General features: G+C 36.4%; 2 protein-coding genes across 4 annotated transcripts; one reads left to right on the forward strand and one right to left on the reverse strand.

Annotated features, from left to right (window-relative positions):
* Positions 1 to 26,149: 26,149 nt before the first annotated feature.
* On the forward strand, positions 26,150 to 50,030 carry SLC6A14 (solute carrier family 6 member 14). 3 transcript variants are annotated; one of them, XM_036839876.1, is made up of 15 exons: positions 26,150 to 26,263; positions 26,527 to 26,660; positions 27,607 to 27,772; positions 31,550 to 31,681; positions 33,167 to 33,328; positions 34,130 to 34,268; positions 35,420 to 35,552; positions 37,141 to 37,281; positions 42,074 to 42,302; positions 44,128 to 44,253; positions 45,457 to 45,575; positions 46,124 to 46,223; positions 46,482 to 46,591; positions 48,590 to 48,757; positions 49,462 to 50,030. In XM_036839876.1, the coding sequence occupies exons 2-15, from the start codon at positions 26,613 to 26,615 to the stop codon at positions 49,606 to 49,608; spliced, it is 1,920 nt and encodes a 639-aa protein (XP_036695771.1). In that variant the 5' UTR covers positions 26,150 to 26,263; positions 26,527 to 26,612; the 3' UTR covers positions 49,609 to 50,030. The 3 variants fall into 3 exon arrangements, with proteins under 3 accessions (XP_036695771.1, XP_036695773.1, XP_036695772.1); XM_036839878.1 differs by lacking the exon at positions 31,550 to 31,681 and having other exon boundaries at positions 49,462 to 49,798; XM_036839877.1 differs by lacking the exon at positions 26,150 to 26,263 and having other exon boundaries at positions 26,424 to 26,660.
* A 2,212-nt stretch (positions 50,031 to 52,242) lies between these two features.
* On the reverse strand, positions 52,243 to 52,686 carry CT83 (cancer/testis antigen 83). Its single transcript, XM_036839312.1, has 2 exons — positions 52,663 to 52,686; positions 52,243 to 52,440 (listed from the first exon to the last, which is right to left on the reverse strand). Exons 1-2 carry the CDS (start codon positions 52,684 to 52,686, stop codon positions 52,243 to 52,245), a joined length of 222 nt encoding a protein of 73 aa, XP_036695207.1.
* Between the last annotated feature and the right edge of the window lie 19,403 nt (positions 52,687 to 72,089).

Below are 72,089 nucleotides of genomic sequence, written 5' to 3' on the forward strand. Positions count from 1 at the left end.
AGATATAGTGGAAACAACTGGGATTATTCTATTGTTCACTGCTTTGCAACTCTTTGTAAAGGGCTTGAGGGCATGGACCTTGTCTTATTCAGTGCTGCATGCCTCTCAGTTTAGCACAATGCTTAATGCATAGTAACTGCTGAAGGCAACTTTGTTACATCAACTGATATTTGTAGTAGTTACTATCTATGTAATATTTAAATGCCACTTGGTGCGCATATGCCTTTATTAACCTAAATTACCTTTAGTCATCCATCACAGAATGAAAATGTTCTCCTACCCTAGTCTATAACCTTTACGCTCTATTTTGATGAATGCCTTTGCATGGGGAAAACCACTTTGTCCTTTTCGATATGGCTGGAGATTGTCTGAGACTGATTGACTGAGTACACTTAAACTTCTTGCCAAAGAGTAGCCTTGAGCAATATTAGTTGATTTACTTTTTTACTCAAAGGGGCCCTGGTGAGAAGAGATTACTAATCAGTTTTGCCTGTGTCCTCAGAGTTCCATGCTCCAGACCTTCCATTATCTTACTAGTTATCTTGTTCTCTGAGGTGGCCCAGGAAGCCAGGGGCATTTTAGAAGTCTAGACAGACTTGGAAGTGCAGAAAAATTTTAATTTACACCCTCCCCCCCACCCCCGTTAGGGTTTATCTGTAGCTAAGGTTGCTAGCTAAAATACAGGATGCCCAGTTAAATTTGAATTTCATAGAAACAAAGAATAATTTTTAGTATATCCCAAATATTGCATTGAACGTATGGATGAAAAACACTGCCTGCCATATCAGTAAACAAAGGGTGTTATGGCCATCAGGCCAGCAGCCACTGCAGCCCCCCACAAAGGTGCATCCTGAGGGGAGTCAGGATGGAGAAAAGCAGGATACTGGCCCTAGATAGCTAAGGTGCCTATCAAAGGAATGACTTCAATGAGTCCAGACTCCTGTAACTTCCCATAAAGAAAATCGCTAAATTCATTAAGTGGAGATGTCTGAACAGTAATCTTTTGATGTTCTGACTACTTGGTTTTTGTTGCAGAACTCCTGTATATCCTGGCTCCTCCCTCAGCCCCCTGGAGCAGTTCCTCGGAGCGATCTGAGAGGCTGTCTTTTGGGCTTCAGTCCTCGGTTTTGTCCACCAAATAAAACGTAATTCTCAACTTTTAGGTTTTGTTTTGTTTTCAGGAGACAAACGTATTTATGCTAAGAACAGTCTACCTGGAATTTTATCTGAAATTTATCTGAAATTATATGTTTATCAGAAGTTCTAATTTAACTGGGTGTTCAGCATTTTTTTTTTTTAGAGATAACATACATATTTTATTTTATTTATTTATTTATTTATTTATTTATTTATTTATTTATTTATTTATTTATTTATTTATGGCTGTGTTGGGTCTTGGTTTCTGTGCGAGGGCTTTCTCTAGTTGCGGCGAGCGGGGGGCCACTCTTCATCGCGGTGCGCGGGTCTCTCACTGTCGCGGCCTCTCTTGTAGCGGAGCACAGGCTCCAGACGCGCAGGCTCAGTAGTTGTGGCTCACGGGCCCAGCTGCTCCGCGGCATGTGGCATCTTCCCAGATCAGGGCTCGAACCCGTGTCCCCTGCATTGGCAGGCAGTTTCTCAACCACTACGCCACCAGGGAAGCCCCAATGGTCATTTCTTAACCTTCATTTCACTTGACCTTCAGCAACATTGATCAGTCAATCACTCCCGCCTCCTTGGAACAATCTATTACCTTGGCTTCCAGAACACCACCCTTTTCTGGTATTATTTCCCCATGAAAGTTGCTTCTACTTCATTTTTCTTATTGGGTCCTTCCCACCTATCCTGCCTCTCAACATTGAAGGGATACCATACTTCTCAATGTCTCCATCCTCATATCTTTTATCTCCTCTGTTCTCACTTTCTTGGTGATCTAATCCCATATCGTAGCTTTAAATCTCATTTATCTGTTGGCAGCTCCTAAATTTCTCTCTATCCCAGATCTCTCCAGAAAACTTCAAACTCAAATATCCAATGGCCTACTCAAGGCCTCCACTTGGATGTACAATAGGCATCTCAGAGTCAACACATCAAAAACTGAATTCCTGATCTTCCATTCCCACCTCAGCTACCCTTGCTCCTCCCACAGTTTTTCCCATCTCAATTAATAGCAGCTCCATTTTTCTAGTCATTAAGCTTTGAGCCATTTCTTTCATTCACATTTCACATCCATTCCATTTGAAATCATGTCGACTCATCCTTTAAAATACATCCAGAATCTGGCTACTTCTCACTGCTTCTACTGCTACCTCCCTGGTCCACCATCTCTCGGCTGCATTATTATAATATTCTTTTAACTCGCCTAGTACAGTGTAGTCTGTTCTCCACACAGTTTCCCGAGTGATCTTTTTAAAACATTAAAGCAGACCATGTCACTTCTCACAACCCTCTAGTAGCTCCTCATCTCACTTAGAGTAAAAGTCAAAGTCTTTATAATGGTCTACAATGCCTTACATACATCTTCCAACTTCACTACTTCTGTAATTGCATCTCCTCTACTCCATTCCTTGCTCATTTTGCCCAGCCACACTGGCCTCTGTGCTGTTCTTTGAATTCCCCAGGAATAGTTTTGCTTTAGAATCTTTGCACTTACTGTTCTCTGTGTTTAGAACACTGTGATATCTGCCTGGCTCATTCTGTCTTTCAAAATTTTATCCCCTCTTGGCTTTCCCTCTGCCTCTCCCCTGCTCTATTTATATCCCCAGCACTCATCACATTCTAATGACTGATATAGCTTATTCATTTTGTTTTATGCCAATCTTCCCCTGCCTAGAATATAAGCCCCATGAGGGCAAGGATTGTTGTCTATCTTATTAACTGTACTGTGTCTTCAATGCCTAGAACAGTGTCTTATATATAAAGTACTGAATAAATATTTGTTGAATGAATGAAGGTATTAATTCCCTGGGGTTTGAATACACTCAGAAATGTATCTGTAGCATTAGTTCAGCCTGACCCCGCAGTGAGGGGGTTTTTGTTTGTTTGTTTACTTTTTAAACTCAGGAAAGGAACTTTATGGGTTAGGAAACAGTTACAATGGTTTGGAAGAAAACCCATGTGGAAGATTTGGAGTAATTACAAGGTGTTGTGGGGGTCAGGAGTGATTTGGCGGTAGTATCTATGAATTGATTAGGGGGCTGGTCTCCACAATATATAATAACCAAATCAGAAATTCCACGATTGTGTGACAAGGGCTTTTGCTGAGACATGTCACTAAAAACAACTTCAAAGTAGAGAGGGGGGGGTGTAGAGGATCCCTAATGGACCTTGGTGGATGTGTGTGTCTGTATGTGTGTGTAGTTGTTGCTTTAGCTCTTGTGGCAAAATAGCTATATTAAGTCCCTAATGTCCAGAAGAAGCAAATTATTCACTCCTTGGTCTTGGTTAACTTTGGGTTCATACTCAGGCCTGTCTCTATCTCTCCATGACACTAAAGCATGGGGGAGATACACCAAAGTTCCTAGAGATGCAGGAGCACCTTTTGGGAATACTGTGGACAGTTTTCATTAAAAACTATTTTGCCAGCTACTGCCTAAAAATGGTTCTTGATGGAAGTAGCTACACAGATGCATTCTACTTTAATGAGTTTTGATGAGACATTTAAATGGTTGCATTGTAGTCAAGCCTTATTAAAATGGAAGCCTGTTGTTGCAATGTGCGGAACTGGTGCTCTCAGTTGTTTACAGATTTTTAAAATCTATTTATATAAAGCTGATATTTGATGTTTATTTTCTGCCAACAGCAGTACACTGGAGGTAAGGATATGCAAATAAGGATAGCTAGTGATTTCTAAAGAAGGAATCTTGAGAGGCCAACTCTCTGTATGGGTCACAGTGTACCTGTTTTTACCTTCCTAAGGGATGCAACCCAAAACCTCATTACAGTTTGAGGTATTATACGGGAAAGATGTACAGAGTTTTGTTTATCAGCTAGGATTCCAGCAGGAAATGGGACATATACTCAACTTGGATTCGGAATAAAATTTAATGAAAGGTCTATTTACAGAGGTGTAGGCAGGGTTAAGGGAACCAAGAAGCGATGATGAGGGACCCAGTGACTAACAACAGTGGGAAGCTCTCACCCTCAGTCCAGGGAGAGCTGGGATCTGCAGAGGGGGTTGAGGAGCCCCAGGCAGGAGCTGGTGCAATCCCATGGGGCAGAGAAGGGAGTTGGAGCTGGGAAGATGGTGCAGAAGGAGAATAACCAATACGTTTGTAAATCAGTTCTCTGGGAAAGTGGTTTTTCATACCCCAGGCAGCCTTGCAAAGGAAGCATGCGTGAGTTAACACTGTAGTCAGCCTTAAATGGTGATCTGGAAGTTCACAAACTCTGTCCTTCCCTATAGTTCTTAACCCAGGAATCTTGAAGTCCAAGCTACTTTGCTGCTGAGTATAGTAGATAGGATGATCTCCTTGGTTAGGTTTCTCAGGAAGCATGTCCATCGTATACTTGTCACCAAAAGCCAGACCATACAAGCCAAGTCTGGCTATTGTGTTTCTTTACTGAGATATAAAACCTTCAGATTCTTATGGATCTCACAACAGCTCTTCTGCCTTCAACAGAAAGTAGCGGAGAATGGTGGAAACAGCACTAAATTCAGATTGGGAAGTCAGTCCCACTTCTGACTGGTTGAATGACCTTAAATCCATTTCCTTTCTCCGTGGCTAGGCTTCCTGATCTGTAAAATAAGGGGGTTGTACTAGTGATTTTAAAGGTCTCTTTGAGCTCTAACACTTTTGGCTTGGAGAAGAGTAATTCCCAGCATCAGTGGTACTTCAGCAGTTTTCCTACAGCCTGGACTGTTCTTTACTCTGTAGCAAAAATAACTTAAAAAGGGAGAAGGACACTTATAACCTCTCCTTTCCTTTCCCGAAATCGTCAGTCCAACATTTTGACAAGTCAGCATTTATTAAGAAATTTAAAAATTGTACAGATATTCAAGTGTTGGTACTATACAAAAAGATATTAGCAAGCGTTCATCTTTATCATGAGTTTTAAAAACTGACTACTTATTTTACAGGAGTATTGATTTGGGTTGTTTGACAAATATGGGAATGACCCATCCTGTAGGACCAGATATCATGAATTATTTCTTGAAAATGGATTCTACTTGTGCTTTTATAAGTTTATTGTTCTTCTGTAAACTGGATTTATATAATAATCCTTATTGAAAAGTGCACTGAGAAATGAGCACTGACTTTATTTTTTTTTACATTATTATTAACTAAATACTTTATTCAGGTTTCCTCAGGGTTTTTTTAAATTGAAGTATAGTTGATTTACTATATTGTGTTAGTTTCAGGTATACAGCAAAGTGATTCAGATATATATTCTTTTTTGGATTCTTTTCCATTATAAGTTATTGCAAGATACTGAATATAGTTTCCTGTGCTATGTAGTAAGCCCTTGTTGCCTATCTATTTTACATATAGTAGTTTGTATCTGCTAATCCAATACTCCTAATTTATCTCCCCCACCCAAGCACTGACTTTAAATAGTTGAAAGACTGTCACATAAATAAGGTTTACGGTAACTCTTGTAGGAGCTCCAGAGGATAAAAGTAGGAACAAAAGTGGAAGTGCAAAGAGTCTGGACATTGCCTTTCAGACTTATGGTGGCCATTAAGGATCAGTTATCTCTGGCATAAGTGTCAGTAAATTTAAATAGTTAACCAATGCATCATACCCCAAGTGCTTTCTGCTAATTTTATGTCACCACCTTCAGATCAAAAGGTGTAGACTGAGAGCATGACTCAATTATTTCATAACTAAGAAGTACCTAATCTGATCCTAATTAGTCATCTCTGAACTAGGACTTCACCCTGGCTTTTTAGCCTTACAAGACATTAAGTCACATAGAAAAGATATTTACATGGACATCTTGATGACCATACAAAATAAATGATGTCGTTAATAATATAGATCCTTTTTTTTTTTTTTCACCAGGCAGTTTTCAAGACTAGGAAGTGTTGGGACTTCCCTGGTGGCGCAGTGGTTAAGAATCCGCCTGCCACTGCAGCGGACATGGTTTCGATCCCTGGTCGGGGAAGATCCCACATGCCACGGAGCAACTAAGCTTGCGTGCCACAGCTACTGAGCCTGCACTCTAGAGCCCCCAAGCAACAACTACTGAGCCCACATGCCACAACTACTGAAACCCCTCACCTAGAGTCCATGCTCCACAATAAGAGAAGCCACTGCAATGAGAAGCCCGCATGCTGCAATGAAGAGTAGCCCTGACTCACCACAACTAGAGAAAGCCCGCGTGCAGCAACGAAGACCCAACGCAGCCAAAAATAAATAAATAAAATAAATAAATTTATTTTAAAAAAAGGAATAGGAAGTGTTCTATTTGTTTACACGTATTAAAGTTTAAGGGAAGATCCTGGTGTAGGAAAAGACATTTTTTTCTGAGCTTTTTCAAAGAAAAACTAGCAAATCTTTTCTAGAGTATTTCTTTTGTTTTTTAAACCAGCCTCTTAACTAAAGAGAAACTAAAGGAACTGACATTTACTGAATGCCTACTCTGTAAAAAAATGCTGTAGTATGAGCTTCTCATTTTATCCTCTTAACAATCCTCGAATATTAATATATTTCTATTTTATTGGTGAAAAAACTCCTGGTTACAGCAAGCACTAATTTGCCTAAGATTACATAGATGGTAATTGGTATGTGAATCCAGTGTTTCTGATGTCATTTGCCTTGCTCTTGCCATTACTTATTTGAGTTTTCCTGAGACCTTATTCAATTGTGTCATAAAGTATTTTCCCAGGTTGTCTTCCACTTTAACACTAAGGTGTTTCGATTTTTCACTTCCCAGGTCTTTTGTCCTTTGGATAGATATCAATCTTTAGCAGGGCCAATAGCAGCAAGCTCAAGATTCCATTAGGGAGCTTTTGCTACCCAGGAAACCTGTAGAAAGCAACCAGGAAATCTGGGTTCTGACTCTTGACGATTGATACTTACAAAGCTACTGCTGAGTTCAAATGACACCAAGAAGGCAGTGCTACTTAGTCCTCTGGAAAACAGGTACAAGTAACATATGTACGGACAAGGGTGTTCAGCACAATGCTGTTTATGATGGCAAAAATTGAAAACAACTTGCATTATGGTACATCAATATGAGAACAAATTCAGTCATTAAAATTGATAAAATAGACCCATATTTATTGACATGGTCATATACTCACAACCCCCCCCCCAAATTTTTTTTTTTAGCAAGGTATATTCTTTTTTAAAAAAAATTTATTTATTTATTTATTTTTGGCTGCACTGGGTCTTAGTGGCTGTGCACTCGTTGCGGCGAGCGGGGGCTACTCTTCATTGTAGTGCACCGGCTTCTCATTGCAGTGGCTTCTCTTGTTGCGGAACACGGGCTCTAGGTGTGCAGGCTTCAGTAGTTGTGGCACGTGGGCTTAGTAGTTGTGGCTCGCGGGCTCTAGAGCGCAGGCTCAGTAGTTGTGGTGCACGGGCTTAGCTGCTCCGTGGCATGTGGGATCTTCCTGGACCAGGGCTCGAACCCGTGTCCCCTGCATTGGCAGGTGGATTCTTAACCACTGCGCCACCAGGGAAGCCCCATAAAATTTTGTATAATGGAAAATCCTAACATATTATCCAATAAAATGCAGCGTTATATTTAAAAAGATAATATATCCCAAATAGGTTTTTATTTCAGAAATGCAAGAGTGGTTTAACATTTTCAAATCAATGGATGTAATTTGCTGTAACAGAATCAAGGAGAAATTCATATTTTATCTCACTAGACGTTTGATAAAATCCATTCAAGATTAAAAAATAAAACATAGAAAACTAGGAAGAGAGGAGAAATTGTTTAGTCTGATAAGGAGTATATATCAAAAGCCTACAGGAAACATGTTTAACAATAAAGTATTGAAAGGCTCTCCCCCTAGTACACACCAAGGTTGGGGATGAGATACGGATGCACACTTATCATTGTACCAGAGGTCTTAGCCAATGCAACAAGATAGGGGAAAAATGGTGTAAGTATTGGAAAGAAAGAAATAAAGTTGTCATTATTCACAGATGAAATTGTGTATGTAGAAAATCCAAAAGACTCTATTAACAAGCTATTGCAATTAATAAGTGAATTATTAAGGTCATTGCTACAAGATCAAATATACAACTGTATTTATATGCCAGAAACAATCATAGAAAATGAACATTTAAAATATAGCATTTAAAATACCATAAAAAGAGCAAATATCTAGGAGAAATCAAATGAAATCTATGTCAGATCAACGCACAGTAAACTACAAAGATTCACTGAAAGATATTAAAAAGACCTAAATAAATGGAGGTATATACCAGGCACATAGTTTCGAAGACTCACTATTGTAAAGATATCCGTTTTTCCAAATTGATCTATAAATTCTGTAGCAGGCTCAATTAAAACTGCAGCAGGTGTTTTGTGGGAATTGAAATGCTTATTCTAAAGTTTTTATGGAAATGGAAAGGACCAGGAATAATCAAGACAAAGAGAATAAAGATGGAGGACATGGACTGCCAGATAATAAGACATTATAAAGTTACAAGCGTTAAGAAAGCATGATGTTGGCACAAAATTACATAAATAGAGCAATGGAGCAGAATAGAGAGTTCAGAAACCCATTTGCACATATATGGTTACTCCATGTATGACAAAAGTGGTACTGCAGTGCATCAGGGAAAGATGACCTTCTCAATAAATGGTGCTAGATTCATAGCCTATTTGGTTAGATATAGAAAAAAAGGAAATCTCACCTCCATATATCGCCACATACAAATCAATTCCAGATGGACTGCCAATCTAAATGAGAAAGATAAAACAATAAAGTTTCTAGCAAAAACAGGACAATATCTTACTGACTTTGGGCAAAGATTTCTTAAACAGGACACAAAAAGACTATTAACAAAAGATGATGCTGTAAAACTGGACACTAAATTAAGAACTTGTGTTAATCGAAAGCATCATTAAGAGAATGAAAAAACAAGCTACAGACTGGGAGATGTTTATAATACATATAACCAACAAAATTGGTGTAACCAGAATATCTAAAGAATTCTACATATCAACAATGGCAGACAACCCAATAGACAAAAGGGTAAAATGTTTGACCAGACTTCACAAAAAAGGATATCCAATGAATTTATGAAAAGCTACTCAGCATCATCAATCATCAGAGAATTGCAAATTGAAAACAGGTTGAGACGCAAACCTGTGTCTCAGGTTTGTGCATCCTGTGCAAATGCATCCATTTGCACAGCTAAAATGGAAAAGACAGATAATAACAAGTTTTGGTAAGGATGTAAAGCAACTGGGATGCCCATGAACTGCTGGTGGGAGTGTAAACTTACACAACTTTGGAAAACGGCTAACATAGCCTATGACCCAGCAATTGCACTTTTAATTATGTTTTGAGAAATGTGAACATAAAATGCACCAAAGATATGTACAAGAATACTCTGAAGTAGCACTATTCATAATAGCCAAGAATTGGAAACATTCCAAATGTTCATCAAGTATGGAATGAATAAATAACGTTGTACACTCACACAAGGGACTTCTGTACAATGATAAGGGTGAGTGATTATTGCCACATGCAACCACTTGGATGAATCTTATAATAAAACATGAAGGAAGCTAGATACAAAAACAAGTGCATAGTCTATAATTCCATTCATAAAGAGTTCAGAAACATAAAAGTGAACGGTGAAAGAGGTCAGGATAGTGTTTTACCTTTGGCATGGGTACTGTGGCTGGGAGGAGGCACAAAGCACTGGGAAACCAGTAATATTTTGTTTCTTTACCTGGTGATGATTACATGGGGCATGTTCACTTTGTGAAAAATCAGGCAACTGTATACTTACAATTTGTACAGTTGTCTGTAAGTATGTTGCTCTTCAAAATAATATGTATATATAATAGATAAGGAAAAACACTCGTTAAAAGAATTTATCAAGTGATCCTTTGTTTGCTTTTTTAAAAAATATGTTATCTCCATAGAAAAAGTTTCAAATTATTTATGTACCAAAATGTTACATTTTGGTGGATGGGATTATTGATGATTTTGATTTTCTGCTTTGCACTTTTATTTATCGGGGGTAGGAGTAATGTAGAAAGAAACACAGGGACATTGGGAAAGTATGGTCCAGACCCTGAGTTTCTATACTATGTCTATACTATGTCTTGAAGTTGAACAGATTTGAATCAGGCTGACAAGAGAGGCAAATGCTAAAGAAATATCTCAGGTTCTCCTTAGTTACAATCATGGCATCAGTCAGCAGAAGCTTTTAGGTTTCAAGGTCTGTGCAAGAGGCCGTCGTCAAAGTCTCAGTGTAGATCTCTCTCTGCTGGTAAACACTTCCCTTTCTTGAAGCACTGACGTAGTTGGCTGAGTTAATATTGATGCTGAAGCTTAAAGGAGATTTAGGGAGGCTGACAAGAACAGAACATTTTTCACATTATTTTCATGGCTCTTAAGGGATCTTAGACTTGTTATCTAAGGGAGGGGTTGAAAGATATAGGAGATATTTATAACAGAACTTCTGACTGCTAAATCTCTATGTGCATTGAAATCAATTTCCTTCTTCATTTTCTCTTCAAAGGCATAGCTGCCTACTTTGTAGTTGGACCTTAGATATTAAATTTGTTGTGATTTAAGGGAGAGGTACATGAGCTTGGTCTTCGATGTTTTCAATTCAGTTGGTAAATTTTTCTTAGTCATCCAGAGAAGGTCAAAGTTTTGGCCTCATAGTTAAATGTTTTGTCACAAGCCAGTTCAATCACACATGAACCAAACAGGTCTAACATGATTTTACTGGCCAAAATCCAGCCAGCCTCTGCTGCACTCTCTCTTACTTCACAAACTTTGAATAATCCTTGTAGTGGCTCCAGAGTGGCTGGGACTCTCTAGTTCCGGGTGCATGTGTGCATAAGAAGCGCAGGTCCTTTGGGCAGCTTCGGCGATTCCGCTGTTGTTCTAGCCTATTCTTTAATAATCATACATGGATTAAAAATTCAGGAAATCATTTCCTTGTTAAAAATAAGAAAGCTAAAATTCCATTTAAGCAGGAAGATTATTAGAGAAATTGTTCAGGAAAGTTTCTATGGGTTAGCTCACAAAAATAGGTATAGTACCTTTCTTTTTTTGTATTTCCAAAATCAAAACATCAAGGTGGAAAAAGAACTAGTCAAACAACTTTCTTTTTTTTTTTCTTTTTTTGGCCGTGGCATGTGGGATCTTAGTTCCCCAAGCAGGGATCAAACCCATGCCCCCTGCAGTGGAAGCGCAGAGTCTTAGCCACTGTACCACCAGGGAAGTCCCCAAACAACTTTCCAAGAGTCTTTTTATGTTGCTTACCTAAAAGGAGTTACCTTTTTGGGGTGCTTTCCTTGTTTTGCCCTAATAGGCACTTTATTTACATTCTATTATTGAATCATCACAACGATCCAGTGAAAAGAGTGCTATATTATTGTCCCCATTTTACAAATGAGGAAACTGAGACATAGGATGCTTAAGAAACTTGTCCAAGGTCATTCAGATAGGAAGTGGCAGAGCTGGGATTCCCATAAAGATTCATACTGTTGTACAGACTAAGTTCTTAACCAATCCAATATACTTCCCAAATATATGTGTTATCTATTAGTGCAAATATAACTTTCTTGATTCTTTTTTAAAACAATCCAGTAGGGAAGAGGTTAATATTTTATGTCCTTGTAGATATACCCTACCCTCTTGACCACATCTCCCCAACTCAAGCATTTTCCTCTCTATAGCCATTTCTTTTTTCTTTACCTTAATCTCAAGCTCTGAGTGGAAATCAGAAGTAGCACCTCACTACAAAGAAGTTAAGGACATTGTACTGAGAGCAGCGGTTCTCAACTGGGAGAGATTTTGTCTACTACCTTCCACCCTCAGACACTTTTGAAAGTGTCTGGAGACATTTTTGATGATCACAACTTGGAGTGGGGGGGGAGTGTTGCTTCTGGCATCTACTGGGTAGAGGTCAGGGATGCGGCTGAACATACTATGAGCACAGGAATCCCTCCCAACAAAAGAGAACCATCTGGCCCCAAATGTCAATAGTGTTGAGGTTGAGAAACTCTGACTTGGAGGGATAATCATAAATTGCCTTACAAGGCTTGTTAGTATGAGTTTATCTAGGACAATACCAGTTCTGTAACTAGGCGCTATCTTGTAAATTCCAACAGCTTTAACGTACTCAAGATGGCTCCTGTGGACAAAAGAATCGTTTCAGAGATTGTTTCCCAAACATTTATAGGATTCTCATACAAGTGGTTAATAATTTATTCAAAGAAACAAGAAACAAACACTTGAAATGCAAGCTGTTCCTTTTAAGGGAAGAGGAGGGAGAGACATGTTCTGAAAGAAGTTGATTCATACATTAGATTAGTTCTGACCTCATATTTAGTAACTTGTACCTTGACATACAGATTAAATTCTGTGTGGCATTTGTAGATGTCTGCAAGACTTACAATGAAGGTATCTGAGGACAAATATTCTCTCCCAATATTGTGAAATAAGAAAGTGCACATCTACAGATAAACTAATAGACAACATTAAAATTGGAGCCAAAGTCATTCTTACAGCAGCTTCAATGTCATATACTTTATATAGGTGTGTTGTGTTATTGGGTGGCTGTATTTAGCCTTCTAATGGGCTCTGCAATCACTTATTGATTCATTTTCAGAATATTCCTGGGGTAGTACTAGTTTACGGTAGAAGGGTTTTGGATGGAAATAGAATCAAACATAGTAAAAGTAATGTAAAAAGCAGCAAAAAGGTGAAAAGTATTGATCATAGGAGGTGATATCTCTGTTTCAACTTACCTTTCAGAATGTCACATGGGGAAGTGGAAAGAGTTCCAGCTGTGGTGTCAGATAGACCTGGGCCTCATATGTGGTTCTGCCATTTTCTAGTGGTTGGAACAGAGTTACTTAGACTCTCTAAGCCTCAGTTTCCTTACCGGAAAAACAGCACAGTGAGAACTTCACCTAAGAGCTTTGTGAAGATTAAATAAGATTATTCATGTAAGGTGAGAAGCACAACACTCCCTGGCACATGATACCCCTCATGAAATGTTAGGCTTCTCTCCTATAACTTTCGCAGGAATTGACTGAAGTTAATTAAAATCAATACACAAAACGTTAGGGAATTACACTTTATATTTATTCAGTGGCTTGTTTGGTCATCTGAAATCACATTAGCTGCCAGTAAGATTTTCACATGGACATTTGTCCTGTAATTTTTATTACATTCTGATGAGATTTAGGATGTAAGTGGAATTCACAGAGAAATGTAACTAAGAGATAGATAACAAAACCACCACTAATTTGACTTCAAGGTCATATTAAAAAGTGATTTTTCCAGGGACTTTCCTGGTGGTGCAGTGGTTAAGAATCCGCCTGCCAATGCAGGAGACATGGGTTTGAGCCCTGGTCTGGAGAGTATCCCACATGCTGAGGAGCAACTAAGCCCATGCACCACAACTACTGAGCCTGTGCTCTAGAGCCCGTGTGCCACAACTGCTGAAGCACGCGAGCCTAGAGCCCGTGCTCCGCAACAAGAGAAGCCACCGCAACGAGAAGCCCACTCACTGCAACGAAGAGTGGCCCCCGCTTGCCGCAACAAAGACCCAACACAGCCAAAAATAATAAATAAATAAATAAATTTAAAGACAAAAAATAAAATACAGCCTCCTAAAACTTAAAAAAAAAAAAAAAAAGGTGATTTTCCATAAAGGTCCACAGAGAGTCTTTCTGATTATAGGTAGGAAATTGCAGTAAATGTGGGATGCAAATAAATAGGTAAGACCCTTGCATACCTGGGACTGGGTCAGGGTTCCCAAACCATACTGAAAGTATTGGCCCATAATTGTCATGTGCCAAGAATTGCCAAGGTTCTCTGATAGACTTCCGGAGGTAATGTGAATTGGTACAATTTTGGATGGTAATTTAGAAATATGTCTTAAACCTTAAAGCAGTCATTTCTGATTTCAAATCACACTATCCTGAGGAAATAATCCTTAATAGTTTATAGGCAAAGATGATTATCTAGACATTATTTATAGCAATGAAAACTTAAAAAATTATAAATCGCCAAGAATAGGTCAAATAAATTGTCATACCCATGTGAAAGGGATGTTACGAAGCCATTTTTTAAAATGTTGACCTAAGAAGATGCTCAAAATATAACACTAGGTACAAAAAAAAAGGGGTGTAAAACTTTTTTTTACAACATGAAACTGATTTATTTTGTTTATATAAATATACATATATACTTATAAAGACATTTTTAAAAAATATTTATTTATTTATTTATTTGGCTGTACCAGGTCTTAGTTGTGGCCACATGCAGGATCTTTAGTTGCGGCATGCAGGATCTAGTTCCCTGACCAGGGAACGAACCTGGGCCCCCTGCATTGGGAGCTGCAGAGTCTTAACTGCTGGACCACCAGGGAAGTCCCTATAAATATTTACATAGATACAAAGTATATGTCTGAACAACAGTGGTTGTATCTGGGTGGAGGTATTATGGATGATTTTTGTTTTTTTATACTTTTCTTATTTTGTGATTTTTTACAACAAAAATATTGCTTTTATACTCAATAGGTAAAATAAATATTATATGCTATATAATTTTGGAGTACTTAAAAAAGGTGCAGTTCTACCTCAGCCCTGAGGGGTGGGACTGCTGGTCTGTCAGGAAAGTAGAGGGCCAAATGAATGAGCTGTCCAGCTTTGGAGAAAAATCTAGACCAACAGCCTCTTTAAGGGCCTGATTAACATGTAAGCTGTGCCGAGCTAATTTAAATAATAAGCCTGTGTACCTGCAATTTAGCTAACCTGTGGATAGTTTATACCTTGAAATTGCCATGCTCTGTCAGTAGTTTTTTCACTCCAACTGGCTGACTGAGCATGTGTGAGAAGTGGGCATGGGGCAGAGGAGGGAGGCAAGGGAGAAGGAAAGAGGAAAGCCCGTGGGCCATAGGGGCATGGAGTTCAGAAAAGAACCACCCTCTCCTCTGCTACCCAGGCATTACCTCGGATGATGTCAGCAGAAAGCCAGCAGGGAACTGCCTGTTTGAGGTTAGTAGTCATATTTCTTAATACTCCCAGTTACTGCAAAGTTGGGAGGAAGTAAACACTGTCAAAGTTGCTAGATTCTATTTCCTTCATTTTTTGTTTTAAATTTTACACCAACTTTAAGGGCAGGAAGCAGAAGAATAGAGGTTTAGACTAGATTTCAAAGAGATTCCCAGGTTTAGAGCTACATATACCACTCTCCCCTCCCTGGGACATCAGAAAGCAGACAACCATCTGAATTGAACTCTTTTTTTAACTTTTTTTCTGTTGTTATTTGCATGAACAGTCATACTGGGGCAAGAACCTTAAGATAAGGGAGTAATTTGCAGAATTACTCCAACAATGGGCTTAGGGTACCTAGGCATAGTTCATAATACCTACTGATATGTTCCTCAATTACATTGAATTTATTGTCACTTCCATTTCTCTGTCCCCTTTCATTTACTTTTCTTTTGCCTCTGCAGAAAGGATGAGAAGGTAGATTAAAAAAATAAATTCAGAAAGTATAGTTTTTCTCTGATTATAAAAAATATATGTGATAATTGGCAATATAAATTATTATCTCATCACCTGGAGAACCCCCTCCCTAATATTTTAGCACAATTTCTTCCGGACTTTTTCCAGTCTATTTGAGTACATGTTTGCATTTTTGTATGTAATTATTCTACAACAGAAATTTTCTTGGTTGAATTATATAAAATTAACTGAAACAGTCACAAAATATTTAGTTATTTGGTGCGTTACTAGTTTTTCTCGATTACGCTAAATTTTTGTTCATATCTTTGTTTCCTTAGACTACATTCCTAGCATTAAGAAGTACCAGGTCAAAGGGTATGAACATTTTTCAAATTTTTGATACATGTTGCCAAACTGCCCTCTGAAAATTTATACCAATTTATAGTCTTATCAACTGTGCAAATAAATTTAAATCTAGATTTTCAAGCCACAAGAAATTACACAAATATTATAATAAATTTGATTCTGACGACAGCCAAAGAAATAAAAATGAATACTACTTTGGTCATTCCTTAGCCTCATTTCATGCACTGGGACTGCTGTTTTGCCCTTATCTACTTTGAGATATCCTTAGATAGAATGAGGATGTAGGATGAAGCCTGGATACAAAATAAAATTTGAAATATTTCTAGAGGCACTTTGTGAAATGCTCCAGTGATTCTATTATTGATAACTCCAAAGGCTCCCTCTTACCTGCAAGGTGGAATCCAGATTCAGGCATCTCTATTCTCAGGCTCAGCGAGCAAAACATATTTCTTGAGCCTGCTATGCTCCAAGCCTTCTTCAAGGCACCAGGGATACAGCGGTGAACAAGACGAGGTCTCCTCTTCATGAACCTTGCAGTCTGGTAATCCCACTGCATTGAGTCACACAAAATTGTTTGCTTTAGTCAGACCTGTATTATGCTGCTTTATCCTCATTCCTGCCTGATTAGTTATCTTGTCCCATAAACCCTAAGCCTTTCAGTCAAGGCTTATCATAAGTCTCCTGTGACACTCTCTCCAGCTAGTCCAATCATCCAAGCACTTAAGTCTGTACTCACAATTTAGCACTTGATTATTCATTTTCTTGTTCAACTCTCTAACACCCTCCTGAGAAAGACTGCAAGCCCCTTACCCACAGCTTCCCCAAAGCACCTAGTGTAGTATATGCGCCAAGTGGCCCTTTCTTTACCAGAATGTTGCTTTAATATAGTAGGAAGAGACACTGAATAAGGCTTCTCTGTCTTGGACCAACCCTGTCCAAGGAGATTTCATTGCTTAGGTCCCAAAGGTCAGTTTAGTTGCAAGGATAAGGCAGAGCCCCTAAAGTGAGGGTTAGAGTGGGGCTCCAGCAAAGAGCACAGGTCTGGGAAGCAGGGAACCAGAGTTCATTCCTGGCTCTGCCACTCACATAGGTGTCCTTTGAAAACACAGTATCTTGGGAGAATCCTATGCTCTTTTGTATTTTCGATTGTTTTGTAAAATGGGGTCAATGATACATTTGCCACCTATTTCATAGTGTTATTGGGCGGATCATACGAGAAGTTATATGTAAAAAGTTATATGTGCGAAGTGTTACAGTTTTCCTCTTTTTTTAATTTATTTTTTGAGATATAATTGACATATAACATTATGTTAGTTTCAGGTGTGCAACATAATGATCCAATATTTGTATATATTGCAAAGTGATCACCACAATAAGTCTACCTAACATCTGTCACCTGGCATAGTTACCAACTTTTTCTTGTGGTGAATACTTTTAAGATCTACTCTCTTAACCACTTTCAAATGTGCAATACAGTATTATTAACTATAGTCATCATGTTGTACATTACATCCCCATAACTTACTCATTTTGTAGCTGGACATTTATAACTTTTGACCACCCATTTTGCCCACCATCCTCAACCTCTGACTCTGGCAACCACCAATTTGTTCTCTGTATCCATGAGCTTATTTTGTTTGTTTGTTTTTGTTTTAGATTCCCCATATAAGTGATATTATGTGGTATTTGTCTTTCTCTGCTTGACTTATTTCACTTAGCATAATGCCTTTAAGGTCCATCCATGTTACTGCAAATGGCAAGATTTCATTCTTTTATATGGCTGAATAATATTCCATATATATATATACACACATATAATATATTCTTTATTCATTCATCCATCGATGGACACTTAGGTTGTTTTCATATCTTGGCTATTGTAAATAGTGCTGCAATGAATATAGGGGTGCATATATCTTCTCGAGTTAATGTTTTTATTTTCTTCAGATCAATACCCAGAAGAAGAATTGCTGGATCATATGGTAGTTCTATTTTTAATTTCTTGAGGAGCCTCCATACTGTTCTCCATGGTGGTTGCATCAATAGTGTACAAGGGGTCCCTTTTCTCCACATCTTTGCCAGCAATTGTTATTTCTTGTCTTTTTGATAATAGACATTCTAACAGGTGCGAGGTGATATCTCATTGTGGTTTTAATTTGCCTTTCCCTGATGATTAGAGAAAATATCATGTCATCTGCAAATAGTGACAGTTTTATTCTTGAGGTGTTTTTAAGGGTCAGGACACACAGATTCAACACACTGTGGTTAAAGGCAATAATCAGAAAAAAGTTACATGTGTACCCACCACTGTTCAATATACTGGGTATCAATGTAAGTATTTTTTCTATTTCCTAAAGGACATCCTAGTTAGAATAGATAATAAGATTTAATACTTATATCATAGAATGTTGCCATTTTTTCTAGCTCCATAGATTTTTTTTTTTTTTTGCATCAAGAAGTTATGAGACAGCAATGTGAGTGATTTTCTCTTAACAATTTAGAAAAATAGGACTAATACACATTGCACCTATTTCACTTAGCATACCTCATTGGAATAAGCAACTCAAATTGGTAAAATGATTCAATGAAAAGGCATTACATAAGAGGTGGTTTTTAAATTTTTCCTGCATTTTCAATAATATTTCCCAGTAAGTCTTAATCATATAGCTCTTTCATTTCTAGACACAAAAGATCTAAACAAATGAGTCAGTCTGTAACCCACACTGAGGCATTAACTGGTGTCATGTAATTACAAGACAGGTGTATCACCACTCCTAAGCCTGAAAACAACAGCGTCCCAATAACACAGGGTCATGGGCAGCCTGAAATCCTGACCACCAGTGACTGATTGCTGTACCCCACAGTTGTTAATAACTATAAGAGTACCGATTACGGAGCTGAACTCCATTTCATTTACAAGCCCTCCCTCCCATGTGTATTGGCAGAGGTCTTGGTACTGGTTTCATAAACTGATCTCTCGTTGTAGGAAGTTCATGGAACTGATCCCAATTGGCTTATACGCTGAATCACCCCTCCTCTCCCAAAAGAGGTCCCGAGCTTGGAGAAATGAGATATCTGGCAGGTTTAAGGTATTATCTGTTCAGGCTGGTGATGAATACTAATTACCCTTTGTTGTGTTTTAAAGAGAGACTGACTGAGAGGGGAGGGATAGAAGGAGGGGAGACTGCCAAGAAAGGGAAAACAGTTTGTAAGAAGGACTGGGTTAGGCATGATATAGTGTAAAGGAAGGAAAAATAAAAATAAACAACAAAAGGGAGGAATGCTGAGAGGAGGAAAAGAAATTATAGAATAATCAAGAAAGGCTGAGGTGGATATGGGGAGGGGGAAGGGTAAGCTGGGACGACATGAGAGAGTGGCATGGACATATATACACTACCAAATGTAAAATAGATAGCTAGTGGGAAGCAGCCGCATAGCACAGGGAGGTCAGCTCGGTGCTTTGTGACCACCTAGAGGGGTGGGATAGGGAGGGTGGGAGGGAGGGAGACGCAAGAGGGAAGAGATATGGGAACATATGTATATGTATAACTGATTCACTTGGTTATAAAGCAGAAACTAACACAGTATTGTAAAGCAATTATACTCCAATAAAGACGTTAAAAAAAAAAAAACTACAAAAAAAAAAAAAAAAGGCTGAGGTGGGAATGAGAAGCCTTGCAGTATGATTACTGGTTTTGTTACTTGGGTTTTGTTAACAGAACTGGGTTTGAATATCAGCCCCTGCATTTTCCAGCCCTATGACCTTGGACAAGTTATTTCACCTCTCTGTGCCTGTTTATTAATCTGTAAAAATAAAGATAAGAATAGTACCTATTTGGTAGAGTTGTTGTGAGGATTGAAAATAGCGTAAAGTGTGTGGCGTATGGCAGCTATTCAAAGAGTAGCTGATATTATTACTGTTGTTCTGGTTATTGTTATTGTTGTTAGAGGCGATAACATTATTGTTGTTAGTAACAGTACTGTTTGACAGTAATAAAACACAAACAAATCAGTTGCCATGAAATTCAGCAATAAAAGAAAGTGCAAGATGAAGGAGGCCTCAGATGTCAGTTTTAGCAAAAGAAGCTAGAACATCGCTGTGCCTGGTGAAGGAAGAAAGAATTGCATTATATTATTCACATATTAGACATTCTACTGCACATCACTTTTAAATTAAAGGACTTCAGCCAAGCAAGAAGAAATAAATCCTATACTGTATACACATGATCGGTTTTGTTCATAGCCCTTCTTTTTCCAGTTCTTTAGAATATGTTGTAATGTCAACTCCCAATTTGACCTTTACTAATTAGAATAAAAGATTGAGAATTCCTGCACATCAACATAGATAGTGTTATCATAACTGTTCTTTAGTTGATTTTATCTTCTTAAAGGACCCTAGAAGGTGGATTTCAGTTAAGTTTCATACTGAAATGATTTTTTTTTAATGCTTGCTTTTATTTAAGAAGTTAAGATTAGTTATTCTGTGGTTCATATGAAATGAATGATTTCCTTAGGTGGGAAAGCAAAAGATTAGGCACCTGGATTTCTAAAGGACTTGATATTTAAGTGCTATAGCACATAGTTCTGATACAGTTTATTATTGTAAATGCAAACTAGCAGTATGCATGCTTTACAGCAATGATTTTAAAAGGAGAAGTACCAGTGTATCAAGGGTGAAAACTAAATATTTCTCTCCTTTAATGCATCATTACAATAGTATCAGATAACTAAGTCAAATTAAAATGTTTATTCATTGTTACTAACAATTTAAAGAGTACCTCTTGTGGGTACATAATCAAAGTTTCAGGGTGATAGAAAAAATAAATATTGGTGTACTGAAGGAAGACCCTCTCTGTCCTGGGAGAGAACATTCTCGATTTATTTTTTAAAAAAATCCACATTAGCTCCATTGCCTAGTGTGATTCAGACATCTCTTATATTAAAAAGTGCTTTGGTAAATGATATTTTGAAGAAAAATCTGCATTGTATGGGATGGTTAGTGAAGCACCTAAGTGTTCCGTAGGCTCTAAATCCTATGTGTTTGTTACACCTTAGAGAGCAAGGTGTGTCTCTCTTTGTTTTGAAGTTCTCACTACTGAAATCCAGCCCTCACCCTGAACACCCATTACTGGTCATCCTCACTGTGAGTCAGTTGAATCCGAATCTCTCAGTGATGACCCTTGAAAATTGACAATGTGAGACTCCGCTGGGAAGGAAGCACAGATGTCTAAGTCGTGACTTCTCCTTCAAGGAGGGAATACAGATAAGCTTATTCAATCTCACTGAAGATGAAATTAAGCAGAGTTTCACCTATGTGAAACTTTTCACCTATGTGTACTGTTCTACTGGATATGGAGGGTCAAATGGTGCCTGATTATTCCATATCGCCATTAATGCTGATGGAATACCAAGCCCTATGCAGCAGGAATGCCACAGATAAAGCATTTTCTAACATCTTGTCCTCATGTTCTCATAGTAAAGTGGTCCGAGAGCACAGTATTTAGAGTCACAAAGTCTGGGTTCAAATATCAGACCTGTCATTTACTAGTTGTGTAACTTCTTTAAACCTCTGTTTCTTCATTTGTAAAATGGGGGTTACACTCGTTTCTACCTCAAAGGGGTTCTATGAGAATTAAATGAGATCATAAATATAGATCACTTAACACAGTACCCCACTCGGTAAATAATTATTTCTTCTCTTTTCCCACCAAGCACCCTCTTCCTTCCATCTTCCTTCTGCTTCTTCCACAGCCCATTCTATTCCATGTGACCTTTAAAAATCTATGGGTAAAATGTAAAATCGATAGCTAGTGGGAAGCAGCCACATAGCACAGGGAGATCAGCTCGGTGCTTTGTGACCACCTAGAGGGCTGGGATAGGGAGGGTGAGAGGGAGGGAGATGCAAGAGGGAAGAGATATGGGAACATATGTATATGTATAACTGATTCACTTTGTTATAAAGCAGAAACTAACACACCACTGTAAAGCAATTATACTCCAATAAAGATGTTAAAAAAAAATCTATGGGTAGTGCTAGTAGGAATGTAAATTGGAAAATCACTTTGGAAAACTGTTTGGCAACATCTACTGAAGCTGAACAGGGTATACCTTGTGATCCAGAAAACTCACTCTAGCTCTATACCTAATAGAAACACGTACAGAAGACAATGTTGCAGGAAAGTTCATAGCTGCACTCTTCAAAACAGCCTCAATCCAGAAACAGACCAAATGTCATCAGTAAAACAGATAAATAAATTGTGGTATATTCACACATTGGAATACTATACAGAATGACAATAGATGAATTACAGATCTATGTTACGGTACAGTTGGGTCTCCAAAATGTAATGTTGAGCCAAACGAAGTCAAGCATAGGGTGTATATGCCATAATATTCCACTTATGAAAAGTTCAAAAACTGGCAAAACTAATTTACCGCGTTAGAATTCAAGATAGCAGTTAAACGGGAGGAAGGTAAGGAGGGGTCTTCTGGGCTTCTGGCACTGTTGTTTCTTGAACTTGGTGCATGGGAGTGTTATATTTGTGAAAACTCATCAAGTTGTACACCTATGATTTGTACACATAATACTTAAGAAAAGCTGTATGATATGCTACGGCGAATGTTAAAAAAAAAAAATCATGAAAGTTAACAGATTCACTTTTCCTGTTTAGAAAGCACCAGTATGAAATTATGCATCAGGCGCCTTTGTTTCCTTTCAAGGGTCTCTGGCATGTTATCCTTTAGTATTCTGTAGGAAACTAGTAAGCGTTTTCTCTGTCCTTTCACTAGTTGACATAGCTAGAGAATCATTACCTCTTTGGCTGGCAGCAAGGAAATCTATGTGATTGTCTTTCCTAAGTATGTTTTACTTCCTAGGATTGAATGAAACTTTTTCAGAAATTATTAATATTTTGACTATGGGTGTAGTCAGATATTTTTGAATAAAGTGGTTGTCTGAAACTATAAACTTTAAAGGGATAATTCATAAACACACATTTACTATAAGAGAATTTTTCCAGAAATATATTTCTTTTTCCTGTAGGTAGACTAGTAGGGTTCCTTCTCTTATACTTTCAGCTGGTGAAGTTTAATAGGGTTCTTCCAGATGAAGTCTAGAAAACAGTGTGGTTACTCAGTAAGGCATTGGGTTTGTGAGATTGTTCAACTGCCTTCTGATTTGTGCACAATTTTCACATCCAAACAGCTAGAAGAAAGCCTTAGATAATGATACCCTTTTATACTTAGTGACTAAAAATAAGATCGAAGGGACTTCCATGGATAGTGACATAAATTTAATCTCAGTAAGAAGGGGAAAGAATGTGGGCTATAACTATTGGGTCAGTTTTTATTTTAATGTTTCTTTTCCTGGACAAAGTCATAGTTAGGAGCTGATTTTTAGTTGCTAATGACTTACTACTAAATAAATCTTTAAAATTCTGTCAATGATTTTTTTTTTTAGGCTAAGCAGATTCATGTCTGAGGTGTGTGTGTCCTGGAGGAGACGGCCCATAGTTTAAAGTCCAGCATTGCACAACTTGATGCTTGAAGGTCATTCGTCATAATTTTGAGGTGTTTTTGCACAACAAAAATAGAGTGTGCTATGTGTGATTCCCAAGTTTGCAATCACTTTACTATAGCTTACCAGACCATGGTTTAGGCCTGGATTTAAAGGCACGTGAATGGTCACGCTTTCTCTCTCCAACTTTATTTCTAACCCCAACAAACAGATTCATTTCATGTTCTCCCATACTATGCTCATTCCTACCCTGTGACTGAGTTTATGTAGTTTCCTCTCTCTCGTGCCTGTAACCGAGCAGGACCCTACAGGGCCTTCCTGGGACAGGTCTTTCCCCCATGTCCTCTGCTTTAGCTCCTCTCTGAAGTACCTAGATAACAGTATTTAATGCACATTTCCCGAGTTGTTTTACAGGTGTGAAAACCCCCCACCAAATGGAAGATGTCAACTATTTGATGACCATGAGCACATGGGCCCAGGCCTAAGGACTGATAATGTTAACCCTTGTGACACAGTCCCGTTACCTCGCCAACAGCCAATCAGAGAATTGTGCATCAGCTGATGACATACCCCGTGACCCCCCCTCCCTCACCTGGCTTTTAAAACTGCTTTGCTGAAACCCTTCGGGGAGCTCGGGGGCTTTTTAGGGCATGAATCACCCGTCTCCTTGCAGGGCCTTGCAATAAACCTTTCTCTGCTCCAAACTCCGATGTTTCGGTTTGTTTGGCCTCACTGTGCTTCGGGCACACGAACTTGTGCTAACATTCCCACTCAATTTCTACACTTCTTTCAAGTCCCATAAATAAAAGAATTCACAAACACGGTTTGTTCATCAGTTAATAAGTCAGACCCCCAAAGAAGAGAAAATGAGCTCCTGGTATTTTATGATCTTTTGGGGATGGATTCTAGACCAGTTGTCTTTTCCCTTCTTTGACCACAAAGTTATTAAATGGCCTTTTCTGAGTCAAATTTTCTAATAAACATTTCCTGAGTGCCTTCTCTGTGTCTGTTAGGTTTTGTGCTAGGCGTTGGAAATACAGGAATGATTAAGACAGTTTCCCTGCCCTCAGAGAATTTGCAGTCTAGAGGACTGTAAGCAAATAATTTCACACAATGTAAGATGAGTATTGAGTAGCATAGGAATCCACAGGAGAGGCATCTAAACCCAGTTTGTAGTAATAGAGGTGCGACCATTGTGGAAAGATCTGGAGGAGGTAACGCCTAAGCAGAGTCTTAAAGGATGAGTAGTAGTTAGCCAAATGAGGAAGGCAGGAATTTCCAGACGAAGAAACAGCATGAGCAAAGGCACAGAGGTGAGTAACAACATGTATGTGCATGCACAGGAAAGGACACACAAGCTCAAGAGTTTGAGGCAGAGAATGGCAAGAGACGATACTGAAAAGGTAGGAAGAAGCCATGTCATGGAAAGCCACGCGTGGCAATGGGAATAATATACCCGAAGCAAGCAAGTAAACAAACAATACATTCTCTAAAATACCTTCTATCTTAAATTTTACACCTCTAAACTTTCCAAGTTGTTAGAAGCTTCTCTACTGTATAACAGGCAGGGAAAATTGCTGGTTGTTTCCTCTGCTTACCACCTACCCCTGGGATAGATAGATTCCTAGTCTCTATTCCCACGGTTACCATCTGTATCCAGTGCCCCATGCAAACAGAACTTTGATATGGGACTTTGATAGTTTGGTAAATGCTATTAGATTTGCTTTTTAGCTCATTCTTTCATAAAGAGGTTTGTAAGTCTTCCTTCCTCTCCTCTCTTCTATGGCCGAGACAGGCTAATGTAATTCCTTTGTTTTAGCCTTTAGGTCACACCAGTAGCATATAACGCTAATCGGTCCATGCACGTGCACATGCGCACGTGCACACAGACACACACACACACACACACACACACACACACACACAGACACACACACACACCAGGCCGTGCTGTGTTCAAGACAAAATTAGATGAAACTTACTGATACTTTCTCCTTACTACCTTCCCACTTCACTCGTGGACTTTCCTCTGCCTTACCTGCTCAGATTCCCCAGGGCATATTTGTATTGCAAATGGAAGAACAAAGGACCTGCAACATAGGATACAGGATTTGGCTCTAGGCTGGTTCCTCCGCATGCAGTGATTTGTACTGTGCTTCATAGAACTGCCATCATCTTTTATGTGTCTGATCGAGTTTAAATCCTTTGAGTTTTCTGATGAAAAGGTGCTACATTGGTAAACAGCATTATAATAATACTTTCCTCCCTGGCCAAGCTGGAATGCTTCCTCATAGTTTACTTTCTAGGCCTCGCCCTTCTTGCAAAGTGAAGTCTTTGGTTAGGGTTAAAATTCCCGGTAAACCTGCTCAATAATCCGTTTTGTTTGGCCTCTTTGAAATCGATCCCTGTAAAAGACAACGTTGTCCTGAAGGCTGAGAAAGGTGCTTGAGACATAGGCTCAAAGTTGCTCTTTTCAGGCAGAGCCAGCTGAGTAATCTTATCTCAGCTGGCTGCTTTTCAAGGTGCCCAGTTCAGGAGCTTTCCCTCTGGGAGCAGTGTTTGCCCCAGGGGATCAAGTGCTTTCTAGTGAGGGGCAAAACCTTGGGGAATCCCAGAGCCCAGGACAGTACAGTCTGTTCAGGAGAATCTTGGGGAACGGAATGGACCCCACAGACCATGCCCTCCCCACCTCCAGCTCCGGTGGAGATCAGCACTTGGCCTCAGGACAGAGACCAGACTAAGAGAGGAGGTTACGAGGAAGCAGGGAACCCCAGAAAGGAGGTAAGATTGCGAAGGCACCTGCACGGCTCTGAGTCAAAGGCTATCAGTCATCTCGGCTCTGACTGCTCTGTTCTCTCACAGCCCAGCCCTTTCTCGGGGCCCAGGGCAGGGGATTGCTACATGCCAGCTTACCTGGGGAAAAACCGGAGCCTCACTTTAGTCCCTTCCAGTAATTGACACGACAGGGTGCTCGGGGTGGGGGGAGGAGAGAGCTTACCTCCATAAATGGTCCCACCCCTGGGCATGGTGGCTCACTCTGGCAGGTAGCGACGGGAGAGTGTGCACCTGCCACCAGTCAAGCTCCGCCAGACTGTGAGACAGGCAGAGCAGCCCAGGGAGCCAGTGAACCATGGACAAGTTGAAGTGCCCGAGCTTCTTCAAGTGCAGAGGGAAGGAGGTAGGAGTCTGGGAGCTATGGGAGGTGCGGAGGGCTTGGGAAGGGAAAACTTAAGGGGAGGCAAGTCTCAGATTTTGCTCTCTGCAACTGTTCCGTTTTCCACATTTCTGTTCAACTGCCTTCATGTGTGCCCAAGTTGTCCCCATAGAGTAGAGGAAACATAGACCAGTTCTTACTCTGGTGGCTAGAAGACTTAGGGTCACCTCATCCTCTGCCTTGGGTGTGCCCACCACCTTGTGTTTTCTGTCCCTCTCCAGACTGTGTCCATATGCGGGAGGGAAATGAGGAAAGTACTGTCCTTATCTGACCTGAGGAACTCTCCCCTGTCCTCTGAAGTGGAGCGAGAACTGCTCCACCTGGTGGGACAGGAGAATTTGTCTCCGAATATTATTTTGTGGCTTTCAGAAAAGCACTGATTTTACTCTCCAAGATATGGAGAGAAGTTAAACTTCCCTGACAACTCCAAACATCAAAACTACCAGCCAGTATGAAAAAGAGTCTATGAATTTTTTTTTTAGTAGAAACTATATTTCATCCTTTTTCTCAAATATCTCCTCCGATTTCAAGAGCGTTGATTTTACCTAATTCATCTTTAAGACTTTTGTATTTGAAATTTTATTTTCCCACCTTCATTTGCCCTTCATGCTGGGTGCCACATGTACCCTTTCCACCAAAATTTGGATGATCTAACCCGAAGAAGTAGTAAAAATATCCACCTACAGAGCTTTTTTCATTTCATGGGATAAACGTTGTAAAGTAAAAGCAGCCATCCTCAGAAATCTCCCCAGCCTTGGAAAGTGTCCTCCTTGGCTATGGTTTTCAGGGTTCATTCTCTCAATCTCTCTCTGTCTCTGTCTCACTGTCACTCTGTGGATTTGTGAAATTATGCGTCTGTGGAATTTTTAATAGTAAAAAAAAAAAGCTGTTGATATTTTCCCTTTTCTAGAAAGTGACGGCTTCATCTGAGAATTTCCATATTGGTGAAAATGATGAGAATCTGGACCGTGGTAACTGGTCCAAAAAATCGGATTACCTTTTATCTATGGTTGGATATGCAGTGGGATTGGGGAATGTGTGGAGATTCCCATATTTGACCTACAACAATGGCGGAGGTATTTCCCCCCCACCCCAATTTATTTCCTCTTCAGTTTTAAGTGCGGTGTTTTATGGCCTCTGAGGATATTTTAACAACTGAGGAAAGGTATATGATAATATGGGTTAGTGGGAGGATGGGAAATGAGCATACTGCGTTTTATTATTAGACTATGAGTTTCTAGCTCACATTGGAAAGCTGGCTTCACAAGATGTTCAGATATAAACTTGATAAAAGTTGTATATTTAGCACTTCTGAGCTTCTGATCTGAAATCCCATGTCATCTTCAACTATGACTTAGTCTTCTTAATTTACACCTTCCTATGATAATCTGTTCACACTCAAGTTGTGTTTTGCCTAATTTATAGCTGAATCTAAGCAAAAGGCAGGGAATTCTCATTCTCATAAGAAGCTCAAATAAATTGTTTGCTTAAATAAAATAAGGCATTACATTTTGGAAATTTAAGTGTGGAAGGAGTTGATTAAAAAATAATTAAAGGTTTTGTACTTTAAGCTGCAATATTCAGTTACATGTATTTCAAATTGGATTGACCATGTAGAAGGTCCTTTGAAAATGCGATAGAATGTAGATCAAGGCTAGGTGTTTAATTTCTGCAAAATAATACGGTTTATACCTCATAGATTGCTAAGGAAGACTCCATTAGAACAAGGAGAAAAAAATAAGTCTGGGGGCTTCCCTGGTGGCGCAGTGGTTGAGAGTCTGCCTGCCAATGCAGGGGACACGGGTTCGAGCCCTGGTCTGGGAAGATCCCACATGCCGCGGAGCAACTAGGCCCGTGAGCCACAATTACTGAGCCTGCGCGTCTGGAGCCTGTGCTCCGCAACAAGAGAGGCCGCGATAATGAGAGGCCTGCGCACTGCGATGAAGAGTGGCCCCCTCTTGCTGCAACTAGAGAAAGCCCTTGCACAGAAACGAAGACCCAACACAGCCATAAATAAATAAACACAAAGTTAAAAAAAAAAACAAAAAACCAACTGTAAAAAAAGTTTGGGAACCAGTTAGGGAAGCAATGACTTGATAGTTGATGTTATTAAAGAATAAAAAAATAATAATAAGTCTGAAGTGACACACAAAAGGAAACAAAATGAATTGCACAATCTTCTAGTAATGTTGAAACCACTTTTCACTTACCATATTTTATTTGCTTGTATACAGGTTCTGTTAGAAGTGTAGGGGTGACATCCCTTTATATTTCATAATTGGATACCAGTGAAACGATGCCACTATAAGTATTCTTCTTGGTACAATAGGATTTTGTGTGGTGATATTTCAATCTTATATTTCTTATTAATTGGTTATATTAAACATTCATACTGGCCTTCAGAGAGTTAAGAAAGGGGCTCTGTTTATCAAACACTTTAAGTGTTGGTGACATAAATTACCCTTTCTAGAGCGTACATTGTTTAATCATGGGTTTGGTATAAATTTGAGCTGGAAGATGACTCAGGAATCACAATCTTTTTGGTGTCTATGTCCTAAGGTCCGTGTAGTGGAGAGAAGCATTCAGGTTCCTTTCCAGCTTCTTATGTTCAAGTCTAGAATAGGAAATTCCCTGTGAGTTGACATCATACATAGGCCCAGTACTTACTATAAATTTCCAGGAACTATATTAAACTAGATTTACTAGAGAATTCTTAAACTTAGCCGAAATAAAATGGCATTATTTATTGTATGCTATTACCTCTTTCACCACTTCCTCTAAAAATTAATATATCATATTGGCTCTCAGTTTTTAAAGATCACATCATTTGGGTAATGGATGATCTAGTCTCTCTCAATTGCTTCTTTCTCTTTTACCCAAGGGTAAAAGAGGAACATGAAATTCAAATTTGTCAAATGTTAATAGATTAGATTTAAAATTATGGTCAGGCTTGAAAGACTTGTTAAAATCTGGAGTCATTTTTATCTGTAGAAGCTTTTTAACAGTTTATGAAAGAGAAGTATCATACTACCTTAGGGTCTAGGTCAGCAGGACTAACAATTGGTGACCACTATATTGGACTGATAATTTACCAGTTATGGTTGTTATTAATAATGGAATAATATAATGGGTGAAAAGCCTTATACAGCATTGAGGAAAATCCTTTTTCGAGTGTGTCTAAAAACCTAGTTACACCGGGCTAGCAAAGCATTGCTTATTGCTGTGTTTAAATAGGGATATTTTGTATTACTTTTTCTTCATATTTATCATTGGTAGGAATTAAACTTCTATTAGTCATAGTAATGATGGTATGTACATTGCAACATCTATGAAAACATATTTGTCCCTATGTTCTGGTGACTAGTGACTTGTATGTAACAAGTACTTTATTGTCTCCTAATTTTTTTAAATTAATTAATTAATTAATTTTTGGCTGTGTTGGGTCTTCGTTGCTGTGCTCGGGCTTTCTCTAGTTGCGGCGGCGAGCAGGGGCTACTCTTCGTCGTGGTGCGTGGGCTTCTCATTGCGGTGGCTTCTCTTTGTTGCGGAGCACGGGCTCTAGGCGTGCAGGCTTCAGTAGTTGTGGCATGCGGGCTCAGTAGTTGTGGCACACAGGCTCGGTAGTTGTGGCTTGCGGGCTCTAGAGCGCAGGCTCAGTAGTTGCAGCACACAGGCTTAGTTGCTCCACGGCATGTAGGATCTTCCCGGACCAGGGCTCGAACCTGTGTCCCCTGCACTGGCAGGCGGATTCTTAACCACTGTGCCACCAGGGAAGCCCGATTGTCTCCCATTTTTAGTAGAATATATTTTTAGGGTTAGAAAAATGTAATTCCCAGGTATGATGTTATAGTATCATAATGGGAAAAATATATGAGGAAAAAAATGTAACATGGCTAAATGAAATGTACATAATCCAAAGCCTATTTTTATTCACTTATCTCCACATTTTCTTATTAAACTTTGTTAAGACTTCTAGAATATTGAACAATAAGCTTAATATTCTGTCCCTGCCTCTACCAAAAATCTGGTCATAGTTCTAATGAATAGTATTATGCCCTAAAAGCGGGCAGAAAAAAAGTAAAATAATAAGAGGTTTAAAACAAAAACCAAAAATGGGCCTGAATAATCTAAATGTAGGAGAATTAGTCCTTATGAAATTGAAAGTTAATTCTGAATGCACCTCAATTGTTCAGATTCTTCTACCAAAAATAATGTTTCTTATTAACGTTGAGTGAAGACCCTTATGACTATTTGGAGAATACTGAACTTAGCTGCAGTAACTTCCACTTTGAACCACATTTAACATTTGAACCCTAAGTCTTAAAAACTGTTTATTTTTTAAGGAGAAAGGAGGGAACTTCACTTTGAAAATATACTATGTGCCTGCCCATTTCGCCAAGTGTTTTCACATAGGCTCTGTGATTTAACCCTTACCACAGACTGATGAGCTGGCATTGCTCTTCCCATTTATGAGGAACCCAAGGTTAAGAGGTTAGGTGAACTGCCCCAGGTCACATAACTGGTATATGGTGGAGCCAGGATATAAAGCTAGGGCTATCTGGCTCCAAAGCCTGTGATCATTCAACTTCTCTGGATTGCTTTTTATGGGCTATTGTTTTTAATAATCACAACAACCTCATTAGGTAATACTAGCATCCCCATTTCATGGATGAGGAATCCAAGATTTAGAGAATCAACTATTTTCTCACAGACAGTAGTAAATTTGGAGCCTAAACCCAGTACTCTCTGACTCCACTATATCAGAATGCTTTCAAAATGTTGTGCTAGTTGTCAAAGTGCCATCAAGATTTGGGCATATAATAGTGCTTTGGTTCTTTTTTTGTGTTTTCTAGGTGCCTTCTTGATACCTTATGCGATTATGCTAGCACTGGCTGGCTTACCTTTGTTCTTCCTAGAGTGCTCACTGGGACAATTTGCTAGCTTAGGTCCAGTTTCAGTTTGGAGGATTCTACCATTGTTTCAAGGTTGGTATTAAAATGTTTTCCTTATTGTGCTTCTTGGTCTATTCCTGCATATAGCTGTCCTCATATTGAAGGCAAAAGGGCATACGTTGCTTTTCTGACTATTTGACACTGTCGAATGTAGAAATCAAATATTAATTTATATTTCTCTTTATCTTGGGCTGCAGATACGGTAGGGGTTAAGAAGGATATGAGAGAGTTGTAAAGGTGCCATTATTTTCCTGTTTTCACCTTTTGAATTCTCTTGGCAAACAGTCTTGTTAACTTTATGGCTCTGGCTTTTTTCCTGCTTCATATGCGGTCTTCGTCTTCTTGCTTTTGCATATCTTTTACAATGCCTCATTTAGAAAAGTTGAAGGGCAGGTCACGATTTTTTCTTGGATGCTCCTAATGGAATAGGACACTAGGAACGTTTTTTTTTAAAATGCTTTGATTGTTATTAAACATCCAACAGCCTTTCTGTTTGAAGATTAGATATCATTTTGGTATGTGCTAGCTGCTGAAAACTACTTGTAAAGGCTTCAGTGTAACATCAAAAATATATTTATAGCGAGGTGAATAGAATATAGTGCTGGAATATTAAGGAAGCTACCTCAAAAGCTAGTCTTAACATAGGAGTTACATTCAGTATGCTTGCTGTATTTTGAAACTACTGAGTTAAAGAAATTTCAGAAGTTTAAGTTTGGATTGATACTGAGTTATTGAATTTTCTTTACATGCACTTGTAGAAATGCTGTACACTCTCCTTTTAGGACATTCATTCAGAGGATTTATCTTCTACTTGTCAAAATGTTGGTTTATATATGTCCATGCCACTCTCTCACTTCGTCCCAGTTTGCGTAAAATAGCTAGCTAGTGGGAAGCAGCCGCATAGCACAGGGAGATCAGCTCGGTGCTTTGCATCCACCTAGAGGGGTGGGATAGGGAGGGTGGGAGGGAGGGAGACGCAAGAGGGAGGAGATATGGGGATATATGTATATGTATAGCTGATTCACTTTATTATAAAGCAGAAACTAATACACTACTGTAAAGCAATTATAATAAAGATGTTAAAAAAAATGTTGGTTTATAGATGAAGAGGGAAGTATTGGTCAACGAGTCGATAGGATATGAGCTTTGAATAGTTTTTTTTTTTTAATAGTATCCACTCTGACCAGAATTTACAGACTTAATAAGAAAGAATAATGAACATGGTTTTCCCTTATGTGAATTCGATGGCTTAATACAGGTCTTTGATCTTCGTACCTTTTTCTGATCAACTAAAAAACTGTCTCAGAAAGTCAATCATCAAAATAATTTTGAGAAGAAAGCTACTCAGACAGTAGTACTGCCTCCCCCCAACAAAAAAAGAAAAAAAAAAAAAAGAGAGAGAAAACATTGAAACAGTTTTCTCATTTTAAAATAGATTCTGTGGAAATTGAAATGCAGCTTTATGAATTAGGAAAACAAATTTCACTTGTTTTTTATTTTAATTGTTCTCTTTTCCAGGTGTGGGGATTACAATGGTCCTGATATCCATTTTTGTGACAATCTATTATAATGTCATAATTGCCTATAGTCTTTACTACATGTTTGCTTCTTTTCAACGTGAACTACCATGGCAAAATTGTTCTTATTGGGCAGATAAAACCTGTAGCAGATCGCCTATAGGTAAAATTCATTTATTTATTTAAAAAGTATTATTAACTCTGCATCATTCTTTTATATTTTCTAAGAAGATTAAAGGGTTAAATCATTTTCTAACCAATTTAGGTTCAATTTTAAGTGAGCCATAGGTTATTGATAAAAGCAGAATAAAGCATGTATAACCTGAAAATTGATTAATGCCATATGTTAATTACTGAGGGCACCCAGCAAGGCTAAACCACTACTTGGAGTACTTCTTGCAGGCCTAAGTTGTGGGCATCAAGAAAAGGAAGAAAATGGGAAAGTGGTAAGAGAGAAAAGCACTATTTATGATAGTAGTAGTGTTTCAGTTGATGGTTGAGTGTTGCTAATCTTTGGGATAATGTAGCATCAATATTGTAGACTATTACCACTGGGATTGCCTGTGTATATTGGAGGATAAAGTGATAAAGATTTAACACTTTTTAGGAATTTAAAGGTGTCATGTATCTATATAGGTTAAATAAGTCCACATATGAAAAGTTCCTTAGAGCACTAAATCCAAACTGAAATGATTATTACTCTATAGCTGCTTTTACTATAAATATAACCACAATTTAAAAAGGCAGATATTTTCATGCTCACCCCCAGCTTAGTAGTAGAGAGGATTTAAGATGCTGAATGTGCATGGCTTTTTCCATTTGTAAGATTTCTACTCCACCTTCACCAAGTAACAATTTAGACAGTACTTTAAATATTTCATCATTAAAACTTTTTTTTTCCAGGTAAGTACTCTTCTAAAACTAAGTATGTGTCTGTGTATGTATTCTTTTTTCTAATTTTTAGTGACACATTGTAATGTGAGTATAAAGCTAGGTGAAATCTTCCAAGTGAATAAAAGCTGGGTAGACGCCAACAATTTTACCTGCATCAATGGAAGTGAAGTTTATCAGCCAGGGCAGCTTCCCAGTGAACAATATTGGAAGTGAGTACAGTAAATTATCTACATCTTAAACGGATGTTATTAAAAATTTTTATAACAATAAAATATTGATCAGCTCTTTTCTTAACTCATATAAGTAGAAAAAAAAGCGGGAGGGAGTCAGAGCAAATTATACTTCGTTTGACTCAAATGTTTACCTAGCCTGTGTGAGGAGTAGTAGCCTGCAAAATTAGCTCATAGTTAACAGATTGTCATTTATAAGTTAGTTATTAAATGGGCACAATGTTGTCAGTGATGATTTATACAGTGCTTATTAGCTAGATGCTAGGGCATTGCTTTGAAGGAAAAATATGCAACTTTTAGACTATAATGAGCAAGTTCTAATGATAAACAGTTGGGTGATGAGTAATATTGGGGGCAAAATTGCTATTTAAGGCTGCGATTCTTCATTATCCATTTTGCTTATAATTGTCATTATATGGTAAAAATAGATGTTTGGGGTTATATTTGCTTTTATTAATTTTAAGTGATCTCTCTTTAATCTCCTTACTGTATACCTACCCTTTACCCTTACATAACTTCTTTGACTATTGCTGTAATGAGCTCTTCCTCAGCTCCATGTTGTTGCTCTGTGTGACCCTTTTAAAATTTGGACCTTGAAATGTTCCAAATACCAAGCTAAGAATTAAAATCCTAGATCCATATATGTCCCTAGTGGAAATCATGGAATTATACCTTTGAAAAAGGTATAAATAATGGGACCATTTAGGTTTGGTAACTACAAGTATGATGAATAAGAAAATATTTAATACAATTTAAATGTTTTCTCCATCATTTGAACTTGAGAAAAAAATACCGTAATGAGTAAAATGAAATAATCTGATGTAAGGTTAATTTCTTTCCATACAGGAGCTTTGAAATATTAGGGGAAAATCATAGCTAAAGGAATGAGTGGATCTTTTATTCTGGGGTTTGGAATTTTGGATTGGCTGCAGTTGACCAGAAAGTTCAGAGCCTAATTTTTCACTGGACTATTTTTGCCCCTCCATACAATTGTATCAATAAAAGGCTCATACAACATTGATGTATTAATAAAATACTCATGAAGCTTCTCCCTGGATGAAAGATATTAAAAAATTCAATGTATTAAGACAAGTGATCGTGTGTTCATCAAAGGGCTTATGTGTTTTCAGTAAAGTGGCGCTCCAACGATCAAGTGGATTGGATGAGACTGGAGTCATTGTGTGGTATTTAGCACTTTGTCTTCTTCTGGCCTGGCTCATAGTTGGAACAGCACTATTTAAAGGAATCAAGTCTTCTGGGAAGGTAATTTAGAAAACACATTAGACAGTGATGTAGCTGTTTTCCCATTTCATTGTAGTTCAATGCCAGGTAGTACCAAATGCATGTTTTTTCTATGATGGGAACATTCAAATGTGTGAAAAGCTTTCTAAGTAGGCAGTCTCGCTCTAAGAAAATACATAAGAACACTGCTATTATTAAAAAGAAAACAAAACAAGCAAAAATTAGTACTAGATGTGTGCAATTTCTCTAAACTTGGGTCCTTCTAGCTGATACAGCATTCTGAGGCTTGGGAGTATTTCTGTCCTACTATAATAAAGAAGCATCTTGAATGGAATTATATATTGCAATGTTTGGTTTGGAAAGTTTAGATCCTTGTTATATATGTTATATAGGTTAACAGTGTCAGGATTCCCCTTGTTAGAGAGAGAAGGAAAAAAACTATACCATTGTTCTCTTAAAGCTTGCCAAAATTGACTCAGAACCTTGTCTCAGCAGAGTCCTCTTCTGAAAAACATTTCCCACTTCATTGTTTTATTTTTTAAACTTTCAGAGAGCATTATGGCAATTTCAGAGAACAATATGAAATGTTCTCTGTGAGCAGTTGTACAGTACTCAGAAAAGTAAATGTGTATGTGTTTGTAACCACTAGACTGAAATTTCCTTAAAGACAGAGGACAGGAATAACTGTGGATACTATCTTTGTGTTCTGGTACAATATCTAGCACAGTCAATTAATGTTACATTGTAATGAGACATGCTGCTAGATCACAAAAATACAGTGAACATCACAAAGTCAGTGGAAACTTTCCAAAATAATGTTGCAATTGCACATTTTTGAAACGTTTGGTTCCTTTTTGATGTTAATATTGAAAGAATCCATTAAAAGCCATTTACCCACGCAATTAATTTTTATTGGTCTCTGGATGACTTGTTTAAATCATCTCCTTGGGCATATTATCAAACATAGGACATCTATGGACCAAAGAAATCATCCACATTAATGAAAAGCCAGCCTCAAAGGCAGTCTGCTCATCTGGAACCATGTATTATCTAGGACACAAGCAGTTCACATGTATATATGTGTGCTATCAAACTCTCTTAATGGTAGCTTTAAGGATAATAATAGCAAGTGTCCAGTATTCACTTAATCAACTTTCATGGGATTTGGACACCTACTAGGAGATTTTCCTTCTCCTTGGGGATTGAGTATCATTGCAGGGTTTAAAATCATTTCCCTTCCCACATCAATGCAGTAATTTACCAAGAGGTGCTATTCAGTCCCCTCAGACATTTATTAGGATACATTTAGGAAAGCACTCGATCTAGATTCCAAGTTACCATTGCTAATGTATTGTGTATTTACAACACAAACCTGGTAAATATTGCTTCATACATCAGAGTGTTTTGAAAGTGGATCATTTGAGAGTGGTGAGAACAGAAAGAGAAAATTATGCCAACATTGGTATTAGTATTATCAGACATTAATAACCTAATGAAATCTTTGATACTTTATTTTACTAATTTCAACTGGCTAATAACTTTATTTGTATATAATTATACACCATGATTTAAAACAATAACATGAACTTTTGGTTGTTCTTCTTGGTAGGTGGTGTATTTTACAGCTATTTTCCCCTATGTTGTCTTGCTCATCCTGCTGATCCGAGGGGCAACTCTGGATGGTGCATCAAAAGGCATTTCATACTATATTGGAGCACAGTCAAATTTTACAAAACTTAGGGAAGCTGAGGTAAGACAATTTGGATTTCAAATTATCTGAGGAGGTAAAATGTAAAAGCCAATACTGAAAATCTCTGATTGCCATTGAGTGTCATAATATAGTAGCTTGCAAAAGAACATGTGTTTAAGTTTAGTAGTGTTTCCGTCCCCTAGGATGTCTGATTTAACTATTTAACATGACACTAATGCTCTCTTATTGGAAGTGAGGCAATCATTTTTAGCAATAGGATTTTCAAAGTCATTTTATTCAAACTGATTCTATTTGACCAAAAAGATTTGGGGCTTATTAATCTGAAAAAGAATATTTCATGCATGAATACCCACAAATTGATGACTAGGGCTATGTGACTTATCAGAGAAACTCGTAGTAGATTTAAAGATTATAGCTGATGGTTTAATGGTCTAATATAAATTTTAATTGTCTTCAAAAGTTAATATCAAAAGTTAATATTATGAAGTTAAAACATAAATTTGAAATGGATGAAGCATTCCATAAACAAAACTGTTACTTGTACCAGACACATAAATATGTGCCATGAATATGAATTGGTAACCCCTTTTAATATTAGTCCATCTCCAGACAATGGCTGTGTGTATCATAGGTACATAAAATCTTTTACAATTTTGACTGCAGACAGCATTGTCAGTAAGTGTACTCTATATACTATGCTTCTATTGATACAGGCTAATAACACTTCCACTTTTTTAGTAGTCATGTCACATTCTTGGAACACATTAAGCTTCTGGTCAGGTAAAACCCCACGATATTACATTAAAATCAAGAAACATTATAATATCTACCATATTAGTAGTGTTAGCCAAAATGGATATTAGTTTTAGTTTGCTATGGTATTCTTTGTGGAACTCATGCTAATTTCCAGCAATTGTGACTTTCTAAATACTCACAATCCGGATATTTAATTATTTGTTGTAGAACATTTCTGGTAAGCAAGTCAAATTTATCAGTTTTTAGTCATGGAAATCCATCCTTTACCTTTTTGAAAATTGAGAGGTCAATCTCTGGCCTTCAGTTACCTTCTGTGTGTCCAAATAATTTTCACTCAATAATTAACCATAAAACTGTAAATTATTTTAGAACTATGAACTTTTATTGTTTATGTGTTGGAGATCAACATAGTTTGATGTGTCCGTAGGCCACTGTTGATTTCTTCATTTACCTTGGGCCTCATATCTTTTAATCTTGTCTGTTAATCTCTTTCCAACTAGACCGTTTTGGGTAACAGATGAGAAACTAATAAAATGGAAGTTGGGACTCATCATCTTCCCTCTGTTAGGTTATTAAACAAGATAAAATATGTTAATGTTCTTTGAAATGGTGAACAGTTATATAAATATGAGCACACAAGTATTTTAATTATTGCTGTTATATAATACTATATTATTGTAGATGCAACATTTTCCCTAAGAAGTGGACCCTCCATTTTCTTTAAACCTCATAACTTGGAGCACAGTTGAAAAGCCCCTTTGATATTCCTTTAAGTGGCTTTTACAAGCCTCAGATCACCTGGGCTTTATAGCTCCATGAAACTATCCTGAAAATTTTATATGACTATTTTATACTGGTCTGTGTTTCAGTGTCTCTATTGTCTTTAAAACATCAGAGCTAAGCCTAAAGCTCCTTATGAAACATACAGTTTAACCATCCTACCTCCTCACCCCAACACAAACACTACCCTCAGGCCTTCTTTGGGTTTGCTGGCAATGAGAATTTTTTCTTAGATGTTTTTTGTTCCTCTCCAATCCATATTCTAAACATGCAATCATAAGTATATATTTTTTCCTTTTCTTTAAGTATTTGAACTCTACTGATATCTCTAGGACAGTAGAGAACCATAGAAATTTATAGCTAGAGGGGTCTCCAGTGACTATTTTACTAACTCCGTCATTTTACAGTGATGAAGTTGAGACCCAGGAAGATTCACATTTAATTAAATTTACATAGCCTGCTTTTGCATCTTGAATTAAGGTTTCCTAATCACTCAACTATTCATCTTGTATATAGCTATGAGATGGGTAGATATAGAGGTTATAACTATGTTTGGAACTATATTTCACTTTTATTTGCAGCCTAGGTACATCATGGTATGCAGTAGCATTCTTACACAACCCAGACCTGCCACACGACCTCCAGCCTCCTTCCCCCCACTCACATATGCATACATAATGTATCAAGTCAAAGCAGCTGAGAGACCAACATAAGCATGTTGTTCATTTCTTAATATGTACAACTGCCTGAGAAATAAGAAAGCATTTTTTTCTCACATGATTTTGTTATATATAAGTGAAATAACCATGATCTAGCTATCTATCCATCTATTTATCCATCCATTTTACGTCCTATTGGCTTCCTGCCAGTATATATATTATATATATATTTCACTTATATATAACAAAATCATGTGAGAAGTAAAATGTAATAACAATCTAACATCAAGCTGTATTCTGAGGACCTAGTAAGTATTTATTTCACTCCTAACAACTTTATTTCAATTGAAATTGGAAATAGATTACATACCTTTCAAGGAGAAAATTATTGTTTTTAACTTCCACAAAAGAAACCGAGTATCAATTTATGTTTCTTTTCCATAAAAACAATAATAGCTATCACTGAGTTTCCTACTAATTGCTTTACATATGTTATCTCATTTAATTCTCACATCCTTCCTAGGACACATAATTATTACTACTATTATTATTATCATCATCATCTCCATTTTATAGATGATGAAACAGGCTTGAAGATGTTAAATAAATCAAATTCAATGAAAGTGAGACACACTGGATTTAGGCTTCATTCTTTTTGACTCCAGAGCAAGAACTGTTAGTCACCATGTTATACGGCCTGCCTTCCACTGACCAGTCCTGTTTTCAGATGGACTAAAAACACACTTTTGCCTACATACATGCCAGCCCTATTATGTGAAGTCTTCACAATTAGATTTTTCTTTGGGGTAATGTTATATCTACAGAATTTTACTATTAAAATGGATTTACCTAGGTTAGTTTCTAAGATTTATTATTGTCCTTTAGCAAAGACATAGGAGGGGTAAATTGTGAAAGGGGGAATGATAAAGGGGTCGAATTAGATGGAGAGATGAGGCCAGCCACGTGGGGCTCTAATCAAAACATGGAATGAGGGTACTGGATGATTGAGGGGATGTCTAAATGTATCATCATTCTTCAAAAATTACCTAGTACCACCCTTGTTAAGAATTAATATGTTTTTATTGTCCCCAAGTTGATATGTGGAGTAAATAGAATTCCAATCAAATTCCCAGCACATTTTCCGTGGAACTTGAAAATTTATTCTAAAATTTATGCAAAGGAGAAAAGGCAAAAAAGCAAGGTGTTTCTGAAGAAGTGAGGAAGACTTGTCTTACCAGATATGAAACAACATTATAATGCTATAGGTATAAAAATAATGTGGTGTTAGCCTAGGTATAGACATACAGACCTGTGGCACAGAATAGTAATCTCGGAAACAGATTCATGAACATATGGAACTTGATATGCGGCAGAGGTGGGGATGCAGGTCAGTGGGAAAGGGATGGACTATCCAATTGATATAATTGATATCCAAATGATATAATTGAAAATATCAATTATCTTTGGACATAATTGATAATATCAATGATCTTCGGATAATTGATATTCCATTTAGAAAACAATGTGTTGGGATTTCTAATTTAATATGCATAATATCAATTTCAGGTGAATTGAAAACTTAAGGATATAAGCAAAACTTTAAGCCTTTTAGAAGAAAATATAGGATAGTAGCTTTATGACCTTGGGCTAAGGATTCTTTTTTTAAGTCAGAGAAATCAAGAACAATACATAAAAGCAAAGATGAATACCTTCAGCTACATTAAAACAAAATCTTTGGTTCATCAAAGGACACAATGTTAAGAGGTGAAAAAAATAAGCCACAAACTGGGAGAAAAAAATTAACATATGTAACAGATAAAGGATTAGAATCCGAACTACATAAAGAATTCCTAGAGATCAAATAAGGCGAATAACCCAAACAAAAAATTGGCAAAAAATATGAACAGGAATTTCACAGGAAAAGACTATGGAATATATACACATAAAAACATGCTAAACCTTATAAAGTACTTAGGGTTATCAAAACTCATTTCACAGCCACTAGTTTGGACAGTATTAAAAATTCTGACCAGTGTTGGCAAGGATGTAGGGGAATGGGAACTCTCATACCAGCTGGTGGGAGTGCAAAGTGATAAAACTACTTTGGAGCATAATTTGGCAATATTTAGTGGGGCAATACAGCAGTGGAAAAAAATGTTCAGAACTACATACATTTAATTGAACCATATGAATTTGCCTATATTCTTTCATTTTTGACTTACAAAATTGAAATTTCATATGGTTCAAATTGATAATGGAAAAATCTCATACACTACTGAATGGAAAAAGCAGGTTGTATAAGTTTACATGCTTTAAGAAAACTTTTCTATAAACTCAGAAACATGTAAAGCTAAATGCCATATTGTTTAGGTTAGTAAAAATATAAAGAAAATTGAAGAAATGATAAACACAGAAGTCAGGATAGCAGTTACCACTGAGGTTGGAAGGGTGATATGATCAGGAAGGGGCACAGGGAGGCTTTAATAGACTAGTAACATTTTACTTCTTAAGCTGAGTAGTGGGTACTTGGGTATTTATTTTGTTCTTGTATGAATATTTATTCATTTGTATATATGAAATATTTTATACAAATGAAAAATTAAGAGTGTGTTTTTAAATATTATTTTCTCTTGTAGGTTTGGAAAGATGCTGCCACACAGATATTTTATTCCTTGTCAGTGGCTTGGGGTGGTTTAGTTGCTCTGTCATCTTACAATAAGTTCAATAACAACTGCTTCTCAGATGCCATTGTAATTTGCTTGACAAATTGCCTCACTAGTGTGTTCGCTGGATTTGCTATTTTTTCTATATTGGGACACATGGCTCATATATCTGGAAAGGAAGTCTCTCAAGTTGTAAAATCAGGTATGTAATGCTATATATTATTAACTTTGATGAACTCAATATAGCTCATTTAAGAAACACTGATATATTTTATAGCAATTAAAGCACTCAAGATTTAGGGTATTGTGTTTTCTTTCTCATTTCATCTTATATAACTTGGTTGTTTTAATGATTTAATAATTCTTAGATGATCTGAGAAACAACAGTACATTACAGAACCCTTGTTTAAGAATATTTTTTCCAAATTTTGTTTAGTCCTTAATATGAACTACTTACTGCACAATTGCAAGTATCAGGCATCATGCTATGCACTTTACATGCATTATCTTCATTTGTGTGTATGTATATCTATATACACATACATATATATACATGTGTGTGTTAATATGTATATATGAATATATGAGAGACTATATATAAAAATTAATCCATGTAAAATTACACTATTAAGTCTGAATTTTTAAAACGCACGAATGTCATACAGATAGAAACACAACTGACTTTGAGTATACAGCTGTGTCCAGCTTTAAAGGAATCTGATTAGTGAACTTCCTAACTTTAAAGACATTAACTAGGGATGCTTAATTATCTGCCTAAAGATCCTCAGGAACAGAATTCTAGGGCTCTTTTAAGTAGGACTTTCTTATTAAATTTCTATTTATGGTTAGTATCATTTGATGGAGAGATTGATGAATGAGAATAGAATGTTAGGACTAGAAAGGACTTTGGAGATCATCTAGTATCCAGCTCCTCATTTACAGAGGAATGGATTGATGCACAGAAATGTTATGTCTTGCAGAAAATCGAATCATTAGGAAGTGACAGAGCCTAGGCTAGAAGTTAATTCTCCTGACTCCTAGGTCAGTCCTCTGGGAGGTTGGAAAAACTTAAAATACTTAAAACTAAGTATCATATAACATGACTGAAATTTTCTTATAAAGCGTCTCTAAAGGTAACATACATCAAATAGAATGAATTGGGCGACATTGGGATTGACATGTATACACTGATGTGTATAAAATTGATGACTAATAAGAACCTGCTGTTTAAAAAAAAAATAATGTGCCTTCTTGATAAAATGTTTAAAATAAGTAAAAAAAAACCAAAAAAAAAAACAAATAGAAAATAAGATTCAATTTATAGTTTCATTACATACAATTTTGCGGGTATCCATATAATAATTAAAACGGCACTAAAATTACACCCATTACCTTGTAATAACCTATAATGGAGTATAATCTGCAAAAAATACTGAACCACTAGGCTGTATATCTGAAACTAACATAATATTGTAAATCAACTATACTTCAATAAAAAAATAAAATGGCACTACACGGCTGTGAAATGTACAGTGAAAAAAATAAATTAAATGGCACTACATATAGTGATTTTGGGTAAACATTTGGAAAGAGAGTTAAAGACTAAAAAGTTAATTCCATGAACATATCTTTCTTGATAGCGTAATTTTTTTAGAATTTCTAGGCTAAGGTGACCGAATTTAGGTTTCTGGAGTTTAAGACAATTGTTCTTCATTAATTAAAAAATAAATAAAATCAGCTGAACAAAATCATTGATATAGTTAAGATTTCTTATGTGAGAAATGTACCATTTACAAAATTTATCTCACTAGCTTAATTCACGTCACATGTTCACATTATCACATCGTAGAACAACCCAGTCAAACACTTTTAAAAGTGAAAGTGAAACAGTTGCTAAAGAATGTATATTATGGATTGGGTTGCCAAATTAAAATGAGATTTTTCTAGTATCTTATTTTGAAAATGTTCAAATATGTGAATTTTCTTGGCAACTAATTTTAAATTAAAATGCCATTCATTTTTCTTAGGTTTTGATTTGGCATTCATTGCTTATCCAGAAGCTCTAGCTCAACTCCCAGGTGGGCCATTTTGGTCCATATTATTTTTCTTCATGCTTTTGACTTTGGGTCTCGACTCTCAGTTTGCTTCCGTTGGTAAGTAATACTCCCAATGTTAACATATCCCTCTTATATTTTACTCATGTTTCCTCTACTTAAAAACATCCTTTTCTTACCCTTGTTGCCCCCCTCTAGCTTTTACTCTCAGAATCATCTTTCTGAAAGTTCTTTTTAACTTAAGTTTTAAATATGGAAAAATACAAAGTACTCATGTATCAGATACCCAAAAGGAGCAGAGATTAATATTTTATATTTGCTTCAGATATTTTTTAGAAAACTAAACTGTTATAGATAAATTTGAAGTCCCCTGTGTTTCTCTGTCTAATACAATTCACATTTCTTCCTTCTTAGAAGCAACCGTCACCATGGATTATGTATGTTATTCAGACCACGTTTGTATACATTTTATATGTATCCATAAATAACATATAAATTTTTAAAATTTCACATAAATGTGAAGTTTCATAGCATACATATCATTCTGACAGTTGTTTTTTATATGTATTATGAATCCATGTTGATACATAGACATATAGCGCTAATTAATTCACAATCTGTTGCCATAATGATGGGCATTTGGATTATTTCCAATTTTTAAAAATTACACACACTGCTGCAATGACTATTCTTGCACATGGTTCTGTGTACACATAGGGATTTTCCCTAGGGTACACACCTAAAAATTCTGAATTTCATCATATCGTGCTCTTACATAAACCATTTTAATAGTTTACAGGATAAAGTTCAGCTTCCTCTAGTTGACTTTCAAAGCCCTCCAAAAATCTCGAATATGTTTCTTAATCCTTTTACTCATATATCCTACTTTTAGCCAGTACCCTGTTTCACAAACACATTTATTTCTTAAACCTAGAAGGCCTTTCTGTCTCCATGTCATTTATTCAAATATTCACCTTATTTAAAAGTTCTACTAGAATTCTTCCTTCCCTATAACCCTCTTTCAAACTACTTCAGCCCTCGGGAACCTGTTACCTTATAATTGCTACCAATGAAAAACCTTATAAAATAGACTAAAAACAACAAATAGAGCTGCATTTGATTTTTATCAGAACTGATGAGTGGTCGCTGCCAAGAGAAAGGACCCCGTGGATTTTTAAAAGTAAGAAGTAGGGTCCAGCGTATATTCTCAACACATATTTGTAAATTTGATTAATAGAAGTTGATTTCTGTGATTAAAATTATTGGCAAATGAGTTGACATGTCATTTTTTCCCTTCTGAAGAAACGATTACAACAACGATTCAAGATTTATTTCCCAAAGTGATGAAGAAAATGAGGGCTCCCATAACTTTGTGTTGCTGCTTGGTTTTGTTTCTCCTTGGCCTCATCTGTGTGACTCAGGTATACTACAGCATTTTTTCATAGACAAAATATTAGTTGGAATGTACTTTATAATCTAAATGAAGAAGCCAAGGTTTAAGAGGATGTTTAATGACAAGTCCAAGTCTGACTTGCATCAAGATTTTCTGAGTTTTAGCCCAGATTTTCCCCCCATTATAACACAATTTCAATAGTAAGTATATTTTGCAGAGGGGGAAAAAGCCCAATAGTGGACAATTTCCCCAATTACAATAAAGTTATAGACTTAAAACATAGGCTATATTTCTTGGCAGCTACTACAGAGCAAACACTGCATATCATTTTGATAATCAACTATACCAAATGCTTATTTTTTAACAGTGACTCAGTATAGAATAAAAGGTACATCCTGTTTGAGATATTTAAAGCCATGTTTGTGTTTACATTTGAAAACATTCCTTTTCGCATTTTGGCAGAGGTGAAACCAAGGAGCATATGTTAAAATCAAATTAGTAGATTCAATTTGAGTACCTCATCAATCATAGAAATAATTAAAAATATACTTAAAAGTAACTGATTTTTTTTGGTAGGCTGGAATTTACTGGGTTCATCTGATTGACCACTTCTGTGCTGGATGGGGCATTTTGATTGCAGCTATACTGGAACTAATAGGAATCATCTGGATTTATGGTAAATAGTGACTATAGAATTATCTACACATTTTACTAAAATGACTTAGTTTGATTCCTTCTCATTATGTTTACTGTAATAGCTAAGTATAATATACTGGACAAAAATTTATTATGAATAAAATGTAGTTAAAGGTATATATATGCTTCATTGCTGTAGTATTGGAAAATGTTTAGACATGGAAAGATAACTTGGGGCCACAATGATTAATGAATGAAAGTATAAATAAGGGCTGAATGTACTCTTTGTTGTTTTTAGGAGGCAACAGATTCATTGAAGATATAGAAATGATGATTGGAGCAAAAAGGTGGCTATTCTGGCTATGGTGGAGAGCTTGCTGGTTTGTCATTACGCCTGTCCTTTTAACGGTAAGTATTAACATGCCATGAATTTGGTATCAATAATATATATATTTAAACACTTCTAAGGTAAACTTGAATTATTCACACTGAATACAGTAAGGCAAATTAATGTCATAAAGTAATGATTTTCAACTTTTACTTCATGACTGGCGCCTCCAAGTTGCCTAAATTACAATGCCTTTCTTTGTAGTATTATTTTTGAGGCCATAGGCTTAAACAGTTACCATTTGAGAAAATAAACAGGTTCCTATAGACTTAAAGGTCCTAGATACTTAAAAATTATCAATAGGATAAATTTTTAAAAACCAGTCATTTGCTCATTCCCTAAAAAATATGCTGAGTGATCTACAATGTTCTTAACCTCTCTGCTTAAGACCCAGTCTCTGCCTTCAAGGAATTCAATCTAAATATACTAATTGCTAAGAAACAACACTCAGTTGTTAATGCATATTTTTTTATGGGAAGTGTTTAGTATCTGAAATTACTAAAAGAAACTCACGTGTGTCAATAGAGGCAATAGTTCATGTTAAAAATTGGTACTATCTAGGAGCTGAGGGAAAGCAAAAGATGTCTTCTTGGAGAAACATGACATATGGACATGATATCTTTAAATAAAAGCTCAGGACAGTAAAAGGCTGAATGCCAAAATAAACACTTAATGGGACAGAGAATTCTATGGACTAGAGATAATGGTGGGGGTGGGGCAGTGGCAAAGCCTTATAGAGGATGCTTTGGTTCTCACTGCCCCCATGCTTCAAAGGTTTTCCTAGAAAAGGCCATTACATAATTTGATCTAGAATTTGTTTTAGAGGGTGTTTTTAACATTATAAGGTCAGGTTCAAGTAGTGAGCGGTTGGGAACTGGGTGTGCTGAAATAAAATGATTTTCACAGTGCTACTAAATATTGTTTTCCTGATTTGACAAGTCTCCACAAGTCTCCATAATAATATAAGCCCTTTACCAACTTAGAAGATCTAACTAGACTTTTTAGCCAGCTAATTTTCACTGATTACTAGGTTTGACAACTGGATTTACTTTAAAATGCAAAGGTATTAGATATTAAATGATATACATTATCATCTATTTTGTATAAAGTCATATATATTAGATTCCACTATCCCTCAGCCATTCTCTTGTAGATATGTAAAATTATGGTAATTGTGAAGTAAACTTAAATTACTGTAATGAAATGAAAGAAATTAATCTATTTAATTCTAAAATTAAACTTGAATATCTATAAAATTCAAGACAGGTAAATTTAGAGGAACTACTAGATGATTTTTTAGTTTTTGCTCATTTTGTTTTGTTTGCTTTACAGATTTCTAAATAATTAGTTTTAATGCTGCAACATTCTAGTAGGTTTTTTTTTTAAACACTTTTTAAAAAACTTGGCCTTAAAGTGTTTTCATCTTGAAGAGTCACTGTTTTGCCCAAACATATATTGAGCTTGTTTTTTTCTCAATAAGAAAGTGAAGGGTGCTTTGGTAATTATGTACCAATGTGTGAATGCGTGTGTGTTTTGGGTGTGGAGTAAGGGGTGCTCTGTGTAGTGGAAAATAATAGAAACAACTGCTAAGCAAGGTACAAAGCATGTTCACTAAAGTGTACTTTACATTCTCATTGATTAATTGATATGCTGGCTAGCTTATAGCACAGAATAAAACCATGCTACTATAAGTGAAATACATGTTGTTGTATTTCAGTATTTTATTGAAATACATGTTGTACAAGTATTTGTATCTTTTATAAGTATATGGAAGTGCTAATTTTGGAAGAATCTATTCAGAGCCAAATACAAGTTATTTAGATTGGTTCATTTAGTATTTTATCTTCTGGCTAGTTACCTGATTATCTTAGTTGGCTTGAAAGTATTTTCATTTTAATTGCTTTTGATAAGTTATTTCTAAGGAATGGAATCAAATTGCTAATACTTAGTGCAAATGAAACCATTAGTTCAATAAAGTTTAATCTTTACCATTTTCTTTTCATATTTTACTTTCACAGGCAATCTTGATCTGGTCATTGGTACAATTTCATAGACCTGAGTATGCCCAAATTCCATACCCTGACTGGGGAGTTGCTATAGGCTGGTGTATGATTATTTTCTGCATTATTTGGATTCCAATTATGGCTATTATAAAAATAATTCAAGCTGAAGGAACCATCCTTCAAGTAAGCATGTTAATATTATTTATACTTTAAAAGTTATGTTATCTATACCCGTACTGAGTTCTACTGAGATGACACAAAGCAAATGACCTTTTTCCTTTATATCTATAATTTTCGCCTTTAAAACTTCATGTGGTTATAATAGATACTGTAATAGCATGTCAAAACTGGGAAAACTCTGGTAAATTTCTTGAACCCAGTCTAGACCCTGAGTTATCCCTCTTCCATGGAGGCCTAGGGGAGTTGATTATGACATCTCAATAGGACAATGACAAGGTAGGCTCAGCAGGCAGATTGGGTTCAAGATCTAGGTGAGTGCTTTGTGGATCTAGATCAATGGTTTGACCCTTTCTTTGGTTCTTGAAACTTCCCAGGCATACACTGGTTTAGATCCTCACTTAACCCTCACCCTAAGGCCAGGATAGAAATGTCTGAGAATTCAGTGAAAGTGTATGAAGTGATATTGTTGCTTGAATGGGTTCACGAAACACTTTCTTTTGAAATCATTTACATACTCAATTATTTTGGCTTTGTAGTTAATACAATTCTATTAACAATTGGTTACATTTGAGTATCATTGTTTTTGGTAGACAATATATTAAGAATTTAGATGATCATTTTTTACTTTTCTATGGTTCTTATTTCATTTTGGTTAGCAAGGAGACTTAACACTCTAAAATTTTCATTTTTTTTTCTTTGCTTTTCAGCGCATTGTAAGCTGCTGCAGACCAGCTTCTAACTGGGGGCCATATCTGGAAAGACATCGTGGGGAAAGATATAAAAACATGGTAGATCGTGAAAAAGAGACTGACCATGAAATACCTACTGTTAGTGGCAGTAGAAAACCAGAATGAGATCTAGTTTTTAAAAATATGTGGTTGTGTAATGTGATTATTTTAGAATAGAGGAAATTTTTATTTATTTGTATGTTGAGTAGAAAAACGTATATACTAGGTTCATAATAGTATGATGAGCTTTTTTTCCCATTTAAGCAGGAATGTAATATAAAAATGTGAATCTACTAATGTTTAGCAATGTGATTATTATATTTCTTTTAAGATTATCTTAACAGACACATAGCTGCCTCTATTTCACAATAAAATATTAAAAATAATATTTTTCTAATATATTGAAGGCTTTATTTTGAACTGGTTATTTAGAAAATAGTTATATTTTCTATTATACAAGGTTTTAAATATCACTTGCTTACGTTTTCTTAGTACATAATCCTTCCTTTCCATAAAGCTGGGGAAAATAAATCAATATATTTAAAAGACAGTGTTAAAATTGAAAGCCTCACTTAATTAGAAATGCCATATATATGAAAAAAATAGACTGTGTATATAATATGATGACTGTAGCTTAATACTTTTGGTTCATATGTCTAAAAACTTCATGTATTCATGGCTCACTTTTTCTAGGTGAACTTAGTGGTTACATTCTTTATTTACAAATAGTGAAGTAAGACAGAAAACTAAGGATCCTATGGCCAGTAAGTGATAAATCTAGAAAATGGAATCCAGAAGCTTTGATTACTTCTAGTTAATAGATCAAGTAGAATGATTTTGTCTTATCTGAATAAGTTACTACTTATGGGTGGTAACTTATTTACATACTTACAGGAGATAAACGTGTGAAACTTGTCAAGAATGAGGGCAGCCAAATTAGAAAGTCCTATATCCCAGTTTGCTTACAAAAGCTAATGAAAACACATTATATCACTAATAGATTTTTTTTTTGACAACTCATGGGGGTTCTAAGTGTTCCATCCACTTTTTTTTTTGAATTTTATTTTATTTATTTTTTATACAGCAGGTTCTTATTAGTTATCCATTTTATACATATTAGTGTATACATGTCAATCCCAGTCTCCCAATTCATCCCACCTCCACCCCCACCACTTTCCCCCCTCGGTGTCCATACGTTTGTCCTCCACATCTGTGTCTAGGTTCCACATATATGTGTTAATATATGATATTTGTTTTTCTCTTTCTGACTTACTTCACTCTTTCTTCACTTCACTTCATCCACTAATAGATTTATACATTGATTATATATCACTGACAACTGGTTTACTATCACAAGCCTAGGATGGTGAACATTACCTAACTATGTAAGAAACTTTTCATTTATTCTTAAGGTTCTTAACCTGGGCTTCAGAGAATGTATGAAGCTGAAATTACATGTAATATTTTTCTACGTGTATGTGTGTATGCATTTTTCTAGGGTGAGAGTACATAGTTTTCACTAGAATATCAAAAATGATCTGTGACTCAGAAAAGTTTAAGAACCTCATATACTACTGCTGGCTTTTTGTTCTTGTCAAATGAGGAATAAAAGAATAATTTTAAGCCTTAATTTCTTATACATTTTAAATTCCTTTTCCTCTTCCTTTTGATTGAAGCTTAACTTCTTAACTGGTAACTTATTTTGGGGGCAGGGGGCATGAAGGTAGGTAGATAGGTAGGCCTGTAATTGAACAACCTCAGTGAATTATGTACATATATAAGATGAACTTGTGTTAGATATTTTGAGGGTTTTCTTTGAGCGTAGCTCAAATGCTGTTAGTGAATGTCAACAGATTGTTAATTCCTCAATTATACTGGATTTTATAAAATACTATTTGAAATAGATAACTACAGCTTAGATGTTAACTTTAATCCATATTATATTACATGCATTCTACCCTTATATTTTGGTGTTATTTGAGGTGTGGATTTTTCACCAAATAAAAAAATGCATGCAATTTTCTGCGGTGACTCTTGCAGTTCAGGGAAGATTTAGGCACACTTCTAATGAAATACTGATAATATCTAATTGGTGGTAGTGGTGGTACTGGAAAAGAAATCCACTTCAAGAGCTGACTACAAAGAGTAGTTAAGAGTTTCTGTGACTATCTTTACAATTGTGTAAAGTACAGATCTTAACAGAGTGCCTGGCACATTTTAGGGTGCTCAGTGGTAGCTCTTAGTATTATTATTACACAGATTCAACAGTGGTAAGAAAGACTATTCTGCATAATGGAAAGAGTTCCATCAAATCCCATTTACTTTAATGCAAACTTGGAGACATTTACAGTATTGTATTGTAAACCATTAGAAAAAACTGTTTTTCACACTTGAGTGAAATTAAAATCACTGTATCTCAATATTCCTTTTAGTGTAGCTTATTAAAAAGAAAACAACTCGAACTGTTTCTTTTTCTATTGTGCCTTCATTCCCTTCCCAGTGAAATATATATTAGCAACATAATCAATTCTTTAAATGTGAGTGAGCAAACTGACAAATGTCTGAATTTTGTATCTGACTTGGCATCCCCTCCCCTTTTAAATAATAATTCATTTGGTATAAACACATATAATCAAATGAATCCACTCAAAGTGCCTTTAATGATTGCCTCCAGTGTCATTACATTCTGTAGGCTTGTTAGCGGATTTCCGGTTAACTTAATGCACGATTTAAACCCTTAGTAACTAGGAATCGTTCCAATTAAGCCAGATTGTATTCCATGATGCTGAGGTTTACAAATAGTTTCCTCTGCATGGCTATCGAGTTTTGGAGATTAATATCCCATTGACTGTTGACTGAAAGACACTTATCAGTATTGCTCTTAGTTGACTGAGTAGAAGAGGATGATCTTACCAGCGCAAGAGAAGTCGAATTTGATGACATTTCACCAGTGTTTCTCTGTAAGGGAAGGAAATTATACATATGTAGTTTATTGAGTTTAGTAACATCCAAATACCGCCAAATAACATCCTTAGTCTTGGTTTACCAAAATGAACTGATTGTCCTCCCCCAAGATTAAAAATCTGTTGAATGAATGCACTGATTTGGAAATATGCCCTTCCCAAACACAGACTGAGAAAAAAAAAATTAAAGTAGCCTTTTAATGCCAAAATGCCATACCCTTGGCTTACATTTCTTGGGCATTCCAGTAGGTCTATACTTGGATCCTGTCTGATTCCTATCTAAAGGCACTTCACTTGGAACTTTAAATATCACCAGGAAACCCACATTTTGACCTTAATTACTTGTGAATGCCCCCAAAAGCTCTTATAAAGATGGCTGAAAAGGCAACTACAAGGGAGGAAGAGGCAAACAGAAACACATGTGGCAGTAGAAGCCAAAGAAGAGAGAAGGTACAGATTCTTAAAATGGGAGGTAGTGCTGGGGAGTGGGTGCTTTCTGCTGTACTTTTCAAGTGGGTGAAAAGCTGACCATAGCACTTAGTGACTTGGGGCTTTTTATAACATACTTCAGCTGTGGACCCGCTGGTCAATATGAGAGAAGCGTGCGGGGAAGGAGTCAACATCTGGGGCTCTTTCAAAAGAAAAAGGAATGAGGTGACCTCCCCCTTACTCTTATTTTACTATCTTTCTACTCTCTTAAACACGGCCCCTCCCCAGTCCATGTATTCATCGAGCTTCATCTAATTCCAATTGCTCTTGTACACTTTACCTGAAACAGGATTTTCCAGAAGGCGAACAGAACACAGCTCACTAGCAGGAACAGGAGACTCATGGCTCCTCTATGGCCTCTTCACTCTTCTCGGGCAGAGAAGCACTCGGCTGGCAGTTGGGAAGCAGGGGCTGCTAGCTGCCCAGACCACGGAAGCCGCTGACCAGTACGCTAAGCGCGCCGCACCGCCTGGTGCCACTGGGACGCGCGGCAGCGTCCAGCCTTATATACTGGAGAGGGCTTGTGACCTCACAATTGAGCACACGCAGCGGGGCGCTACTCACAACCTGATGACGTAACACCGGCTTTCAGGAAACCAGGCAGCGCCTACTAACCGCCCACCTGGTTACAGAGTTAGAGACGAGGGGAGAGTTTGGGATTTTCGGGAAGCTGAAACATGGTAGAAGTACAGACTCTAAATTGACTGGTTAAATACTAGATTTTAAAAATGCTCCCCCCTCCTTTTTTTTTTTGTTGAGATAAATTTATCTTTGCTGCCACCACTCCATTATTCATTTCAAAAACAAGTTCAAAAACGAAGTAGAAAGGCTGTAAAAGTAGTTACCTACAAATTGTGAGTCTTGGCCAAATACCTCCTCCCTAGCCCCGCTGCTATTTTAGGATTCACTCCAACCCTATTCACACTGGGATAGTTAATGTACATTTGTGTCACTGTACAGTTTAAAAAGTAATTCCAGGGTCATTCCTCCACATAGTTCTCACAATCATTTTGTGCTATACGTATTTTTAATACTGTGTCTACTTTTGGAAATGCAGAAACAGATTCAGGTGTTAAGTAAACTCATTTGAAACTAGTAGCAAAAGCACGACTTGAACCCACAGAGTATGAGTCCTGAGATAAACTCTCCCATTCCCTTACCTTCATCCCCATCCCCAGGACCTCTACCTACACTTGTGAGCCTCAAGTATTTACTATTCTCCACCCAAGGAATTGAACAGTATAATTGGATTAGATAATGAGAGGGGATAGATACAGGAATCATTGTACTAGACAAGTTAGAAGCGTTCAAGAAATTCAGGTAAATGTACAAAATGGCACTGAACTAAAACGCAGAACTAAAAGCAATAGCCAGGGTAATCTCAAGATGAGTGTCAAAGTGTAATCCACTAACCCTGCTTGGGGAATAACTCAAATCTTCATATAGACAGGAAGGAGAGGAATTACATGTATACATTTTTCATATCAAACTTATTTCCCAATTATGAGTTCAGAGCTTAAAGATTTATTTAACACGTATTTATTAAACTCCCACATAAAGGGTGGGCACTGTGCTGTATTCTGGGAATATGACTATGGGCAAAAATAAAGTCTCTGCTCACCTGGAATGTGCACTCTAGTGTGAGAGATAGACGTTAATCAATCAAATACTCACAGAAATAATGTAAAAGTATTAATGAGATAAGTGATAAGAAGTACATGATGGCACAGGAGCTTATAATAGGATATGAGATGTAAAGGAGAGTGAAGATCCTGGCTTTATGGCCTACTCAATTGGATGGATGGGAAATAACCAAGTATGGGGACGCTGATCGTGAATTTGGTGTTGGACATGTTGAGTTTGAGGTGACTTTGAAACATAAAATAATTGATCTCAGGGAAATAAGTGAAAACGTACATTTGGGAGGCATCTGCATATAAATGACAATTGAAGCTCTAGATGTGTAAGAAACTCCCTCATGTCAGTGTAGGGCGTACAAACTGAAAGAGAATTAAGAATAGAACACTGAAGGATTTAAATATTTAATAGTTGGGTGATAACGCTTCCTTTGGCATGTAATTGTGGTTATCTTAACATTTAATTTCTTATTTCATCAAATAAAATTGAGTAAAGGCCAGTAACATTGTCTCTAACAATAGAATTTTGAATTTTGATCTTACTGGTATCCAAGGGAGCACCTCAAAGATTTGGGAAAATAGTCTCATCATGCACATTGACTGTTGCTAACATTGACTTTTTTTGGGCATTTTTAAAATTGTCATAAAGTATATAAAACATAGAACTTAACATTTTAACCAATTTTAAGTGTACAGTTCTGTGGCAGTAGGTACATTTGCATTGTTGTGCAACCATCACCACCATCCATCTCCAAAACTTTTTCATCTTTCCCAATTGAAAATCTGTACTCATTAAACACTAGCTTCCTATTCTCACCTCCACACATGCCCTGGAAACCACCATTCTACTCTCTGTCTCTATGAATTTGACTATACTAGGTACCTTATATAAGTGGAATTACACAACATTTGTTGCGTTGTGACTGGTTTATTTCACTTAGCATAATGTCTTCAAGGTTCATCCATGTTGTAGCCCTTGTCAGAATTTCCTTCCTTTTAAAGCTGAATAATATTTCACTGCAACAATAACTTAAACAAAAAGAGTTGATTAAAAGACAAGCAATTCAGTGTGGGCACGGGAGATTCATAAACGTATTAGGAACCCTGGTCTGTTACATTCTGTTGCTTTGTCATCTTCAACATACATCTTCCACCTCATGGTCCAAGTTGTTGCTGAACTGTTCTGTTACCAGGCTGGTGGAAAACGTGAGAAGGACGTGCCTCCTTTCTTTTAAGGACATTTCCCCAAAGTTGCACATGATACTATCACTTTCATTTTACTGGCCAGAATGTAGATACATGGCCAAATCTAGCTGCAAAGGAGGCCAAGAAATACAGTATTTATTCTGGGTACTGATAAGCCCAATCAACATTTATGGTTATGCTACTGAGAAAGAGAGGATGAGGAATTATTGAAGGATGTCTATCAATCTCTGTGACATCTTCTAGAGGAGGGGATTTAGAATTTGTCTCAGGATACCAACCATCCTTGCACCCATAAGACGCACATGAACTCCATCATTTGTAAGGGCTTGGCTGATATTTGAAGATTAGGGAAAATGAAGGGGGAGGACAGCAATCTGGCTTGTTCAGAATTCCACCCATCTACATCTTCCACCTTGCTTTAATTGAAATTGTCTAAAAATGGTTCTTCCCTTCCAATTGTTGTTCTTCGAGAACAAGTTCCGAGTAGATCACACCTATTCAAGGCCACGTGACTGGGCCTACTGCACTAACCATTTATATGTTGATACTTTTTCCTATTAACTGACATAATTTTGTGCTGATTGCTGTAAAAACAGAAGAACATAAAACGTTTATTTTATGAAATTCAATTAGGACATATTTTAGAGAAACTAAACAAAAATGAACTAAGAAACATATGTTGAATTTTTTCTTTCTGATCATGCCTTCTCTAGTCACATATTTCATCAACAGAGGGCATTGTAGGTTTATTTCATTTTTTTTGGTTGCTCTGTACTTTTCAATTACAGCTTCCTTTCATTTGGAATTGCACCATATTATCCAGGGCCAAATAAATAAGTGGTATGTTGTATTTGTTAAATATAGCACAGATCATTGATCTGTGACACCATAATCCAGACTTCACTACATATAAATTGCCATAGAATTTTGCTGAAAACATGCCCTTTCAAATTAATCATATTTGAGTCAAAATTACTAGACCATATTTCTTTTATTTGAAAAGAAAAAGGCTAAAGACTGTGTATGTTATGATCAACCCTAACTTGAGACATTTTTTGTTCCTCTACCCCCATATCACCTCTGATGCTGTAATATAGGGAAAATAAAAAGATTATATAATCTGAATGATGATGCTTAAATCTGATATTTTATTTTCAGTGGCATTGTTTTACTTTAAGTGACATTTAGAGCTTATTTTAAGTGACCTTTAGAGCCGTAATATGTTCTGGAAAGTATTAAGGGACTTGGAAGAAAAATTGCTTTTAGCTTTTTTACTAAGAGAATGAGCTACAGTGTCCATCTCAAATTGAGACTTTAACAATTCATTATGTTTGTCACTGAAACTTTGAAATGCCAACCTGAAAATTGTATTAAAATATAATTTGCAGCTTTTTTTATAACTTGTAATAATGGAAAATATGATAATTGTTCTTAATGTCAGTGAGAAATTTAAGTACAATACATGATTTTTCTAGTAATACATATAGTTGAGTTGTCTAAAATAAACCAGTGTTTTTTTTTGAGGGGTGGTATGTGTGTGTGTGTAAGTGACGCCCTAGAAGAGCTTTATAGAGCAAAACACGGGATAAATCAGGAAAAAGAAACCTTCCAAACAACTCTACCAAAGGTCCGGGAGACTATTCATTACTTTCCATTTATTCAACAAACGTTTACTGAATACCAGGCACTGTTCTAGAACAGTAGGGATATAGTTGTGAACAAAACAGACAAAAATCTTCCTTGCAGCTTATATTCTATTGGGAAGCTATATTCAAATTCCCAGACTGATTATTTACGGGTTTTTTTTTTTTTCAGATTTTCATGTAATATTTAATTAGCCAGTAATTTAAAAAGTCAGATCTTGGCAAAAGAGGGAAGGCTCCCTAAAGCATTTTTTGAAGCTAACATAACCCTGACATAAAATCTTGCCAAATATAGCACAGAGAATTTAAAGACCGATTCTCTTAAAATGAAAAAAATCTAAAATAAAGCACTAAGCAAATAAAATATGGACAATATTTAAAAAATAATATCACCAAATATAATTTATTTCAGAATGTTAGGATGACAACATTAGGAAATCTCTTAGTATATCATTTCCATAGGTCAAAAAAAAAAAAAAAAAAAGACGATATTATAAGACTATCTCAATAGACATCCAAAAGAGGCATTTACTAAATTTCAATACCCATTTCTGGATTAACAAAACTAAACATTAATTTTTTAAAAGCCTGGGCATGAAAGAATAGGTCCTTAATATTATGATATTGAGATGAAAACAATAACCAACAACATCTGTAACAACAACACACTGGAGACATTATAATCAACATCAAGAAAAAGACAACTGTGCTCCATCACTATAATCATTTAATAATGGTATAGAAATTCCAGTGAATGCAGTAAGAAATACCTGCATAGAAAATCTAAAAGATTCTACATAAAAAATCTTAGATCTAATGAGTTTAGTAAAGTGCCTGGATGCAAAGTAAATGAACAGATTAAAGAGCTTTCTTATATACTGGTAATAACTAGTTAGAAAATATAGTAGGAAAACAAGACCACTTACAATGACAATATAATATACAAAATACCCAGAAAAAAAAAATTGGCTGAAGAAAATTACAAAACTTTACTGGGAGAGATACAAGATTTACATAAATGTAGAAGAATAACATGTTCCTGGATAGGAAGACTAAACAATATAAACATGCCAAGTTTTCAAAAATTCAGATGTAATTTTACTGTAATTCAGATCAAAATCTCAAGAGGATTTTTGAAACTTGAGAAAATGCTTTTAACATTCATCTGGAAGTTTTAAAATATAAGACAGCCAAGAAATTTTTGAAGAGCAAAAATAAAGAGAAGATACTTGCTTATATAAAAATGCATTAAAGAAACACTTTTTAAAACAATGTGGTGTTAGAACGGGAATATGTCGACATGGAAAGAGACTGGAAATCTCAGAACAAAGATGAATATTCTAGTAGAAAATTGGTAAGAACATAAAAAAAGAAGTAAAACAATTGACAAAAAATTATAATACTAATAATGCTCAGTCTAGCAATCAAAGAAATAAAAGTTAAAGTGAGGTGTATATATTGATATTTGACTAATATTTTAAAGAAACTAATCCTCGATGATGATAAATGTGGATACTCATTCTTCTTTTTCCATTCATGGTTGTTTTCATATCTTGGCTATTGTATATAATGCTGCAATGAACATAGGGGTGCATATTGCAAATCAAACCCACAATGAGATATCACCTCATATCTGTCAGAATGGCTATCATCAAAGAAACAACAAATAACAAATACTGGCGAGAATTGGAGAGAAGGGAACCCTCACGCACTATTGATAAGAATGTAAATTGGTGCAGACACTATGGGAAACAGAATGGAGGGTCCTCAAAAAATTAAGACTAGAGGTACTATATGATCCTTTCATATGTTTATTGACTATTCATATTCCTCCTCTGTGAATTACTTGTCCATATTCTTTGACCATCTTTTAACAAGTTTTTTAAAAAAACAAATATATAGGAGTTCTTTGTGGATTCTTGACCCCCGCCAACCTGGTTTTGGTTATACATGTTGGAAATGTCTTCTCCCAGTTGTATCTTCTAATTTTACCTTGTCTTTTGTCATATGGAAAAATTTAAATTATTGCATACTAAAATTTTGATATTTTACTGTATAGTTTTAGCTTTGGGTTCTTGTATGAGAAAGCCACTGACACCCACAAATCATACAGATAGTCCTCTACGTTTTCTCCAATAGTTTTTTTTTTCATATTTGGTTTTTACATCCACTGGGAATTGATTTTTATTATTATGTGATGTTGGGTTCCAATTTTATTTTTCTTCATATATACTCAATTGAACCAACACCATTTAGTGGAAAGCTTGTATTCTCCTAATTTTGACATCATCTCTATTATATGCTAATTTTTCATATATGTACAAATGTATGCATATACACTTGGCTTCATTTCAGTTTCATTAGTCTGAAGGCTCCATCAACATAACGCTGTTTTAATTACTATAGTTGTATAGTAAATTCTTATATGTAGTATTTTTGTGATTATTTAATTCTAAATATATAACCGTTTCCTTTATGATTTCTTCTTTGAACCATTGATTAAGAAAAAATTGTTCTTTTTTTTTACAAATCCGTGCTTTCATCATGGTTTTCATTTATTTTTATAATCTCTATAATCATTTTAGATATTTATAGTTGCTTTTCTATTGTTCTATTACTGTATTGTGTTTGGAGAATGAAATCAGTCATTTAGCATAGCTTTTCTTTATGGTCTAGTAATTTTTTAAAGGAAACTTTAAACTTTAGAATAGCTATACATTCATAGAAAAATTGCAAAGCTAGTACAAAGAGTTCACATATATCCATACCCTTATTATTAACATCTTACATTAGTATGGTAAATCTGCCACAATCAATGAACTAATATTGGTACATTATTTTAAACTAAACTCCATACTTTATTCAGATTTCCTCAGTTTTTTTTTTTTAATCTAATGTTCTTTTTCTATTCTAGGATCACATCCAGGAAATACAATACATTTAGCTATCATGTCTCCTTACGCTCCTCTAGGCTCTCAGGTATTTTGTAGAATGTCCCTTAATTGCGGTTTCTACTGGTGTCCTTATTTTACCATTCTGAGTGAAATATTGAAATAGTACCTCCCTTTATGTCCCTTTTCCCTCCCTGTTTTGTAATATAGTTGTCTTAAATATTTCTTCTACATACATTTAAAACCACATCAAACAGTTTTACTTTGTTTTTTAAACCATCAAATATAATTTAGAAAACTCAGGAGAAGAAGAAAAGCATATTGTATTCACCCATATTTTTGCTTGCCATGCTCTTTCTTACTTCCTGATGTTCCAAGGTTCTTTCTTTTATTGTTTCCCTTTGGTTTAGAGGAATCCTTTTAGCCATTCTTTTACAGTATGTTTGTTGGCAAGAAATTCTCTTAGTTTTTCTCTCATCTGAGAATGTCTTGATTTTCCCTTTGTTACTGAAGGGTATTTTTGCTGGATATACATTTATGGGGTTGCCAATTTTTTCCTTTTAGTTAATTCAACATCTCTGTCTATCCTCTTGGACTTGGCATTTACTGACTGTCTATTCTTGTTCTGTTTGGGATCTTCCAGCTTCTTAGTATGATGAGTGACTTTCTATTGAAATTTGGACATTTTCATATTATGAGATTCTGGGTAGCACTGAAACCTTCAGGATTTTTTGCTGATTTTCTCTTTTCTCTGACAATGCTCTGGCAGTGAAAGAAGAGATGCTGCCTCATTACTGTCAGTTTGAGTAGAAGTAAAGATTCCCAACTTGGCTTCCATTGACATCTGAGTGTTGAAGAAGGGTGAACTCATTTCTGCTGTTAGGAGTGGACTTCCAGCTCCCCACATGGTCTCCACTGACACCATGGTAGGGGTGACTTCACTGCATCTCCGTAATGGTAAAAGTCCTGACTCTCCACTAGACCTCCTTTGACACAACCTCAGCAGGGAGGGGATACAGCGCCTCATTAATGGTGGGTGGGAAGTAAGCTCAGGACCCCCATGTAGTATCCACTGACGCCATGGGGATGGGATTCGTTGCAGGGATTGGTGTTGAAAGTCCCTGTTTTCTATTTGACTTTCTCTGAGCCACCTAATCAGGGGTGTTGGAGAGCCTTATTACAGCCTTGTGAGCATAGATGTCTAGGTTCCCCATTTGGCCTTTGCCATCATGGGTAGGGGTCGGGTCACATTTTTTTTCTGTGGTGTCTTAGTGTAGTAGTTAGGTTCTAAGATGAGGATCAGAGCCCACTGTTTCTATTGTCTGGAAAGCACAGTCTCTACAAAATGTCAGATGATGCTTTAGACACATACATTCTACAGGTTTTGCACAGTTCATTATTTTTTCCATGAAAGCCTGCTCTGGACAGAAGAGGTTAAGGTGGATCCAATGAAGATATGGTGAAAGCCCTGACCGAAGTCACATAAATTTGAAAGGAACTGCTGTCCTCTAGTCTCCACATTAATCTAGCCCGGTAACTATTGGAAGATAAACTGAATGTGAAAAGTGGTTTAAAATATAGGTATTTTTTGTTTGTTTTTTTGTCCATTTTTTTGGGAATATTTTGTTTTATACAGCAGGTTCTTATTAGTTATCTATTTTATACATATTAGTGCATATATGTCAATCCCAATCTCCCAATTCATCCCACCACCACCACCACCCCCACCCCCCCAAATTCCCCCCTTGGTGTCCATATGTTTGTTTCTACATCTGTGTCTGTATTTCTGCCTTGCACACCAGTTCATCTGTACCGTTTTTCTAGATTCCAAATATATGCGTTAATATACAATATTTGTTTTTCCCTTTCTGACTTACTTCACTCTGTATGACAGTCTCTAGGTCCATCCACGTCTCTACAAATAATTCAATTTCATTTCTTTTTATGGCTGAGTAATATTCCATTGTATATATGTACCACACCTTCTTTATCCATTCTTCTGTCGATGGGCATTTAGATTGCTTCCATGACCTGGCTATTGTAAATAGTGCTGCAATGAACATTGAGGTGCATGTGTCTTTTTGAATTATGGTTTTCTCTGGGTACATGCCCAGTAGTGGGATTGCTGGGTCATATGGTAATTCTATTTTTAGTTTTTTAAGGAACCTCCATACTGTGCTCCATAGTGGCTGTATCAATTTACATTCCTACCAACAGTTTTTGACTGAAGAGAAAAACTATTTCTTTTTTTTTTAAATGACTTTATTTATTTATTTATTTATTTTTGGCTGTGTTGGGTCTTTGTTCTTGCTCATGGGCTTTCTCTAGTTGCGGTGAGTCGGGGGCTACTCTTCTTTGTGGTGCGCATGCTTCTCATTGCGGTGGCTTCTCTTGTTGTGGAGCACAGGCTCTAGGCGCGAGAGCTTCAGTAGTTGTGGCACACAAGCTCAGTTGTTGTGGTGCACGGGCTAGTTGCTCTGAGGCATGTGGGATCTTCCCGGACCAGGGATCAAACCTGTGTCCCGTGCATTGGCAGGCAGATTCTTAACCACTGCACCACCAGGAAAGCCCCGAAAAACTATTTCAACTAAATTGAAGTCATTTCTATTGAAAAAATATTCCTGCTTATGATTATTACTGAATTTTATATGTGTTTTTAGATGCCAGTTCTTATGTTTTGCTTTATTTATTCAGCTTCAGGAAATGACTGTGGCCAACTGTATACAGAGAAATAGAAATTGCACCTTGAAATAAGCTAGACTTTTTCTTTCCCATTACATCATATTTATTTCCTGGTCTCTTTTAGTCCTAAAGCTGGTAATGGGGACTTTTATTCTGGACTCTATTTTAATATCAGTCTATAGTACACTGGACTTGGTATCATACTGTTATTATTGTTCCTTGAATTTTACTCTAAATTATATTATAATAATTCAGTAGAAAGTGTATTAAAATTGTACTCAAAAAAAGAGTAGTCAAGTTTTAAGAAATAAAGAGTGAATGAAATTCTACAAATTGATAAGAAAATATGGTGGGATTGAATGCTGAACAAAAATCTATAAGCCTCCAAAGATAGTAACAAAACTATCCTTTTAGCAGGTTATTACTTAAATTTACCTATGAGTTTTGACTGTTCATTTCTACCTTTTTTGAATCAACTTTACCAAAGTTTAGAGATGTATTTGAATATACAATTTTAAGTTTTTGCTTTTAGTAATATTATGTGCACGTGTGTGTACATTAGAAATAACAAATGCCCTTTCTCCTTCCCCCAGAATCTAGTCACATTGACTTGATAGTTAAATTTAAAAAATTTTAAGCTCCCTGAAGGACTTTTCAGCCTATCTGTGACTCTACATATTTCTCTAGTTCTCAGGTAGGAACAGTTACATTGTAGAAAGAGAATAGATTTTTCTAGTCAGAAAATTAGTATTCAAATCCTCTTTGTTTCAATTATAATCTTCATAACCTGAGGCCAGTTATTTCATATCACTAGAACTCAATTTCCACATCCATAAAGTGGGAGAATTTTTACATCTGCTTACAGAGTCCTCTAATTAGGCCTGGCCAGGTTTTTTTTTTAACATCTTTATTGGAGTATAATTGCTTTACAATTGTGTGTTAGTTTCTGCTGTATAACATAGTGAATCAACTATACATATACATATATCCCCATATCTCCTCCCTCTTGCATCTCCCTCCCACCCCTCTAGGTGGACACAAAGCACCGAGCTGATCTCCCTGTGCTATGCGGTTGCTTCCCACTGGCTATCTATTTTACATTTGATAGTGTATATATGTCCATACCACTCTCTCACTTCGTCCCAGCTTACCCTTCCCCCTCCCTGTGTCCTCAAGTCCATTCTCTGTGTCTGCGTCTTTATTCCTGTCCTGTCCCTAGGTTCCTCAGAACCATTTTTTTTTTTTTTTTTTTTTTTTGCAGATTCCATATATATGTGTTAGCATACGGTATTTGTTTTTCCCTTTCTGACTTACTTCACTCTGTATGACAGTCTCTAGGTCCATCCACCTCACTACAAATAACTCAATTTCGTTTCTTTTTATGGCTGAGTAATATAACATTGTATATATGTGCCACATCTTCTTTATCCATTCATCTGTCGATGGACACTTAGGTTGTTTCCATGTCCTGGCTATTGTAAATAGAGCTGCAATGAACATTGTGGTACATGACTCTTTTTGAATTATGGTTTTCTCAGGGTACATGCCCAGTGGTGGGATTGCTGGGTCATATGGTAGTTCTGTTTTTAGTTTTTAAAGGAACCTCCATACTGTTCTTCATAGGGACTGTATCAATTCACATTCCCACCAACAGTGCAAGAGGGTTCCCTTTTCTCCACACCCTCTCCAGCATTTATTCTTTGTAGATGTTCTGATGATGCCCATTCTAACCAGTGTGAGGTGATACCTCCTTGTAGTTTGGATTTGCATTTCTCTAATGATTAGTGATGTTGAGCATTCTTTCATGTGTTTGTTGGCAACCTGTCTATCTTCTTTGGAGAAATGTCTGTTTTGGTCTTCTGCCCATTTTTGGATTAGGTTGTTTGTTTTTTTGATATTGAGTTGCATGAGCTGCTTGTATATTTTGGAGATTAATCCTTTGTCAGTTGCTTTGTTTGCAAATATTTTCTCCCATTCTGAGGGTTGTCTTTTCATCTTGTTTATGGTTTCCTTTGCTGTGCAAAAGCTTTTAAGTTTCATTAGGTCCCATGTGTTTATTTTTGTTTTTATTTCCATTTCTCTAGGAGCTGGGTCAAAAAGGATCTTGCTGTGATTTATGTCATAGAGTGTTCTTCCTAAGTTTTCCTCTAAGAGTTTTATAGTGTCTGGCCTTACATTTAGGTCTTTAATCCATTTGGATTTATTTTTGTGTATGGTGTTAGGAAGTGTTCTAATTTCATTCTTTTACATGTAGCTGTCCAGTTTTCCTAGCACCACTTATTGAAGAGGTTGTCTTTTCTCCATTGTATATTCTTGCCTCCTTTATCAAAGATAAGGTGACCATATATGTGTGGGTTTATCTCTTGGCTTTCTATCCTGTTCCACTGATCTATTTTTCTGTTTTTGTGCCAGTACCATACTGTCTTGATTACTGTAGCTTTGTAGTATAGTCTGAAGTCTGGGAGCCTGATTCCTCCAGCTCTGTTTGTCTTTCTCAAGATTACTTTGGCTATTCGGGGTCTTTTGTGTTTCCATACAAATTGTGAAATTTTTTTGTTCTAGTTCTGTGAAAAATGCCATTGGTAGTTTGATAGGGATTGCATTGAACCTGTAGATTGCTTTGGGTAGTAGAGCCATTTTCACAATGTTGATTCTTCTAATCCAAGAACATGGTATATCTCTCCATCTATTTGTATCATCTTTAATTTCTTTCATCAGTGTCTTATACTTTTCTGCATACAGGTCTTTTGTCTGCTTAGGTAGGTTTATTCCTAGGTATTTTATTCTTTTTGTTGCAATGGTAAATGGGAGTGTTTCCTTAATTTCTCTTTCAGATTTTTCATCATTAGTATATAGGAATGCAAGAGATTTCTGTGCATTAATTTTGTATCCTGCTACTTTACCAAATTCACTGATTAAATCTAGTAGTTTTCTGGTAGCCTCTTTAGGATTCTCTATGTATAGCATCATGTCATTTGCAAATAGTGACTGTTTTACTTCTTCTTTTCCAATTTGGATTCCTTTTATTTCTTTTTCTTCTCTGATTGCTGTGGGTAAAACTTCCAAAACTATGTTGAATAATAGTGGTGAAAGTGGTAGGCCTGGCTCTTTTTATAAGCAAAGCATCTGTCTAATTTGTCACATGATTTGAGGGATTCAATGATAATTATCCCTAAATATTTCTTCCATGGATATAGGTGTAGTATTTAAAATTTCCATATTATATATACATACGAGCTATTGAAGGTTTATTTAAAAATGTACATTTTTCTGAACAAGGTAAAATTCTGAGGCCATTATTAGGTAGTAAAAGTTGATGAAAAATTTTTTCTGTCCCCTAAAACCTTGATATTCAGAGTGCTGTCCCCAAAGTAGCAGGTGTGGGCTTCACCAAGGAGCTCGTTAGAAATGTAGGCCCCAACCCAGCCCTACTGTATAAGAATTAGCATTATAACAATATACCAGTGAGTCATATGCACATTAAAGTTTGAGAAGCACTTATCTGAATGACTTCTGGAGAAATGGGATTTCTTTCGAGATGAGAAAGTGGTTCAAGTCTGGGCAGGAAAGAAGACGATTACCATAGTAGAGGGAGTGAACATTCAGATGATAGCAGGAAGACAAATACCAACAAGAGAAGACAGAAAGAGGGTTCCAGAAGGGACATGCAACCTATTTCCCAACCCCTAAAGGGATGTATCCTTCAGGACAAAGAGAATTGGTAAACTGAAGAAAGAAAAAGAAAAAACAGTGAGAATGACAGAGAGAGTGCTCCAAGTGCTACGGGGACAATTTTCATTTTTATTTAAATCTTTATCAGTTCAAAAGAACAATTTCTTCTAGGCTAGTAAAACATCCTAGAGGCCTTGGAACCATGAGCAAATTTACATGTTAGTTCACGTTCATCCTACAAAGCATAAAATGCCTGATAACTTCTGGTACATAAATCTAACACATATTCTACTCTAAAGCCTTATTCCTGAAAACCCATTGGCTTTGAGCCCACTTATGAAAAGGTACTTGATTTCATCCAGTCAATGAGACCTATGTCTTTGTATAAATCAAAATCTTTCTGAAGTTTTAATAATCATTCCACTAATTGTATAGCAGGGCCATTTATTTTTTCTTTTTTGAATTTTAGTCCACAACGTGAATTAATTCGTTGGATGAGAACACAAGTTAAAAATAACCAGACTTTGGCTGTGACCTCTGGAAGGAAGTGCCAAGAAGTTTCTGCTCCAATGCTGTTTTCTCAGTGATTCACAGCATGGCATCAGCAGCATTGCTTCTGGAGAAGGCATATCATCTCGTTTGCTATTTGAAAAATGGATGAATTAGAAGTCAGACTGTGAGGTAAAATTGAGTGAATGACAAAAAGGACTTGGGATTTTTTTATTAATGAAAATAGTGTATATTGAAACCATATGAGTTCATATATCCATATGTCTAATACCTATAGCTATATTTACTTTTATGGAAAACATTGGTTGGCAATGTATATTTTAATAGCTTTGTAGTTAAGGAGGAGATGTTCTGATAACAGTATATTCACAGGTAATCTTACTCTTTGCAGAATAGTAAAACTTGTTTCATTTTTTCAGCAAATATACCCTGTATCACTTGCTTTACCCAAAGAACTAAGCTAAGCATTATGGTGGTTACAGATTGTCTTAGAAAAAGACTTTATGCGATTATGGTCTAGTAGGGGAGACAAGACATTCTAATACAATGCATAATTGCTATAAACAAAATGTTTCTGGAGCTCTCAAGAGAGTGGGAAATCAATTCCATCTTAGGAGAAGTCCCAAAGCCCAGTGGAGGAAGTGGCCTTGGAATAAAACCTTCAAAAACAAGGATTGGCAGACGTGTGAGGCGAATGCATTCTAAGCAGAGAGAACAGTACAGTATATACAAATAAACAGGAAAGGAAGATGGTATTTAAGGAATTGCTATAGTCTTGTTTATGTGTAGGGCAGCAGAGGGAGATAGGACTGGGAAGCTGTGTTGAGAAGATGGTTTTCAAACAACTCTACACATCAAAATCTTCTGGAGAGCTTTTGGTAATATCAAATTCCTGGGCCCCACCCTAAGAGTTTTTGATTCAAGAGGTCTGGGATGGGGATCCCAGAAAGTTTTCTATTGGAAAAGGTCTCCCAGGTGATCCGAGGTCCACTGTGTTGAAATCACGGAGTTAGGGACAGATTGCAAAGGTAGGCACTGAGGTAATTTAAGAAACATTACTCTGGCCTCAATGATTAGAAAGGATTGGAGAGTGGAAAGGGTACAGGCAGGATCAAAGATTGAACACTGAGGTAATAGTCCAGCTGTAAGACAATAGCCAATAACTGGGCAGCAACAATGGAAATGTAAAGAAAAGCCAAGATGTGTGAGATATTGCTCTGAAGAAGGATAGGATATAGGGACTGAATGGGGGTAAGAGAAGCCCAGGAAGAAGGTTAGATCAATGATGATTGTGAAATTCAAGTTTAGGTGACTGAATGAACAGGAATACCATTATCCAACTCAGAATATAAAAATTAAGTGATGCTTAATGTGTCACTTATGTGTCATTATGAAGAGATAACCTAATAAAAAGCATTTCTTGACACCCATGACTTTAGGTTAATCTCCCTATTATACAGTTTCATAGCACCCTGTACCTTTCCTTGTAGCATGTCTTAAAGTGTAATTTCATATTAATTTGCATGGCACTTTGATTAATATCTACGTGCCCTATTAGACCACCAAGTCCACGAGGGCAGGGAAACACGATACCTGGAAAATCATAGGAACTCAGTGCATTTTTAGTTGATTCAATTTTTCTACATGAGTGGTTGAATAGACAAAAAAAATGAACTTTTCAGTAACTCATTAAGTTCAGTAGTATATATTACTGGTACAAAAATATTTACATATGAAGGATTAAATGGTAACCGTACATATTTTTATTCCAAGTATTTCATAATACATAGTGGTAAAATTATGCATTTTCTCTCACGTTACGGGGACAAAAAGTTGAGTAAACTAGTTTTGATGAAAGACTCTTTAGATGAGTTTATGTATGCTTACTTGAACAAGAAAAATTCCAAACATTTTAGAAGCTCCATCTATCTGTTTAGTTATTGTAAGAAAAGTATGTGCACAATAGATTTGCTTTTATAATTCAAGGTCATAGCATATGATTCTATGTGAATTTTGGAAATTCCAGGTTGCCTTTTTATAAAATAAAACAAAATTACATAATGAACCCACTCTTCATTAAACCATAAGGATTTGGGTCTGTACACTACTGCATCCTGCATGATCTAAAATAAAAATAACCCAGAGGAAATTTACAGAGATAAAGTTCTTTTTTTGTTCAAGATCTGCCCAATCTTCTGTCTTACTTTTGAATAATAATGCTCCATTGATCTTCTTCCTCATTTTACTCAGAAGAAATGGAAGCTAAAAGGATTAAAAGACTTGATGAAGATTCTACATTTAGTTAGTGCCAGAACTAGACAATTAGGGATAATATTTATCGAATGTGTCTTGCATGTGACAACACTTTAAACATATTTCTATTTAAATGTCACAACTCCACTACATGATAGGCGCTATCCCATTTTTATAGACAAAATATTGAGGCTCAGGATAATGCACTTTTCCTATGCCATATAGTAAGTTGTGGAGTGTTGATCTATTTGATTTCAAACCCCATGTTTTTTTCCCCACAATGCTTTATTTTCAATTAAATAGCAAAACTAGAATTAAATAAACCAGGCACTGCATTGTAGAGCCAGTAATATTTTATAATTATGATTATTTGGCAAATTAAGGCAACAGACCAGGTAGAATGGCAAAAATAAGCTACCTCTATTTATATTATAATTACAGTATTCTCCCTTATCCAGAAATCACTTATCCAGAAATAATTAGTTATATGAAAAAGGTCAAAAAGCTAACAAAATTAACATTTGTGCGATTTTTAAAACTGAAATATAGTTGATGCACAATATTACGTGAGTTTCAGGTGTACTATATAGTGACTTGACATTTACATACATTATGAAATGATGACCACAATAAGTCTAGTAACCATCTGTCCCTCTACAAAGTTATTACAATATTATTGACCATATTCCTTATGCTGTATATTACCTCCCTGTGGCTTATCTATTTTATAACTGGAGGTTTGTACTTCTTCATCCCCTTCACCTATTTTACCCCACCACCCCTCTCCCTTCTGGCAACCACCCTTTTGTTCTCTGTATCTGTGAGTCTGTTTTCATTTTGTTTTGTTCGTTTTGTTTACTAGAATCCACAGTACTTGTCTATATATATATATATCATATATATATATATGACATATATATGAGACATACTTTCTATAAATATAAAGACATATATATATCTTTATACAGTCACCTAAACCCCATGCTTCTTTACAGCATGCTGTGTCCTAATTCTGCTGATTTCCATTACGGTGTTCCATACTGATATCTTTCTGGGAAACACAGAACAATTTCAGCAGGAACATTTTCATCCAACTGTAAGCAGAATGGGAACTTACGTGATTATTGACAAGGTTGAGGAGACAATGTAGGTGTCATCTGAGTGACATGCAGCGCTGACTCAGCAAGACCAGACCTAAAAGAGGCAGAAAAATGTAGCTCTGGGTAGACAGAGCATAACAAGAGTCATCATACAATTAGGGAAAAGTAGACTGGAAGTTGGCAGATGAGTTGGAAAAGGGCAATTGTGGGTCACCAAGGATGACTTGGTCTTCTTTGTAATTTTTGTCCTGTTCTTTTTTCCAGATTCCTTTCTTTTTTTAATTGTTGTGAAATATACAACATGAAATTCACCATTTCAAAGTGTAAAATTCAATGGTGTTTAGTACATTCACAATGTTGTACAACCAACACTACTATCTAGTTCTAGAACTTCATCATCTTAAAAGAAAAATTCATACCCATTAAGCATAGATTCCTTTCTTTTTAAAGTCAAGTTAGAGAGCAGCAGTTCAGGCTGGGATAAAAGCATTTAGCTGTAAAATAGCAAGCTTTCTGCTGAAAAAATATCAGGACCATCTCCAAGTTTCCCAGTCATTCAGTTTCTTCCCTCTGCTGCAATGTTCAGGGTGGACCTATCTCTTGAAATCCAGCCCTTAGATCAAAGGCAGCCATCAGAGAAACCATTCTCTATGGTCAGTCCATAGGCATAGACTGACAGCAGGAATTTAATAAACCAAGTTGGTTACACACTCATTCTTGTCGTGAACAAAGAGAATACCATTCAGAACATGATATAAGACTCCGTTGGGATGGTGCACTTTGGTCATTAAGACCTCCCTTACCACCCATGCACATAAAAACCCTGACAAAACTTGGTATGTGTGGGAGGGGTGAGGAGGAATCTTTTGTAGTTATTGCTTCAAAGGAGAGAAGAGAAGTTTGTGATAAAATGTTAACACATGATTTAGTGTTTCTAGACAAAAAGAAATAAGGAAAGCACCTAAAATGTTGAAGAAATATTGCACAGCAGTGTACAAGTGGAACAAATGGAATGAAGACAGCATTGAATGAGGAAAGCTGAGGCGTTAGAGCTTAAGTCTTATAAAAAGCTTTATATAATGGGAGCTACAACATAGTCCACTGGAAGGTTTCTTGAATGGAACAGAGCAATCCCGCCTCCAATTGAAAGAGAAAAAGAAACTGATAATTGATTTTCTTCCCCAACAAGCAATGCTCCATTCACAGTAACTGGGCAGGGTATTGTCTGCAGAAACCCACCAGATGGTCTGAGGAGAGAGAGAGAATAAGCAAGATGATATGAGGGAATACAAGTCAGTCACTTTTATTGCAGCATTGCTTGGAGTTTGATGGGAATGGCAGACGGCAAGAGTTTTTTAGTATGCATTTGGTATCTTTCTTTTGGGAGCCAATTTATTTTGATATTTTACCTCAAACATCAAAATGATACACAGAACTGAAAGCTCTCAGCAGGCTTCCTTAGCTTGTCCCCAGAATGGGGTCAGATTCAATCTCCCAGCCTCTCAGGTTACAACTCATTAGAAGGGAGAACAAGACGACTAACAATTTGAGACAAATGGAC

This window comes from Balaenoptera musculus, chromosome X, assembly GCF_009873245.2.
Source record: "Balaenoptera musculus isolate JJ_BM4_2016_0621 chromosome X, mBalMus1.pri.v3, whole genome shotgun sequence".
Taxonomy (NCBI): domain Eukaryota; kingdom Metazoa; phylum Chordata; class Mammalia; order Artiodactyla; family Balaenopteridae; genus Balaenoptera; species Balaenoptera musculus.

Coding starts and splice junctions, on each gene's coding strand:
- SLC6A14 (XM_036839876.1), top strand. CDS start 26,613: ATGGACAAGTTGAAGTGCCCGAGCTTCTTCAAGTGCAGAGGGAAGGAG. Junction 27,773..31,549: donor GACCTACAACAATGGCGGAG/GTATTTCCCCCC, acceptor TGTGTTTTCTAG/GTGCCTTCTTGATACCTTAT. Junction 46,224..46,481: donor AGGAATCATCTGGATTTATG/GTAAATAGTGAC, acceptor TGTTGTTTTTAG/GAGGCAACAGATTCATTGAA.
- CT83 (XM_036839312.1), bottom strand. CDS start 52,686: ATGCCCAAGAAATGTAAGCCAAGG. Junction 52,441..52,662: donor CCAAGAAATGTAAGCCAAGG/GTATGGCATTTT, acceptor CTTCCCTTACAG/AGAAACACTGGTGAAATGTC.